Source organism: Pieris napi, chromosome Z (genome assembly GCF_905475465.1).
Source record: "Pieris napi chromosome Z, ilPieNapi1.2, whole genome shotgun sequence".
Taxonomy (NCBI): Eukaryota; Metazoa; Arthropoda; class Insecta; order Lepidoptera; family Pieridae; genus Pieris; species Pieris napi.
The window spans coordinates 1,249,762-1,321,850 of NC_062259.1; the positions used below are offsets into that span (position 1 = coordinate 1,249,762).

The 72,089-nt window shown below is 34.5% G+C and overlaps 4 protein-coding genes across 11 annotated transcripts; 2 read left to right on the forward strand and 2 right to left on the reverse strand.

Moving 5' to 3' along the window:
• Positions 1-18,437: 18,437 nt before the first annotated feature.
• LOC125062225 lies at positions 18,438-42,646 on the reverse strand. 6 transcript variants are annotated; one of them, XR_007119207.1, is made up of 12 exons: positions 42,462-42,646; positions 40,629-40,701; positions 40,052-40,098; positions 38,758-38,873; positions 37,977-38,077; positions 37,465-37,556; positions 37,067-37,125; positions 35,917-36,085; positions 35,034-35,132; positions 33,093-34,628; positions 27,637-27,638; positions 18,438-18,448 (listed from the first exon to the last, which is right to left on the reverse strand). XR_007119207.1 is itself a non-coding variant. In XM_047667992.1 (10 exons), exons 2-10 carry the CDS (start codon positions 40,681-40,683, stop codon positions 34,437-34,439), a joined length of 930 nt encoding a protein of 309 aa, XP_047523948.1. In that variant the 5' UTR covers positions 40,684-40,701; positions 42,462-42,646; the 3' UTR covers positions 32,929-34,436. The 6 variants fall into 6 exon arrangements, 5 of the variants coding, with proteins under 5 accessions (XP_047523948.1, XP_047523950.1, XP_047523949.1 ...); XM_047667992.1 differs by lacking the exons at positions 18,438-18,448; positions 27,637-27,638 and having other exon boundaries at positions 32,929-34,628; XM_047667994.1 differs by lacking the exons at positions 18,438-18,448; positions 27,637-27,638; positions 42,462-42,646 and adding an exon at positions 42,418-42,438 and having other exon boundaries at positions 32,929-34,628.
• On the reverse strand, positions 24,445-30,847 carry LOC125062227. 3 transcript variants are annotated; one of them, XM_047668000.1, is made up of 5 exons: positions 30,622-30,847; positions 27,571-27,674; positions 27,081-27,178; positions 25,256-25,612; positions 24,445-24,819 (listed from the first exon to the last, which is right to left on the reverse strand). In XM_047668000.1, exons 2-5 carry the CDS (start codon positions 27,671-27,673, stop codon positions 24,613-24,615), a joined length of 765 nt encoding a protein of 254 aa, XP_047523956.1. In that variant the 5' UTR covers position 27,674; positions 30,622-30,847; the 3' UTR covers positions 24,445-24,612. The 3 variants fall into 3 exon arrangements, with proteins under 3 accessions (XP_047523956.1, XP_047523953.1, XP_047523955.1); XM_047667997.1 differs by having other exon boundaries at positions 27,078-27,178; XM_047667999.1 differs by lacking the exon at positions 30,622-30,847 and adding an exon at positions 28,298-28,604 and having other exon boundaries at positions 27,078-27,178.
• Positions 42,647-42,766: 120 nt separating the features above from the next.
• On the forward strand, positions 42,767-55,495 carry LOC125062224 (actin-like protein 6A). The gene is made up of 8 exons (XM_047667991.1): positions 42,767-43,244; positions 49,655-49,806; positions 50,070-50,296; positions 52,341-52,458; positions 52,979-53,110; positions 54,090-54,240; positions 54,729-54,929; positions 55,315-55,495. Exons 1-8 carry the CDS (start codon positions 43,043-43,045, stop codon positions 55,416-55,418), a joined length of 1,287 nt encoding a protein of 428 aa, XP_047523947.1. The 5' UTR covers positions 42,767-43,042; the 3' UTR covers positions 55,419-55,495.
• A 5,179-nt stretch (positions 55,496-60,674) lies between these two features.
• On the forward strand, positions 60,675-64,716 carry LOC125062532 (chymotrypsin-2-like). The gene is made up of 5 exons (XM_047668530.1): positions 60,675-60,761; positions 61,160-61,370; positions 61,536-61,782; positions 62,625-62,798; positions 64,505-64,716. The coding sequence occupies exons 1-5, from the start codon at positions 60,707-60,709 to the stop codon at positions 64,655-64,657; spliced, it is 840 nt and encodes a 279-aa protein (XP_047524486.1). The 5' UTR covers positions 60,675-60,706; the 3' UTR covers positions 64,658-64,716.
• Positions 64,717-72,089: the final 7,373 nt, after the last annotated feature.

The window sequence follows — 72,089 nt, forward strand, 5'->3', positions numbered from 1 at the left end:
GTAGTGTTCAGAACACACCATAATTTTTTCAAATTTAAAAAAAAATATTCAATACCTTAAATAAATTAATTAATGTACCGTAGTCGCTTTTGACGCCACGCGCGAATCCTAAAAATGTCACCCGCAGACCTATTTTCAGCGTTAAATTAACATTATAAATAATGGAGATAGAGTTCTGGGAGTCAGGAGTTTTTTATTAGAAATTTCCTCCTCTTTCAGAATCTTTATTTGAAATTTCTTAAATATTAATAGTTTATTAAATATTGGCAAAAAACTAAATGCCATTATTTTTTCATCTTTAATGGTCTATAACTTTTGCAATTTTTTATGTGCTAATACACGCTTTTAGCACATTTTTCTAGACGTCATTCCGGATCCAATGAGCTATCGCACATAATTTTAGGAGTAGTATCTCTATTTTGTTCCATTTTCAACTTGTCGACTAGACTATGATGCGAAATCCGCTGTGTGAGTTCGAAAAGTGAGTTACAAAATCGCAGGGCAGTTGTGTTTCAAGATTTGCCTTGCTTGAGCAATAGCTCTGATGTTGTCGTATACATATATTTAACTTCTTGATGAAGGAAAATTTTGTGATTTAGATTGCAGAAATTGCTAGTATTTTCGTTGGTTGTAACATTTAAATATAATTCGATTTCGTTCCCTTTGGAGTAGAGACTCTTGGGCCGTGGCGTTCAAGTGCACAGTTAATTAAATAATATAAATATAAATAAGTATCGCAATATAGGTACAGCGACGAATTCCAGCAAGGTACATTGCAACAGGCCAATCACCAAACCATTTAGATTTGCTTTGATTTTGTAACAATTAAATCATTTTATTTTGAAACTCTTGCCAGTTACAAGAAGTTAGAATTAAGACAGTTGACGCCTAGCTTCATACAATGTATTTATTTGAACTTTGAAGTTAGAACATCCCGCCAAAACTACCGCCGTTCTTAAATCGGTTGATTTGATACTATTTATAATAACTGATCCAAATCGCAAAGCGACCCAATCAGTTCTTCCAAAAATTCATAGATGAGAAATCCTGTGTTCCTGAACTGACTTAAATCATTAATAATTTTGTTTATGTATTGCAGCGAAGTACAAATGCTACCGCGTTTTTATATTTTCAAATTTATAAAGCGCCATCTCAGATCAGTTGTGGATACTATTAATCTCCGAACTTGTGAACAGGGCACAATATATGTGCCCTGATAATATACGAGCGTCCATATAAGAGTTTCGAGTTGCGAGCAGCCGAACCAGCGATATCTTGCTTTGAGATGAGAGCAAGATTTGGAGGAATCACACACCACACTAACATGTTCTCCCACCTCAGTCTGTTTGCTTGTTTCTCTTCGAAGCATTTTTGATAAATTGGGTTCGCGTTTTTTGCTTTTTGTTCATTTTTTACAAAACATTTAATTTAATTTAAATAGGTCAAAAGAAGATGGCGTTGATTGAACTAAAATGTGAAATCATTTTCTTATTCAAAAACATTTAAAAAAACCACTGAAGTTGTTTTTCGGGTGCTGAAATGAAATTTCAATTAATTTCAATGGGGAAAATTGCTTGAATTTGGGTGAAAAGTTAAAGTGACAGATAATGGTTGACTGAGGAAAGGTGACTGCTGACATAATACAAAATATAAATGACAGATCCGAGAAAACAGATGACAGATCATAATTTCTGGTGACAGAGTACTAAATATAGATGACAGATCCCAGAAAACAGATGACAGATCATAATGACTGATGACAGAGTACAAAATATAGATGACAGATCCCAGAATACATCTTATTTTTATAGAAAAAATTCGGGCGAGTTGACTCAAAATTCATTAAAATGTATTTTTATGTTAATTTTATTCAAGTGACAAGAACAGTTGTTGACTCAAACTGAGGACAAACGGGAGGCTCACCTGATGTTAAGTGAAACCGCCCATGGACACTCTTAACGCTGTAAAATCTAAAATTGGAAGTGTAATATTTATACTTTTTGTAACTTATAAATAAATAATTATAGCTTAGGAATATCATTGCCCTCGATCGCAGATGTTTCGTGCACCAAATTCGTAATTTATTCTGCTCTCTAAGTAGCAGTACTATTATTGAATTTTTGTTTTGTTTCGTTGGGGCTGAATTTTAAGTTAAAAATCTTCGTTGAGGAAGTGAGAGTTATTTAAGAAGGGAGTATATAAGCACTCTATTTAGTTTTTAGTATTCAATTAACATATTAATCCCAAATACGTATTGTATTTATTTCAGCGTCACCTATTAGATTTGGTTTACACTATGGTGAGACCTGGAGTTTTATTATATACTAGCTGACCGGGCTTACGTCGTTTTGCCATGTATATTATTTATAATAAAAAAATAGGGGTTGATCGTAGAGGGGTGAAAGTTAGGGGTTGTATGTAATTTTTAAAGTTGTATCATAAAAAAATAATAACAGAAAAAAATATCTAAAAATAAAAATAATAAAATTTAGAGGTGGACTACCCTTAACATTTAGGGGGATGAAAAATAGATTTTGTCCGATTCTCATACATACCCAATATGCACACTAAATTTCATCAGAATCGGTCGAGCCGTTTCGGAGGAGTTTAACCACAAACACCGCAACACGAGAATTTTATATATTAGATATACGTACATAACATATATATGTACATAATGATGTGCAATATATGATAATTAATTTCAGCACCACCTATTGGATTTGTTACACACTACGATTAGAACTTGAATTCTAGAATACAACTTTTTGTTGTAACTGCTATTTTAACAGACAAGAAGCGCTATCTATTCAACTTTCAATAAACTATGTACTCATAATAAAATAGTTTACGAATGAAATTTCCAACAACTATGGTCTCGCCTCGGGTGTTTTATAGAAAAGGGGGCCTCTCAATGCCAGAAGGCTCGCGAGTGCGTTGCCGGCCTTGTAAGAATTCGTACGCTCTTCTCTTGAAGGACTCTAAGTCAACCCTATGTCGCGGAATATGATTGCAGAGAAATGAGACCTTTATTGGCATATTTTATTTTCATACTTCTTTAATAAAATTAAAAAAAAATTAAAGCATTATTCTACTAACAAAACAATACAAAGCTTTAAAATATTATTTTAATTATTAAAGTACAATGTGTCCCGACCAAGGAGGTTTCAATTCAATTTAAGTACACATTGTCTGTGGTGAGCGCGCTGCGCGCGCAACGCGCTGGTTCCGAGCAAATAGATCAGTAACAAACTTTTTCAATTTTGGCGCTTTCCGTACATACGCATATGCGAACGCTGTTCTTATTTATTTTTTAGGCCTATTATAAATTGTATAGAATCTATAAGCGTTAATATATCGTCTTTTAAAAAAATCTTGTATAACGTACTCCCTAAAAAACCAGCAGGACATCTTGATTCGCGCTAAGACTAGCAGCTGGCTCCGCCTACCACGTCTTGTCGAACCAAAAACAAAAGAAAAGATATAATCTCCAAAAAAGAGGAGTGATATTGTTGTTAAGGTTGGAAATAGAAGAAAGGCGTAATAATAGGCAAGTAGGTGATCAATCCTTTGTACCTGACTGCTTACTTATTCTCCGGAGAGTCACGTGACACGTCATATCAGATTCACAACGTGATATTAAAAAACTTGAGTAAAAGAAACTGCGTACCTAGACACCCATCAATAAAACCTGGACGGCCTATTCGCTCCACTCTCTACGCCCACCCGACAAAGCCCGTAGCACGCGTAGGCCCGTAGCAGGTGAGGGCTGTAGCACGCTTAGGCCAATAGCTGGCGTAGGCCCGTAGCACACTTAGGCCCGTAGCACACCGTAGCAGGCGCCGACACATTTTAACGGTCCCGGTTGTTCCAATCACCCTTAACAACAGATTAAAAGCCGCCCGAGCGGCAAAGCAAATTAAAAACCAGATTAGGGAAAAAGCCGTCTTCAACGGGGAAGGCGTGGTCCTTTACGTCCAGCCTTTAGGCGTTTGACCACCGCACGACGGCCCAAGCTCGCAGAAGACGAAGACTTTGGCTAGTCGCGGGAAAGTGCCTTTCTAGTCTAGCATCGCTCGCCAAAACGGCCCGAGCTTTGCTGTCCTATATATTGTAAGCCCTTCAGGTTAGCAGCGAGATACTTTCACAAAAGATCTTAACTATTATTTTAAGAAGACTTCCCAGCTTTCACATCCCTCTGATGGAGCGCTCTCTACAACCTATATCGAACAATGAAACGGTTTATGATTCAAAATTAACTGTACAAAACAGCATAGCAATAACCAAAGAAAAGACAACAATAACAATTGCCACGCTAACAAAATACTCCCCAATCCGGCTGGTCCCCGTATGTCCCCGAAGAACATGACAATCATAAAAAAGCGCTCGACGAGTTATGTAACCCAAAATTAGTTAAGTTACATATATATTATACTAGCTGGCCTGGCTAACTTCGTTCCGCCCTACAACCTTATAATATCGTTGTTACTTTAATTTAACTTATTTTAGGATTTCATTAATGTTAAGTATTACATTAATACAACTTTTTTGCAAGTACAGAAATGTTTTATTGCTTGCCATTGCGAAAGAAGAATGGCAGTTTTACACATTAGGCATCTTCTCTCTTCGCGTCAATATGGCGATACTGCATGTTAAGCACTTTCTGATATCCAACATCTTTTGATCAGGATCAAAGCATGGTTATGCATCTCGTCATTCACCTCAAGATCGGAATTTCTTTAACTGACACGAATTCGACGTAAAATGATGCGTAGTTTTGTCAACAGATGGCACCATATGGTTTTTGCATTCGTAAAATTAATTAATTAATTAATTGTTATTCGATAACTTATCCGATATTTTATTGCTTATTCTGCTATTCGGGACGGAAACAAATCCAACAAATCAAAAACCATGGCAATCGGTGCAGCCGTTCTCGAGTTATAAGTGTTGTAACAAACACGACTTTCTTTTATATATCGATGGCCCCAACGAATAAACGTGCAATCGAAAAACAACAACTTTTCAGGAAGCAACAAAATAGTTTGGAATCACTTTACTTTAATTACATAATAAATAGATATATATATAGAATTATCAAATTAAAGGTAAAAAAAATATCTTTTAGCTCATATATTTTCTATAAAAAAAATATTAACAGTTTTCTCAATATTCAAGAAAAAACATGTTATTTTATTATTGTAGTGAATAATATGTGACTTTTTAACAGTATTGTATCACTGCACGTTTATTCGTGTCATAAATGAAGCATAATCAAGTATAGTGAAATGTTACACGGTTATTCTACGTCAATATTTTTTTTTCTGAGCCGTGCTTTGGCCGTCTACAGGCTTATTCTTGTATATTTTGTTGCTTTTTCATGTTTGTAAAGATAGAGGCCCGTTTATTAGCGTAATCAAGATCAATTCATTATTTATGTAATACATCTTTATTAGTGCATGGTATAATAATGTAAATTAGCTTATGATTTTTGATAAAGGTTAAATAAAAAATAATGTTAATAAGAATAATTATTTTTTATTTATCCAATTAAGAACAAATTAAGTACCTATCAGGTATATTATGCAAAAAAAAAACAAGAAAAATTAAACAGAGAACAAGAAATAAGTAAGTATTAATCTCCTCATCACTATCGTTGGTAACCGAGGTGGATCCTAATGGCACCAAATTTCTGTAAAAACACTGGTATTGGTTTGGTATGGCTCCTGAGTCGTAGTTTTAGTAAATCCCTATATAAAGGGAGTGGTATAAATAGAATTCCAGTGTATGCGAGTTTTAGGTTTTCAGCATTTTCTATAGGTTCTCCTCGTCGCCTTCTTGAATTAGTCCTCGTGATAGTTTGCATCTCTTGTAGTTCGTCTTCAAAACTGTATCTAAAGTATATTGTATCGGGATGATTATAATAAAAACTACTTCTTTTATTTGCTCCAATAAATTCTATCCCCATTTTTATCTTTCAACCAATTCTTCCCCTTTATTAACTCTTTAAAATCTATGACATCAGCTTTTGTCATTTGTCTTACCTGGTACTTATTGTCTCCGGTAACTTTGGCATTCTCTATCAAGGAATACATTAGGTCAGGTGTGTAAATAGTATGCTTTTTCTTGGAACGCTAAATACCAGCGTGCTTAGAATCACCCTCCGATGATAAGTTTTATGTTAAATTTCTTCGCCGCTAAAGAAAGCATGGCGAATACGAAACGATTACGATTTTGCCCTGCACATGAATCAGAATAAAAGGATATATTTTTTATTCCTAATTCGACGTGTACCTGGATAAATGACCAAAGACAACTTGCTATTTCTATCGCACCCGTTTTCGCAATCTGACAGTGCCAGACATAGCAGTACCTTTCTTCTCGATGATATTATAGATCGTGAAATTGTATACAGGATACTTCCGTTTATTATGAAATGCTACTTCACTTTCACTGAGGGATATTCAACACTTTTTCCAGATCAAAACATGCTACAACACTGTCATCTGAACAAAAAGTTTCTTTTTCTTGTTCCTTTAATTGCCTGACTAATTGCTTTTCTTTCAAGTGCTTTTCATAATCAGCTTGTAACTGTTCGTTCCTAACATCATCAGAAGTTTGGTAAATTGAACATATCTCACATAAATCTTTTTTAGGTTTGTGGAAGGATAGGTTAAACGTTGTATTAAAGATTATTTCATATTGGCGTTTAATTGCTTTGCATGTTTAATTGTACTGGTTGTTTGTATATATCCATTCCAAATATAGTCGGTGCATTTTAGAGATATTCAAAGTTTCACACAGATATTGCTTTTGGCTATCTTTCGAGTATAGTGTGATTCAACTCTTTCAAATAAATTTATATGGTCGATTATACTTTTCTCAGTCTCTTCTGACATTCTTCTTGGCCTGTTCTTATGAGTTCCTCTGTAGTCTTTTAAATAGTTGTCATCTCCCAATTTATCAATAGCTGTGAATACTACTTGCTCTGTAATGGATAATGTATTTAAAAACATAATTTTACAAACTTTAATGATGGAATTTAGTATCATCGAGTAGTTGATATGTTAATGTTTGAGTACGATTATTTTTACGTTCAACTGTAATCTTTTTGACGTTATCTTTCTTAACATGTCGGTTAATAAAATCTCACTGTCTCTCATGGTCCCAGATAGCCCAAAAACTCAGAAAAAATTTACTCCTCATATTTTGATGTATGTTTTCGTAACATTTCAATTTGCAGTTGCATGGAGGTCCAATAGATTTCTCTGCGTTTTTTTTGTTAGTTCGTAATCGTTTCGTATTCGCCATGCTTTCTTTAGCGGCGAAGAAATTTAACATAAAAATTACTCATAGGTTTTTGGAGAAAGGTAACATAGCCAATCGGAGGGTGATTCTAAGCACGCTGGTATTGAGCGTTCCAAGAAAAAGCATACTACTTACACACCTGACCTAGTGTATTCCTTGATAGAGAATGCCAAAGTTACCGGAGACAATAAGTACCAGGTAAGACAAATGACACAAGCTGATTTCATAGATTTTAAAGAGTTAATAAAGGGGAAGAATTGGTTGAAAGATAAAAAGGATTTGGAATTTATTGGAGCAAATAAAAGAAGTAGTTTTTATTATAATCATCCCGATACAATATACTTTAGATACAGTTTTGAAGACAAATTACAAGAGATGCAAACTATCACGAGGACTAATTCAATGGGAGTTACGGGTCTTTACTCCGATCCTGTAGTTACAACATCCTGTGATATATTTTGTGTTTAAATATTATGTAAAACACCATCTAAATCGGAAATACTTCTTAGATCGTAATCCTTATTAATGTATAAAACAGTCGGCGTGGCTCACATACCCCGCCACCGCTTCACCCCTTGTCTATACTAACACGCTATTGCAATAGACACGATCGGAAAAGTATCCGTATATTAAGCGGTTACTAACAATAACTTGAAATTCATGAGCGAAGAATATTAGTGCTTGAACCTTTACAAAAGTAGAAGAAAGGAGAGAAATTAGTAAAAGATAATGGAATAACTGTAATTATTATATTCAGTGTGCAATGATGCATTACTAGTAAAAGTTGCTTCCACTTTTACACGAATAATCGTGTAAGAGTAATTGCCGAAAGAAGAGGATAGGCACGAGCGGCAGATTGATTTAACACGTTTATTCTGGTGTACTCTAAGTAACAAATAATATGTAATAGGCGCATGTTTTGTTATTCATGATGATATGAAGATATATTTTTTCCCTACAATAAACGAATATTCTGCTATAAAAGCCTTATTTTAAGTCTAAAATATTTAAAAAAAATTATATAGATGTATGATACGCCATTAAAACGAAGAAAACGAAAAAAAATTTTTTGGGTAAGGGCTCTTGCACGTTTATTCGTTGGGGCCATCGATATATAGATTGTAAGTAATGTAAACAATTATCGCACACTTAAGCCAATATAAGTCCTTTACTGTTTACGACACTTAAAAATCTATTTTAACATTCTAGTTAAGTCAAAAGTGTCATTTAGATTTATGAACTGATACTGATGATTAGCCAAGTTTGTCTTTGTTACCGTCGCAACCCCTCTACTCCTATGTTTGTGTTAGTTATAAGCTCATATTTCAAAACCATTAAAGGCAGTTGTTACCCAACAAATAGAGAGTTTTATTTTAACATTTCCATAGTAATACCGCCACCATACGTAATTCACGTTACAATAATTAAAATTATGCACTTTCAGCGTGAGAGAGTATCATCAAAAACAAGGCAATTACATCTCAACAAAGGAGAAAATATGGAGAAGGTACACCGCTATAACAAACTTAATTTTTTACAACTTATTGACACAACTAATGTTATATAACCAATTATTGTATGGATTAATTAATAAAGCTCTAATAAATAATTAATAAATAAAATATGAATTTATAGTTTCGGCGATATAAGATATAATAATCTCATAAATAACTAAAAATATGAATTTTAAGTCACGAGATTTGAGAGAATTATATTCTGTTAAATAATTATAATACTTGTGGGGAACTGCCGCGGACAATCAAAAAAGCTGGGGCGGCCAAAGAACTTTGATTTTCTTCCCTTTGTAGTTTGAAGAGTCTCTTGGGAAGAGACGCTAATTAAAGATTTAAGTTAGCGCCTTGTAGATAGTACCGATGACGCCAGAGCTGGTGCTTTCCTCGCTCAACGATCGCACTACAGCTAGGAAATTCTGCCAGCATTAAAGGTACCTACACTGCTGCAGGGACCAAACATTTAAAAATTTGTTTTAATTTTCTTTTTATTAATTTAAAATTTCTTTGAAGATTAAGAAAATTGTTTAAATGTATATAAATAACTAAAAAATAAAATAAAAAAACATTAGCGCTACAACCTTTTTAGGTCTGGGCCTCAGATTTCTGTATCTGTTTTATGATCATTTGTTATACGCTAGTACGTAAACATTCTCGTGTGCCTGACACACGCCATCGAATTTTTGGGTCTAAGGCCGGTTTCCTCGCGATGTTTTCCTTCACCGTTAGAGATGAGAGTCGCACGCTGAAGCTACTAGGCCAATACTGCTCTCGGATTACGGACCAATTCTATATTTTTCTTAAATATTTATTCTTTGAACTCTGAAGAATGTTTCATAGAGAGAAGAATTGGAAAACCCTAAAAATCTTTAAAATTTTCCGTATATTATTGGTAGTATGTAGCTACTAAAGGTAGGCTAAGTAAAGATAATTATATTTCGAAACGCAGTTCGCGGGGTACCAGCTACTTATATATTGTTTTCTTAAAGATTTTTTCCAAAAGAAGGTCAAATCGGCTACCACCGCGGTGTTGAGACCGAAGTCTCACTTAATCTTTTTCGTGTATGACAACATTAAAGTCTATATAGTAATGATTGCTTAGTCGCGACAAACATATTGGTGGTGAGTACTTAGAGCGGCTATCTCGCCAACACCGCTTACGGCTGTAACCACGGACCCTCCAATAGCTCTTACTAAAAACTTGAACACATCCCTCAAAAAACATGCGTTCAAATCACGTTTTTGTAAACTAAATGGCCGATTGGGAACGATTTTTATATTTTTTATCAATAAATTGATTTGGTTTATATTGAATATTATAGAAAATATAAGGATTTAATTATAAAGTTAAGAGGAAAACGCTATCTAGGCATGTGACATCTAGACTACAATTTTTCATTTGGAATAGCGCCGCCTGTGTAAGAATGTAGACATTAACTGAGCCTTTTGGCGGGAAACGAAAACGACAGATTACTGACCACCTTAAGCTAACTAAGCGAGCGAACATCGATGTGATGAGCATTTGGTGTTGTTCTTAGGTCTTGGGTGTTTAAATATGTATTTATATGTATATCTATCTATAATATGTATGTATATCCGTTGCCTAGTACCCATAACACAAGCTTCACCAGCTTAGCATGGGACTAGGCAATTGGTGTGAATTGTCTTAAAAAAAAAAAAATTATTAAGTATTCTATATTTTGACGTGATAACGTCTTTAAAATCGTTTTAGTCGGGTGACATGTTCAGAAACTTGTGTCACACCTCACGAGCGCGATCGCAGGTATAACGAGAGAGAGACGGACCGATCTCCCGTCTCATCTCGAGCGCTGCCAGTCATTCCGTGAATGTATGAAGAAAAATGTATATCATAGTCGAATAAGTAAACTTGTCATTTTACACCCGAAATTTATCATCAAAAGTGTGAATAAAACGATAGATGTAATTTAAAATTTGAAAAAATTGTTATCTTCATTAATTCCTTACTTCCCAAAAACTTATATCACCAATAAGACGTTATCACGTAAACATCCCGATCGTAAACCTACTTTACAAACAACCAATATTTTTTTAAATAATTTCCATTTCCACTCAGCGCATTATTTGGTTTGTGTTATAGGAATGCACATACCTATTTCGTTTTCAATTCATATTTTCATTCAATAAAATCGCGGGAAACTTCGTTCATGGTAGACGTTTTTTTCAAAGTGATGACATTTTAATTTAATTTTACTAGTTAAAACGCAGAGGATATTTAATTTCTGTAAATATTATATGAACGGCGATGGCCATGTTGGCCTGAATCTCCCTGTGGGATGTATCTGTAAATGTATCTGTTGGTTCACGAGATGAATCTGACAATACGGATTGTTCGCTATCATCTCAGACAGGTGAAGGAAGTCGTAAACGAACACGTAATTTGCGCCTTTGTCGGTCGTGTACGAAAATTAAGAAAAAGAAAGGTAGTTGTTGCGACATTGCGCAAGTTTTATATCAGGCGCTTTTTCAAATAATAATTGTAAGGTGGGGTGACGTGCGCCATCACTTCCTTTTGTACTTGACTAACGAAAGGTCATATAAATAAATTAAACAAGGTTATACAAGAAGTCTAAAGAGATTCATTTACGGGCCCAGTCGTTCCCTAAAGAATGGACATGGTGGCCCATGAAGGGAACAAAGAAGAAATAGAATATTAATCAAGAATGAATCAATCGAGCAGTAGTACAGCTAAAGTGCCACATCGAGAAATTTAACCAAAAGTTAAGTGTTCCTTGTCCTTTTCTTTTTCTGTTCCGAACTGTGTCCTTAATTAAATTATTTGTGCAAATAAGTATTTTAGTTTTAATCCTTTTTAAAGTAGTGGGATTAAGTAATTGGTTAAAATTGTAATTTTTCATCTACGGACCTGCATATAGGAAAAAATTGGTGTTATTTTTATTGTTGTTTTTATCTTTTGATTTCGTTATATAACATTTAATTAGATACCAAAGACACGGAGATATACTATATTATTTTATTATATTTTCGCTGCTCCAACAGCTCCAAATGACCCCAAGTTAAGAAGAATACGAGAACGATACTCTGCTGCCCGGAAATCAAAGATAAGATTTAACTGTATTGCGCAATTTTATACATATTCGCAGAACGTTGAATCCGTCCATCTTGTGGCGATAAATGTAAGTTAAAATGCAAAACTAAAATAAATGAAGAGACAAGGCAGGATATTTTCAAAAAAAATTGGCTTCTGGGAGATCTAGAGAGGCATAGAGAATACATTGTCAGGCATACCCAAATATGCTAAGAGTTAATTCCATAACACATAAATTTTTGATCCGCGGACATTCTCAAAATGAATGGGTTCCCCCTTCCACAGTATAATAGAAAAACAGATTAAAAGACACTTCAAATCTGGTCCTATTTATTGCCCACAGCAATAAAAAGGACCACAGCATGAAAGCCGTATCATGTAAAATAACTTTTACACAGTGACTTTTATGACCTTAAAGTCCTTCAGGAATCTTGGGGCAATAATTTTAATGTGGATCGATCAAGGCGCTACAAAGATCAAAACTTTTCTCCACAATTGCTTAAAGCATATACCGACAAACAACCTCTGGCTTAAAACAAAAAGAGAAATATTGAATTAATTGCAATAAATATTATTTCCACTAATTATGTCAACAAGACAGCATTGAATTTAGAATAGCACAGAACTTACAAGAAACGTAATTTTGATATCTAAATACCCTGTTATTATTTCATTTTTTATAGTTAGTTTAAGGCGATAGATAATTATGTAAGTAAACCTGTGATGTTACACTGATGTGATATAAATAAGACTTGTTAAACTAAAAAGACTGGTTAGAGTAAGTAGTAGGTATTAAGAGCATACCTACTACTTACTCTAACCACTACATAGGTACAAATAAATATATATTCTATGTTCCTATTAGGCTAATGCTAATTTTATTGAAATAATGTCTAGTCCAGTTTTTGGATTCTTTTAAGTGGGTGCTAATACACTATCGCAGCCATGTTCACGAGTGTTAGCAAAGTACCTACCACTTAAAATAAGAAATAAGTAAATAGGAAGTTAAAGTTTGTGCCTCGTTTTATTACCGCTTTTGAATATTTGTTTATTTTAGGTTTTAAGAATGTGTTTTTTTTTTGCTTTGATCTATGGGTAAAACATATAATAAAAGTGCATGCTGATTTTCATACACTTTGTTGTTTTATTTACCGTTTTATGTACATTCTTGAAATTGAAACAGATAATTCTTTGCTGAATATTTACGACCAATATATGATAGGATTACACTGCATTATTTCAGAATCAATCAGTAAAAACTGAGTAAATAGAAATATTTTTTATTATATTGTTTCAATAGTTTAACAACAGTGAATTAACTTGAATAGTAAGGATTTAACTCTTTCTGTGAACTTTTTACAGTAATTAACCAATGCCATACTGATAAGCATTTGATTCATCACACAATGTCAAAAAAACCTAGTAATAACTTTTCATCTAACATGAGACAACAATTTTTAGTCGATACTCAAATAAGTTCTGTTTTGACTTAGTACGTGTGTGCGATTTATGTATATTTTTTGGAGTAATACTTCTTTAGACGCGACTAGGGGCTTATAAGTTATAACTGACTAAATCGCATTGCGAATAGATCAGTCCAAAAAATTTTTAATCAGTTGCGATTCGTAACCAATGGGTAAATGTAAATTGATAAAAGTTTTCTTATATCGTTTATCTCCCATATTTTGCAAGCGCGTTTCACATTACATGTCTGGTGGATGTGGCGACATCTCTGGTGGTATCAGAGGTGGATACTGTTGTGAACAGCGGTGCCTCGATTATTGTTACATATTATTATTATAGCCTCTTTATTTCCATAGTGAATAATATATTAAAAAAGTTTGTAACCTCATTCGGTAATATTCTAATTATTATGAAATGAAATTCAGACTTATATTGGCATATTATATTTACATACTTCTTCAAGAAAATTAAAAAATTAAATTAAAGCATCTTAATCTTTATCTCTTATTAGTTTAAAACAATGCTTTAAAATATTTTTTCAAATTATTAAAGTACAATGTGTCCCCCGACTAAGGAGGTTTCACATAAACATCTGTCGCGCTGCGCGCGCAACGCGCTGGTTCCGAGCCAATAGACCAATAACAAACTTTTTCCATTTTGGCGCTATTTCGTATTGTATACGAATTTGAGTAATATTTTGCAAATGAACAAAATAGCTTACTCATATTTCCAAAACATTTAGTTACAATACTTTTAAGAGTTATTGGAAAACTTTAAGTGGTCGTCCTTATGGTCTAAATGTTTTATGTTTAAAAGTACACTGAGTATTTACAACGAAATTGATAATACCAATAGAACCAATAATAAATAATCATAAAATTCTGAAACGTAAATCACAAGGATATAAAGGGATAGAAAGGGAAAAAAGGGATAAAGTGATAGAAGGGATAAAAAGGATAGAAAGCCAAGACATTTACAGCTGCACACTTAAATAAATTTTTAAATGAAGCGCCCGCTAAATTATATCTTTGAACGAAAGTTATAAATACTTCTTGTATTGATTTATTAGATAGATAAATAAAAGGTAAATAGAATATAATACTTAGTTACTAAACGCCATCTCACTCAGTAATGGCTTTATACATAGATATTAACTGGTTTCATATTACTGAAGTACTTATAATATTGTTACAGATTGCACTAATATTTGGAATAATGTGAGCCTGCCGAAGACAGGAATTATACAACATTAAATTCAAAAACGTCGAAGTTTTCAATTTTATATAAAATTTGGATCACAAAAACAAAATACATCGATCTTTTACCATAATAAAATAAAATAAAATAAAAACGCTTTTTTATTTCTTGCAAAAGAACAGAGTTAACTTAACACTATTTTTACAAATATATTTTTAAGAAAGTAAATTAGACAATTATTATTATTAATATTATTATTTTTTCCTAATTTTTGTATCTAATTCCCAATTATTATTTTGCAAGAACCCTTCCGCAGGTGTAGGCCTCCTCCAGGGATCTCCATGTATCTCGATTTTGGGTGAGCTGCATCCAGCTCGAGCCAGCCGTTTGAGCAATGTCGTCCGCCCATCTCGTGAGCGGTCTTCCTCTGTTTCGTTTCCCAATGCCACGGCCACCCCACCTGGTCACCCTTATGGTCCATCGATCGTCAGAGAGTCTTGCTACATGACCTGCCCATCTCCATTTAAGCTTTAGAGCATAGTTTAGGGCATTAGTAGCTTTAGTAACGCTTCTTATTTTTGAGTTTCTTATTTTATTAATTTTTCTAATGTAAGTAAGCATGCTCCGTTCTAGGCCTCTTTGACAAGTTCTGATTTTTCTTTTTATCTTCTCTGTATATTTCCAAGTCTGGCAAGCGTATGTAAGACATGGCAAGAGACAGCTTGACATGGCTTTGGTTTTAAGGGTTACTGGCATATTGCTTTTAAACATTTCCTTTAGACTCCAGAACTTGTTCCAAGTATGTTGAATTCGCCTTTCAATTTCTAAATAGTTATTGTCCTTTTCAAAGCTTATTTGTCATTTTCAGGCAACAACTAAGACACCAGGGCCAAGTTGAGATTACTCTTTGGCCCAGAACCACCGGATTGACACCCCGGACAAGATCCCATCGGCTGCGCGCAGCGAATTGAGGCCAACGTCTCCTCGCGCGCTGCAGCCCCCCCAACCTAGGATTTTTAAATCTGAAATAAACTACAACAATTTCCAAGAAACTGCGGAACATTTTAAGTTAGAAGAAATAATCCTTTTTTAATCGTCGGAATCCTCGAAAATGCATTTCCTTTTCAAGCACTGACAATGTGCTCCCCTAACCTGCACCTGGTTTCGTTTGCCAGAGATCCGCTGAACTCCAACATCAACGATACTCGCGACGCGCGGTTAACCAGCTAATGACAAAGCGACTTCTGAACCGCTACCGAACTTATCTCAAAACAACGATAGGGACAATTACGGGCCGTTGTCTCCATAAAAAACCCTCTTTTCTTGAAGGACCCTAAGTCGAATTGGTTCGGAAATACTTCAGTGGGCAGCTGGTTCCACAAAGTGGTGGTGCGAGGCAAAAACTGCCTTAAATATCGCTCAGTTGTGGAACGAACCAACTTATTCTTCGGACACGTATCTCGACATTGTGATAAGTCCATAGAAATCCTTATCATCCAAGGAATGGTGGAAGGCACCGTGCAGCAAGTCACCTACGCGATGGACTGACGAGATCAAGTCTGCCGTAGGAGGTTCACGTAATGAGTGCGGCACGACGACCGCGCATCACATCTGCCTTTTAATACTTAGAAAAGTCGAACATAACTTTTTAGAAACTTCTTTAGGCGCATTCGAATAAAAGGGAGAGAGCGATTGAGACCGATAGAGAGAGAGTGAGAAGGGCGAATAGCTTAGAGAAATGCCATTTTTTTAATTAAAATTACGTAAAGTGCATTTATGAAATATTAGTATTTTATATTTTATGCAAAATAATTAATTGAAATCTTAAATGACGAATTGAAAATTAAAACCTCACGTGATTTTATAATCGAAGATATAAATTAAAAAATATAATATATTATTAGTATTAATTTTCGACACTTACTCAAACTGAAACTCAAAATATGTTTATTCATATAGGTACACTTATTAACGTCAAAAAGAAGTTAAATTAATTGTAAATTTACATTTACTACAAGTTCACAAGTCAAGGGCGTAGAGCGGGTAAAAAGAACTGGCAAGAAACTTTCCGCCTTTCTTTTTAATCGCCAAGTATTGAGTCATACAATTTTTTTGAACTGGAGCAAATCAATCCCAAGGATTAGGATCATTTAAGTTTTCGTCAAATTTATAAAAAGCTTTTTTTTTATTTTTATATAATGCAATTATCGTCATGCAAACGAGCTTGCGGGACGACCAAAAAGGGCAGTCCACGCAGCCCATAGACACCCATTTTTAGTGGGTGCGTTGCCGGCCTTTGAGGGAGGAGAAGGCTCGTTTTTTAAAAATTTGGAGGTCGTATCTCTGAGGGAAGACCCCCCCCCCGGGAGCCGATTCCACAGTTCGCTAGTTGATAATGATTAATTATTGATTATTGATTAATTTACGTTCAACGAGGACTTTGAATTTATTTAGTGATAATTCTCTAATTTCCCTTGGGAAAGTTGTAAAACGAATACAATTTCCATATAATGAGTGGAAGTGGAAAGAAGTTAATAGCGTAGCGTAGTTAAGAAGCGTACACTTTTTTATGAATAAAGACAGTTGACACCTTGGCGTAGCTTCAAATAAACTGTTTCAATTAGACATGCATTTATTTGAACATCCCTTCAGACTTCAACAATCGCCAGTCGCCACCAAAGTTCACTCGATTTATAAAGTGATAGTAACCACTAATCATTATAACTGACTAAATCGCATTGCGAATAGATCAGTGCAAAAATTTCTTTTAAATAGTGATATTGATTATTATCATGGATACATGTATATTTGATAATAGTTTTGTTATATCCCTTAGCGAACATACTTCGTAAGCGCGTTTCACATTACATGTGGCGACATCTCTGGTCAGAGGTAGATGCTGTTATGAACAGCGGTGCCTCGATTATTGTTATTATTATTATAGCCTCTTTATTTCCTTAGTGAATAATATATTAAAAAAGTTTTTTTATAATCTCATTCGGTAATATTCTAATTATGAAATGAAATACAGACTTTTAATGGCATATTATACATACATACTTCTTTAGGAAAATTAAAAAATTAAATTAAAGCATAATTCTCCTAACAAGACAATGCTTTTAAACAACTTTTTTATTATTAAAGTGAAATGTGTCCCAACCAAGGAGGTTTCAATTCAATTTAAGTACACATTATTACACATTAGTACCTTTAAAAAATCTTGAATAACGTACTCCCTAAAACACAAGCAGGTCATCTTGATTCGTGCTAAGACTAGCAGCTGGCTCCGCCCACCACGTCTGTGTCGAACCAAAAACAAAAGGAAAGGTATAATCTCCGAAAAAGAGGAGTGATATTCTTGTTAAGGTTAGAAATAGAAGAAAGGCTTAATAATAGGCAAGTAGGTGATCAGTCCTTTGTACCTGACTGCTTACTTATTTTCCGGAGAGTCACGTGACACGTCATATCAGATTCACAACATGATATTAAAAAACTTGAGTAAAAAAATCTGCGTACCTAGACACCCATCAATAAAACCTGGACGGCCTATTCGCTCCACTCTCTACGCCCACCCCACAAAACCCGTAGTAGGAATAGGCTCGTAGCAGGCGTAGGCCCGTATCACGCTTAGGCATGTAGCAGTCGTAGGCCCGTAGCACGCTTAGGCCTGTAGCAGTCGTAGGCCCGTAGCACGCTTAGGCTTGTAGCAGGCGTAGGCCCACACGACGGCTCAAGCTCGCAGAAGACGTCCTTTGGCTAGTCGAGGGAAAGTGCCTTTCTAGTCTAGCATCGCTCGCCAAAAGGGGCCGAGCTTTGCTGTCCTATATATTGTAAGCCCTTCAAGTTACTTGCAAAGAGATACTTTCACAAAAGATCTTTACTATTATTTTAACAAGACTTCCCAGCTTTCACTTCTCTCTGATCGAGCGCTCTCTACAACCTAAATCGAAAAATGAAACGGTTTACGATTCCAAATTAACTGTACAAAACAGCATAGCAAAGACCAAAGATAATACAACAATTACAATTACCACGCTAACAAAATACTCCCCAATCCGGCTGGTCCCCGTATGTCCCCGAAGAACATGATAATCATAAAAAAAGCGCTCAACGAGTTATGCAACCCGAAATTAGTTAAGTTACATATATATATTGTAAGTAATGTAAACAATTATCGCACACTTGAAGCCAATATCAGTCCTTTAGTGTTTACCACACTTAAAAATTATATTTTAACATTCTCGTTAAGTCAAAAGTGTTATTTAGATTTATGAACAGCTGATACTGATGATAAGCCAAGTTTGTTTTTGTTACCGTCGCAACCCCTCTACTCCTATGTTTGTGTTAGATATAAGCTCATATTTCAAAACCATTAAAGGCAGTTGTTACCCAGCAAACAAAGAGTTTTATTTAAGCATCTCCATAGTAATACCACCATACGTAATTCATGTCACAATAATTAAAATTATGCACTTTCAGCGTAAGAGCGTATCATCCAAAACAAGACAATTAGATCTCAACAATGCATTGAGAAAAATCTGAGAAAAAAAGGCAGAGGAGAAAATATGGAGGAGGCTTTTACCCGGAAAGGGGCAATTACACCGCTAAAAAACTAACTTATTAACACAACTAATACTCATATATAGAAATGTTAAATAACCAATTATTGTATGGATTCATTAATAAAGCTCTAATAAATAAATGAAATAAGAAATTATAGTGGCGATATAAGATGAAAAAAAAATAAAAATAAAAAAAAAAAATCACACAAATCACTAAAAAATATGATATATTTGACATAATTTCGGAGGGTCCATGGCCTACAGCCGAAGCTGTAGCCATGGACCCTCCAACAAATAGATCTAAAAACTTGAACATATCCTTCAGAAAAACATGGGTTCAAATCACGTTTTTGAAAACTAAATGGCCGATTGGAAACGACTTTTATATTTTTTATCTAAAAATTGATTTGGTATATATTGAATATTATAGAAAATATAAGGATTTAATTATAAAGTTAAGAGGAAAATGTGGAATGCGCTATCTAGGCATGTGAAATCTAAACTACAATTTTTCATTTGGAATAGCGCTACCTGTGTAAGAATGTAGGCATTAACTTGGCAGGAAACAAAATATACATGAACGGCAGATCACGGACCACCTTAAGCTAACTAGGGACAGTAGAAATTATATTTTAATAAGTTACTTACTTTTAAATGTCTCACTATAATAACTATTTACTATTTTTCTATATTCAATATTAGTGTATAATTATTAAGTATTCCATTTTTTTAAATAACTTCCATAAACTCAGTGCTTTATTTGTTTTTTTTATAGGAATGCATATAGGTATGTATTTCGTTTTCAATTCATCTGTTAAACTGACAGATCAAAATGGCGCCAAATCTGTAAAATACTTATTCATGAGTGTTTGAAGCTGTCAATTTACCAAATTTTGCAATAAATATTGTGTATATAGCGACTGTCTTGTTATAGTTGTTCTTTTCTATTATTTTAAAAAATTCAAGATGGTTTATAGATTAAATACAATTTTTTTATTACTGAATTTATATAATTGTAATTGGTTTAGGGGCAGTTAAATGTGTACTGTGAAAGTGATTCTATAATATTACATTAACAAAGAGCAATGTATTATTAATTAATGGCGAAATGTATGTGTTAGAAAATAATAATAATAATGAAGAGATCTTTTGAAAGAGTTATAGTGTACGGAAGTAAGTCTTGCTATTTTGTTATTTTCACCATCTCTTACCTCGTCCGATAATTTGATATTTATCAAGTTAAGTAATCGATCTCTTTGATAATCAACAATTTTCCTGTGTAAAATTCATTAAAAGTTTGAGACTTAACTTGTACATTGACCAACTAATATACGGCTTTTGAAAAATCCAATGTTGGCTATCCAAAACAGATCTGATCTGTCATGGCCCAACAACAATATTTTTCATCTTTTTTTTAAAATATAGAACAAGGGGCAAATTGACAGGAGACTTATCTGATGTTAATTGGTACCGCCGCCCATGGACAATCTCAATGCCAGAGGGCTCGCAAAGGGTGGATTTTCGTATTATCGACGTCCGAAGATGAAACTCAGCAGCAGGTATTAATCCGAACAAATCCTCTGAACACTCTCCGCGGTAAAGGCGGTAGAAGATTCAATCTATTTTATTATTTTCAATAAAACAATGACACCGCACACTATTTCTTTATTATCTACACAAATACACAGCTAACACATAAATACATACTTGAAAATATACTACGTCAGTTCACCAATTTTATTAGTCTGTGAAATTATGTTTTAATTATTAAAACAATGGTACATTGCTATGATTGAATCAGATATTTAGTATCCACTTCCATATTTTGACACGGCTGAGCCTCCATTGATGGGTTGTCAAAGACCTTCGAAACTTGTTCGAAGTCGCAGCAAGGAGATTGAAATGGCTTTTTGAGGCAGTATATTTTAGTGCCCACAAGGGTACAGGGTCAGGGTACAGCAAAATATTTAAAGATATGACACTGATGGATCAGTTTCAGTATAGAGAAAATATCAAGTTCCCTCAATTTTCATCACTCTCTATGCCCTAACTTGCGTCTCTAAATATGTGACGGATTTTAACATACAGAAGACATAGTAACACCTCAATTGACCAAATAGCTGCAAAACACTTTTTGTTGTGAGCAAAAGAAATTTATCAAAAATATATATCAAAGTATTTGGTATACATATTTGTCTAGTGACGTCAGATCAGCTAGACTTATGTCAATTTCCATCACTTGACAGGCCCTTGACTTGCGTCTCTGAATATGTGATGGATTTTGACACACATGCGTCATAGTAATGCCTCAATTAACCCAATAGCTGCAGAAGTTGCTGGGAGAAACATAGATTTTGCGTATCAAAGTATTTCTTATAAATTAGTAGCTAGCCTAGTGACGCCAGATTGGCTGGTGTCTGAATACAAATATTTAATGGATTTGACATACAAGAGTTATAGTAACACCTCAATCAACCAATTTTTTTTTGTAACATATCTCCAGAGATTCCATTTTCTATAAAATAACAGTCTTTCCACGAGGCCTTCGTAATTGCACTAATAATAGAGACACGCTAAAGAGGTTTAAATTAAGAAAAGTCTAAAAGGCCTGAAACGCACATGCGACCCTTCAGCAATGTGAGTCCATCGACGCTATCACTTAACATCAGATCTATCTTCTGCCGTTTCCCTCTTATTACATAAAAAAACAAACTTTACCATATCCTGCTCAATCGTGACTTGTAATTCATGTATTTTCTTTTTCTCTTGTATTGCGTGTTGTAATTCATGAACCCTAAGATTTTGGTTTATTATAGATTAAGTTCATTGTATAGTTTTTATTTATTTACTCGTTACTCATACAAATAAATAATAGTTAAAAAAACTAAAAAACACGCTTTTAAAGCACATCAAACTAAAAAGTGAGAAATAATTCCTAATTTAGGCTGAAAATGGTAACGAACAAAAAATACTGGTATTATTGTGAAAAAGCGTGGGTTGCTCGACACAGAGCGCCTTTTTATTTTTTATGTTTTAGTTGATTTTTTTTCATTTTTTTTCGAATTATTGCATTGTCATCGATCTTTGACAGGTGCGCAAAGTTTGAATTAAATTTGTCCGTTAAAAGTGGGTCAAAATCGAGTCCGAAGGAGTCGGTTACATACATACATACAGGTGAAGCTAATATAAAGCGTGTTAAAAAAAACAGGTTACAAAAGTTACCGTATTTTCTTTTTACAATTATTAAATGTGCTTGGAATGGGACGCACCACTGTTGATAGTAAGTGCTAGGCTAAGTCTGATTCGATTATTGGACTTTTTTTATTATACATGACACGCGGCAGCCGAACCAGCGCATAGTATTTTACCGAGGGTAGGTAGATTCCCGGTGATTCCCACACACGAGGGATTCTGATTCTACCCGAACATATTCGCCATCTTAAAGAGAACTAAACATCTCTAGTACATAGCGGTATTTTACTTTCATGTTTAATCACTTTAAGAAATTTGTAGAAATTATTACCGTTAATATGTTGAATGGAAGAGAGCCCACTACAGGGAATCCTAGTGGCAGTTTCTCTTTTAAAACATTATTTTTATTATCTTTACTAATATTATAAAGAGGACATATTTGTATGTTTATAACGAATTGGCTCAAAATGTACTGGACCGATTTTAAAAACTCTTTCACCATTTGATTGCTACATTATCACTGATTAATATAGGCTATTTTAATTGCAAGAAAAATAAGGATCCTACTATAACTACAATAATGTTACTCAAGGTGTAAAAAAATGCCTATAAAATATCTTTCATCAACAAAAGAACAAAAGAATGTTCTACAATATTAAAGAACATATCAATATCTACAAAAAGTGTAATAAATGTCCACCAGAGCGAAGTCGGGATGGGCCGCTAGTGTGTAAGTATTTTCTTTCTTTTTATTAAAAGTAATATTTTATAGTTTTAAATATTTTGTATTATACATTATGAATTACAATTTTTATAACACAAAAATAATAGCTGGTATTGGCTTATAGATTATATTCTACTACGGTAAAAAAAAGACGATAGCTATATATACTTAAACATCGCTCTTTGAAACACCTTTTTGGATCCGATATATATAATAGTTTTTCGTTTATTCTATATGTTACGTTGGTTTAACCTCTTTAGCGTGCCCCTTATTAAGACGACTAGGATATACAATATACATTGACGACGATACAAGGTTGCTAATAAAGTTCCAGACAGTTTAAGAACATATATGACAGATAAAAACATATTTATAAATCAATTCGGACATCTGTTAGACGTCAAATTTTAGACAGACATTTGATATCTGACAGAATATATCTGACAGTTATAAAAGCATATAGAATCAGCCTGATTGCACTCTGACCAAAACAATATTTCGTCTCTTTCAGAAAAATTGTGTCTCACTATGAGAAGAGACTGCTTCAAAATAGTGATGTTAAACTGATATTTCTTTACATTGTCTGGAACTTTCAATTAAATACAATTACAAAATATGTATTTGTGAACGGAATTCTGACAGTGTCATACATTGACATTTGCGATGAAACTGCCAAGCGTTGCCTGGTTCTGTCAAATTGTTTACGCTGTGATGCAAAGTGGAAATGGGCGGGGCATGAGAGGAACAGAAAAGTATTAAGCTGGTGCCCAAGATTCAAAAACTGCTTTAGAAAAAAATCAATCAAAAATCTTTGCCGCGTGCCACGAGTACCAAGGAATGAAGTATTCATAGACTCACATATTTTAAAGAGAATAATTTACGCACACGACCAAATGGTCCTTCGTAATTCCGTTCACAAATATTATGGATTTATTTTCTATCTTACACACTATTACAAGTTATAGAAAAGTGTAAAATTTATACAAAGTGACATTGGGACAAGGAAATGCGCTATGGAGTCAAAATTCAAAGACTATAAATTTAAGTGATGAATTAATGGACGTCAAAACATATGAAAAAAAGGCGCTAAAACCTTTTTAGGTCTAGGATTTCTGTATCTGTTGCAATTATTGTCAATCTAATAGGCAAGTAGGTGACTCCTATCACACATACCGTCGACTTGTGTCTAAAGAAAGCCGGATTCCTCACGATGTTCACCCTTCAAACAAATGATAAATGCGCGTTAAAAGTCCATTGAAGCACAGCCGGGGTTCTACGACCTCAGGGATGAGAGTCGCACGCTGAATCCATAAGGCCTACATAAATAGGAATTTTAGAGGATTTTTTTTATAGGACTTAAAGAGTTACGTCCCCAAAATACGAACGACAGCTAAAAGATTTGTTATATAGGTGTTACATACAGTCTTAACCGTTTGACTTTTGACCCCATGCCGCGAAATCTAAATCCGTATGGTTCATACTTCTAATGTAAGAAGACCAGTGCAGTGGGTACTGATAAATAAATTACAGAAATATAACAGTCTATGGTCAGAAAAGGTCGTGAACTTATTGTATTTGACATCCCATGTTGAGGGCACTGAGAAGCGGTGCCGCCGCCATGCCCCCGTCATCCTCGCTGATCCCGGACATGTATTTTGCCCCACTGCAGTCGGCGCATGTACAATTGTCTGTTAGCGTGCACAAACCACGCGCGGTGGCGATTGCCTCCCATTTTATTTGTTCGTCCAGTGTTCCTCTACGGTTTAGGAGATTCTGAAAAATGGGCTCAATTTACACGATGCATACTCTAAGAATTAATGGACGTATTTATAAAAAATCAATGGAAAGAATCGCCCTAAAAATAAGAGGAATACATAATGTAAAAAGCGATAAAATAAGACAAAATACAAGTGATAAGATGCCTTACATTATGCCCTAAAACCGAAGTGGCAATGGGGGGCATGTAGCAAGATATACAGATAAAATGTGGACTTTAAAGACAACAAGAAAGGACCAAGGAAAGAAGGAGAAGAGGGCGCCCCAAAAAAGGTGGATAAAAGAAATAGAAGCGGTAGCAGTAAAAATGACTTTAGTTGCCCCTTCCAAAAGGTAGTTTCATATGGAGAAGAATGAGCAAGCATAATTATACCTACGAAATAATAACCTTAACAAAAGATTTTCGTGCAGGAATTTGGGAAAATGGACTCACCTGCATCACCTCGATATTGGTCGCTTGCCACATACCAATATCCCTCAAATGCTGTTCCTTAGACCTACTTTTCTTCGGCTTCTTCATCATCGCACAGTAGACAGACAAATCCTCGCTAGGCGCGATCGATGACGCGTCGAATTCTGACGCGTCGTAGTTTATGTCATATTGTGAGGAGTTAATGTCAAATTGTGAGGAGTTAATGTCAAACTGTGACGAGTTTATGTCTAATTGTGAGGAGTGTGCGTCGTAGGACGTGGAGGCGTCTCTGTGTGTAGCTGGTTCGTCGTTTATGTGGTTTTCGTTGAGGGTAGCTGTTGATGTTAGAGAGGGGTTCTGGAAATGACGGTAGTTCATCTGAAAATTAGGAAATTGACAGTAATAAATATTTCTATATTAAAACTGCGTATGGTAACTAACGAAGATCCTAGTGGGTAAAGTTAAATTAATTACTGTAGTGTAGTAACAATTTAGTTTTTTCGTTAAATATTAATTTCTCTTTTATTTAACGTTTAATTTTAGGTTTTTTCTTATTCATATATTTTGTTAATGAATGTAATCTGTTTTAAAGTAATAAATATAAATTAAAACAAATTTAAAATTGGTCCCTGTGGTAGACCTTTAATGAACCCCTCGGCCCAAGTCTCTACTCCAAAGGGAACAAATAAATTGTTTTTGTTTTATTTGTTTTTTCATTGGTTGTGCATTCTTGTCGATTTAGGGTCACTTGTTAGTACAGGATTGTGTTTTTGATTAATAAATACGATAATCGTGCCTAACTAGACGCGTGTGCCTGAAGGCTGATACTGAGAGATTTGAGGGGGTTCTAGCGTCATTGTAACGATTGAATGTTAGTCAATTTACATCAACTTCTTCTATTTTGCTAAGACTGCTCCGTTTTGATATACTTCCTTCTGATATGATCTGCAAAGAGTTACGATTTATATGGGCCCCTTTTTTGGGAAAGGGATTCCTCTGTTGGCCTGAAGGTCCATGACAGCACAGCTCTAGCAGTTTTGCTCAGGTGGCTAAGGGTTTTCCCCAGAACTAGAGTCGGACCTCGACTTGGGCCGTCGTGGATCACTTGCCAGAAGGTCAGAAGCTCACTGCAGTGAGCGAAGTACTTACAAATGAGGATGGTGAAGGCGGTTTTTAGCTACAGTGCTGGGATTATTATTGTTAGAAAGGTCCTCCTCCAGGCCTTCATTCCTTGGCCCTTTGGAATCTTTCTGTTGGCCTTCTGGCCTTGACAGCTCGGGCTGTTTTGGCGGCGTTACTCTGCCGGAAACAGGTGACCACGACTAGGGCGTTTTCTACGACTCAGAAAATGGCTTGGGCCATCGTGGGGTGATCAATTGCCTGAAGGGCAGGCAGAAGCTATCTGGAGGGAAGAACGTACGAAGTAAGAGACCGGGGAAGGCGTCCGGTGAAGACGGGTTTTTTACCTCAATGTAATATTGATTTAGCTTTGCCGCGCGGGCATTTAATTTGTTATCAGCCCTGCGATTCTGTAACTCACTTTTCGAACTCACACAGCGGTTTTCGCATCGGCGGTCGCTCTCAAATCAGTCGTGAAGCAGTCATTTTATGATTTGGCATTCTGAAAAGGTGGGAGCTTGTAGTTTATTGTTTATCAGAATGCCAAATCATAAAATGACTGCTTCACGACTGATTTGAGAGCGACCCCCGATGCGAAAACCATTGCGTGAGTTCGAAAAGTGAGTTACAGAATCGCAGGGCAGCTATAGTGATTGGATCATTCGGATCCGTTAAAACGTGTCGGGGCTTTCTACGGGTACAGGTACAGATCACAGATACTTACATCATCATCATCATTCAGGTTCAATTCAGCAAAGTCCAGAGGTGACAAATCCTCCTCTAGACCCTTGCTGGTTGATGGTATTGGTGAGTCAGGGGAGCCAGCTGGAAAATATTATAGCAAAACTATAATTTAACGGTTCAAAAAAAGCTGTAACAACACATTTTTACAGGTTTTTTTTAAATTTCTTTAGAAATTTACCGGAAACTTAAAGATCGTATATATATTGTTCCAACTTCAACATTTTAATCAAAATGGATTTAATAGTTTTGGACACCCCCCCTCACATTTACGTGTTTCGTTTTTTTCTTATTTGCGAATAATATTGTTCGATTTTTCCACCGTTAGAGACGTTGCAAAATTGCAACGTATTCTAGAATTGCATATATTTTAGAATTTGAAATTGTTATATATTTTAGAAAAGACAGCTTGTAATATACTGTAGATATAGTATTATGTGTGATGTGGTAAACATCAATAAACAAATAACAATTACCTTGATCGATGCTATTGCTTGACTGTAGAAGATTTTCAGTAGACGGTTGCTCCTGCTGGTCTCTACTCCTGGCTTTGAAAAGACCGAACTTAATCGGCGCCATGCTGAAATATGTGAAATATTAGTCTCGAAGTACAATTAAGAATCCATCTTTCTTGAAAACCAGTGGCGCTACAACCTTTTTAGGTTTGGGCCTCAGATATCTGATGATTTGTCAATCTAACAGGCAAGTAGGTGATCTGTGCCTGATACACGCCGTCGTGTTGAGTCTAAGGCAAGACGGTTTCCTCACGATGTTTTCCTTCGTACGAGCGAGTGTTAAATGCGCATTAAAAGTTCATTGGTGCACAGCCGGGGATCGAACCTTCGACCTCAACCTCAACCAACACTGCTGCTGTTCAACTATGAACTTTATTATTTGGATTTCCAATAACCTATGACCTTTACGACTGGTGACGGTAAATTTATTTCTGTTATAACGATTTATTTGATGAACTTGTGGAACGAGAATATTTTTAGATTTGGAGGCGGAAAATAATCGGGGTCAAATATCTTTTCTTCAACTTAGATTTTATTCCCTTTGGAGTAGAGACTTGGGTCGTGGAATGCCTGGTAGGTGTCCCAGAGCTGGTGCTTTCAACGAATGGTATGGTACCTGTACCACAAAGAACGGTTCGGTGGCCGTCGATACACAATTCATATTAAATAATAAGTCCTGAGTACATACCTCGTCAATGTCTCCTCACAGGAAAATAGGCACACATATAATATCAGCCGTAAGGATTTGGATTAGTGTTAGTATGGGCACAAAAAGAGGTTAGACTGATGATAATTATTGATACCTTGCCTCAATAGTTCTCAAACACGCACTAAACACTCACTATACAATTTTAAATAGTGGACGTGTCTATAATCATCTATATTTAACAAAAAGTATATATCCAAATAAGAAATGCTAGACGCACGAGAACACGTAACCCGACAAGCTCAACAAAGACTAACTTAAAATAATGTGTCGATCGGCCGTGCGTAAATATTTTGCATCACCCTCATCAATTTTTATAAAATTAATACATATAATGTATTTCGAACAGTACCATTTTTAAATTTGTTTTAATTTTTTGTGTTAATTATGATTATGGTTAAGATATTGTAAATACTGTATATTTTGTGTGTTGGAAATAGTTAAGTCCTGACCTTTGTTTTTTAAAGTTAAACTTAGGCGCATGAGGGTAAATTTTTACGTAACGTCACGAAGATGTGCAGCGTTTTTGTCGAAAAGGGAGAGAGCGATTGAGACTTGAACAGCGATGGTTGTTTTTAATACATATCAATATCATTATTATTTTATTAAGTAATAAATTACCGTTTTTTTGTTGGTTTTGTATTTTTAGGCACAGAACCAAGACCTTTTTGCTAAGACCCAGTTGGCTGTTTTAGAAAATTTGGACATAAGTTAGCAATTATGATAATAATGAATTTGATTATTGGTAATTGTTACTATATGTATGATGGTATTTCTATATACATAACGACAACTAATTTTAGTACTGGTTTTTAATTAGCCTAAGTATCATTCATTCAGAAAGACTGGTAAAATTAAATTATTGTATATGGGAATTACTCAATAATTAATTTACAAAGAAGTTTCACTTCTGACATGTACTTTGTACGCACTTTTTATTTTATACATGTGTCTTTACTAGACATCATGGAACGTTACGATTAATAAGAAATTTAAGTCTAACCTAATTTATCAAAAAGGTATTTTATATTTAACTAGCAAACTCGGCGAACTCCGTTTCGCCACCAGATGGCTTCGTTTTATGTAACATTTCGTTTGGTGATCCCGCTTTTCTGTTGAAATTTTTCCTGAATTTTTGCTTATAACCTCACGGAGCCCGAGACCTTTCCAACGAATGTAAAACCGTAGAAATCGGTTCGTGCGTTCTGGAGTTATAGCGTCAGGAAGGAAAACCCGACTTATTTTTATATAGTAGATATAAGAAAGTGTCCAATAACGCTTACAGTCTCTATTAAAGGGACACTCTGTTCTTTTTATTGTTATTTTTGTACTATTTACACTAAATATATAAGAACAATGTTGTCGAATAAAAAAAAGCTTTTATTTGTTATATTTGTATATGTAATGTTCTTAGTATTCTATTAATACAATCATTAACTTCTTTTATTTTTCCTGAAAAACATAGATTTTGCTTTTACGACTTTTAGTCCAGTCAAATTATGGCTAAAAACGGGTTAAATAAACATGAGCGAACACAGTTTGGGGATTTTGAGGATCGATAGGGGGGTGTATTCTGAGCATAAATTCCAATTTGAGGGGTTGTACTGAGATCAGCTCAAGGTCATTTCGATGGAGACGCGTTTAATTCGATATCTCGAGAATGGTTAGTGTTAGGCGAAAAATTGTAGACCTTTTCTTTTCCAAACAAAATTTACTAACCTTTTTTATCTGAAACTTTTTTTTATAACATTAATATTTTTCAACTTATTATTTCTCGAGATATCGAATTAAACGCGTTTCCATCGAAATGACTTTGAACTGACCTCAGTACAACCCCTCAAATTGGGATTTATGCTCAGAATACGATCCTCAAAATCCCCAAACTGTGTTCGCTCATGTTTATTTATTTCGTAATTTGACTGGACTATTTGTTCCTCGAGGCAAGCGATATTGTCGCGAGAAAATGCTATTATTAAAGGTATGCAGTAACCAAACTTATTAATTTACTTTTATTTATTATGTTAATCAAGAATATAAATAATCTAATTTAAATCTTATAAAAAATTATAAACAATGAACACCTGTGGGCTATTTTAATGAAGCATCGATTTGTAATTTGTAATGGCGCCCCTAAACGTTTATGTTTTTTGACTATTTAAAGCGCTGAAATCGCTTGAAGCGAACGTAATTTTCGCAACAGCTGTACAAAATATTACTATTTATAAACGATATTATCTATATTTTTTTATTTTTATGATCATCACCAATAAGTTAATGTAATAATTATTATTTATAAATTTGTTTACCTTTATAAATATATGAATGCTCTCCGCGATCACAACACTGATTTTGGGCGGACAAAACAAAAAAGATTTTGCATGTCTCGTAAGTTCTACTAAAAATATTCTCAATACACAGGGTTATATAAACTGTAAATTGTATAAGAGTTTTAAGAAAATATGTATGTAAAATCAGTTCTTTAGTTGGATGCAAATATCGATCGCATAAGATCGAGTGGGGCGGGATTGGATTCGATATGTTAATTGTCAATATGTCTAGTCTGTGGTACATGGTCTTAGTGGCAACACTGAATATTCAGTAACAAAAACTAGAGTAGTGCGTTTTCCAATTACAGCACTAGAGCGCATTTTGCGGCATAATGCTTTACGTTGAATGTTCCAACTACAGCAACGCTTCGCACAATTGTGCACTCCCAAAAAGAAAGCTTTCGCGTGCTTCTCGTAGTAAATACCAACACAGTGACAGAAAATTGACCAGTGTTTTTCTTTAAGTTGGCATTTATCGAAATTTTTGTTAGTAAATATTATTTATTGTTGAAAAATTTGTTTCGTCGTAAATTTTGAAAATAATTAAAGTTATTTCAAACTGCTAAAAAAAATAAATATAAGTATGGATGAAGGTATAAATAGTTACTTTTTTATATTTCACATTTAAAATAATATGATTACAATTTTATTTTAAAATTCGGATCTGTAAACAAATTTATTTTACAGGATTATAAGTACTCTTGTAAACATTGCAATGGTTTTGAAAAAGTATATAATTTTTTTTAGAAATCATTTTAAAAAAATTGCTCAAAACGTAAATGATGTAAACTTCTTACATGAAACTATATACTTTACTGTTAATTTAGCTTGTTAAAACCTTATATTCTTTAAAGGTTTTCTCTTATTTCAGTAAAAAAAATGTTAATGAAATAATTTGATTATTAAAATAAGCGTAAAAGTTTTCAACCAATTATTATTGTTAACCACATTATTTATACATTAATGAGGTTGCTAACTCTATTCAGAACATTTTTTTTTTTCAACACTGACTTAGCGCACTCTGCTGATGCATTTGAAAACTAATTCACGTTCCAATTAAGCTTCAGCATTATGCGGCATTGTGCGGCACTGAGTCGCATAATGCTCTGTAATTGGAAAACGCACTATATTATGCAGTGCGCTAAAATGGAAATAAAGTCATTTATCCTTTACACATACTTATAACACGAAATTAAAATTGCGTAGCACGAGTTTACGACGACGTCGCAAAATATGACATGAGTATACACTGTACATACGCTGTCTCACTCGCTCATATACGTGAGTCATTTAACGAAAGAGATAACTACTTTTACACCTTTTCTATGCTTTAAGTTTTTGATATATATTGAATAAGATTTAATAAGCGGTGTTGCTATCGAAATAAATAATAGCTTTAGTGAGACTAACATACCTATGGTCGTAGGTTTCAAGCCTGGGCTGTGCGCCAATTTCTGCGCGGATTTAATTCTCGCAAGATGATGGAGAACATCTCGAGAAGGCACGGAAGGCTGATACAAACTTGCTTATAAGAAAACACAAATTTATGAGTGAAAAATCACGTAACAGATTCAGTATTCTGAGGCTAAGCAAGGCAAAGGGCGATACGCCCCTTTTTTTACTTTTTTTATAAGGGAGCGTTCAAGTATTACGTAACGAATTTTGGGAGGGGGGGGTCCTTTTGTAAAACGTTACGATGCGAGGCGGGGATTGAATTACGCATTATTGTTAATATTATTTTCTACTTACACCACATAATAAAGAGTCACTAGATGGTCACGAAACGTTTTACTAGACTTGGGTACAGTACTGTACTTGGGTACTGAAAAACGTTACGGCGAGTTCATGGGGGGGGGGAGTGTCAATAATCTCCAAAGAATTTCGTTACGTAATACTTGAACGCTCCCTTAGATTATTTTTTCTGTGCGTATTCGAATGGCGTATTTTTATTTTGGATTTGGTGGGGTAAAGTTAAATCTAACATAAGAACTGCCAGGAAACGCAAAACGCGGCAAATAAAGCTTATTTAACTAAACTAAAATTAACACAAAAATTAAAAAAAATATAATTGATTTTAATTTATTTTATATTTATAAATACATTTATATTAAAATATAAATTAGCAACATTAAAATTTTAATCGAATCGAAATAATATATACAGCTGCAGCGGCCATCTTAGTATAGATTGCGCGCGCATTTTGTTTGCATTAAGTATATTTAATTTACGATTCATATAACACAATTTTTGCTTGCTTCACATCGAAGGGAAAAAGAATAGTCATAGTTCCGGAAAAGGTACTTTTTATTTTAATTATTTCTATTACATTACATATAACATACTATAGATTTTAATTCCACTAGTAAAGATCTTTCATACAATAATTTAGTAGTCCACTATTATACGCTTCAAATGCTTAACGGTTAAAACGGTCTTCACTTAGTAAATACATAGAAATAAAAGCAGCACATGCTATCACGACCTTCCTGTTCGGCAAGTTCGTAGTAACTACTCATAATCTTAAGCCGTATCGACTACGCGCTCCAAAAGGGCAAACAATGGCGCGCGTTCCGAGCGAAATGTATACCACTTTGGAACGCGCGCCAATGTGTTCGTCGGAACGCACGAACGCTCGTTCGACAGGTGTCGGTTTTTTACCGCGCATCAGGCGTGGCGCGCGGCAATTGACACGGGCACGTTTTATTTTTTGTGTTTGTTGCGTTCCCAATATGGATAACGAAAGTTGCGGAAAAGTCAAAATCATTTAATAATATAGGTAACAATGTACACTTATGAACGTCAAAAAAAGAAGTATATATGAAATGCTTCTAACTTTACATTTAGTGCCAGTTCTCAAATCAAGGGCATAGAACGGAAGAGAAGAACTGGCAATAAACTCTCCGCCACTCTTTTTTAATCATCATGTTGTCATGATGTCAACACTGTAACAGTTGCCGCGCGCTTAGTTTATAAACTTCAAATATTTGGAACGCGTTCCGTGGAACTTTCTCTCGGAGCGGCAATCCAAGGCGCGCGCTCCAGGAGCGCATAGTCGATACGCGGCCTTACATTACACGTTACACTTGTCTTAACCTGGCCTTAAAGCTGGTTTTAATCTCGTAAAGTTTTCGTTTCAGTAGTGTACAGATGACGGCCAAAAATGCGGAGTGTATTAATTATTGCTGCTTTGTACAACCTACGCCAAATAAATAAAAATCAGCGACCAAGACTCCGTGTTCATCCATTTTTCTTCTCCAGAAACATTTTCGACAATATCCTCCCAGGCTTTGATTGCGTCTTTATTTTTGTAGCGTGGATCGGATGGATCCACAATTTCTTTCTCAGGTGTATCTCAATGACTCGACTTGTATTCGGTTCACGATTCGCCATGACTACACGCTGACGACGTCCGGTCATCTCGATACTAGAACGCTCACTGAAGGCAGAGGCGCTCGTGCGATGATCAGCGCCGACAGCTAGGCGTCATTCAAAAACGCGTTCATATATTTCGGCCGACAGTGAGTGTGCATTCAGCGTGATACTAAAACCAGCCTAACAGCAGGTGAGCCTCCTGTCCGTTCTACAAAAAGAAGAGGTTAACCTCGAAGCTACTACACGACATAACTTGAGATCATCTGGACACATATACTCATTAGAATGCCTAAAAAGGTTACTACATCATTTACATATATATGAAATAGTATTGGCTCTAGGTGAGAGCCCTGTGGTACACCTTTTATGCTTTGTGTAGATTACTTAAGTAAGATTAAATTAGACAGTATTTCCATTATTTCTTAACAAGCCATAGCGCCATGCTCCTTCTGTATGTGAGTTCGGAAAACCTCCTTCGACGGGGATTCGAACCCGCACGCGCCACAGACCAAAACATCGGCTGCATTGACTTCGTCTGTGTCCAAATTTATCGCTTCGCTGTAGGTCACATCTGTCTCGCGTTTAACGTGACTTTGAGTTAAGTGTTTTGACAGCTGAAACATTTAAATTGTCATAGGTTAGATAAGAAAAGATATGTCTCATGTCAAAACTAGTAAAAGTGTCTCACGAATATAAACATGTTTAATAAATTGTTATATATTTTAAAATGATTTGTCAAAAGTCAAAATATCAGAATTCGTGAAAATTTACAAATATGAGAATTAGAGAAATTTTACTAGTATCAGCATTTTTGAAATTTTAGATATGACAAAACTAATGAGATATTATGTCTCTATAATTTGATAATTCCTTATTATTTACACTAAATTATTAATTTAAAAAGCGCCATCTATGTTTAAGATTAGCTATCTTGAAAGAGATTAAACTATCAATCCCATTGCTGTCTCTTTTCATCGCAACGTGACTGAAAGAGACGGAAATAGTTTAGTATGCCTCACCTGGCCATGAGTGTGTGCCCTGTATGGACACTTTGGGCATTGCAGAGCTATTGTAGAATTTCTACCGCGGTATGAATTCCCGCCAATATGTTCAGCGGCCTGGACAAAAAACAACAGATATATTAGTGGCTATGTTATATACAAATAAAACATTCATGTTTTTAAACCACGCCCTATCCAACATGGCGACGCATCTGTGACGTAACATGCTTGTAAACACGTCAAGATTTATATTACGCATAAATCAGTGGCGCTATAACCTTATTAGGTCTGTGCCTCAGATATCTGTATCTGATGATTTCGTTAATCTAATAGGCCGTCGACTGTTGGGTTTGAGGCAAGCTGGTTTCCTCAAAATGTTTTCCTTCACAATTCAAGCGAAGATTAAATGCGTACATAGAAAGTACAAATTCAAATTTAATGACGTGAATAAGTGATACATTTATCTTATGTTCCAAAATAAACATATTTTATTTTATTTTTTATTTTATTTTATTAGTGCAAATCCCTCTCAGGGACCAGAGTCGCACGCTGAGGTTATAGGCCAACGCTGCTCATTTAATTACCCCGCAGAAATTAAACTAGTATATATTAGAGATTATTTACAAGCATGCTACGTCATCGGATCCGAGCGTTTCGTGTCACGTGACCGAAGTAATTGTGGCTTCTTTGATAAACTAATGATTATTTACAGCACTGTTATATATGTAAAATAGACTATTACGATAATTTCCAAAATATGATTTAGGCTTTCATACACTTTTGTCTACAAATGTAATTTAACAGTCATATTATTAATGATTTTTATCTAAATCGATTCAGCAGGTTTGAAGTAAACAATGCAAATCATAGTAGTTTTTTATAATATATATGTATCACTCACCCGATGCGCCTGCAACTCCTTAATCGCATTACATTTAAAATTGCACATTTTACACGAATACAGATACAATTTGAAAGTCGGGGATGTTAGTAATTCGTGTGGAGGTGGCAGTTCACCTTTGCGTCTGCGGCCTTTACTTTCACGCCTTTGAAGGCTGGCTAGAAGAGACCTGAGGAAAAGATGAAAGATTTATATAATTTTTAACTTTCTCGATAGATGGCGCTGCTGGTTCTATAACACTCCTCTATTGGTGAGCCTCCTGCCCGTTTGCCCCCCGTTCTATTAAAAAAAAAAAAAAAAAAACACGCGCTTAGGAAATATGGTGATTTTTTATGTATTGCTGTAAACCTGTGCGCGTATACCGCGACGAGAGCTACGCGACCCTTTTATTCGGCGAAGCATTTTATAATTTATTTAACTATATTTTTCTTTACATATTTTTACCTTTTTATATATACTTAATTTCTACTTATGAGCTACCAACAATAATTCCCAAAAATCAATCGTAATCGGCTGCGAGGAGACCGCGTCTCCCCGCGCGCTGCAGCCCTCACCAAGGGCTTTACTGCCCGCCGTGTATCAGCAGGGCGCGAACACAAACACCACCCGAAGGGGGCATAATGTATGTGCTCCGAACGGGCAAAAGCTCGCCCCCCCTCTCGAGGGAGTGTGACACTGACTGTGCAGTGTGCTGCAATGTCTAGAAGTATATTCGCTCAGCGGGAAACACTTCGATAGCGCTAATTAAGGTGTGACGTCATCGTACCGACATATAGAGGAAGGAAGGTATACCGATCCTCCAACCAGAGGATAGGATCCTTAACCAGTCTATCCACTGACTAATCCGAAATGTCGAGATGTATATACGCTCAGCTGGAAATGTTTCGATAGCGCGTTTTAAAGTATGACGTCATCGTACCGACATATATAGAGGATGGAAGGTATACCGATCCTCCAACCAGAGGAGGGGATCCTCGACCAGTCTAACCTCTGACTGTGCTGAAATGTCGAGATGTATATACGCTCACCTGGAAACACTTCACTAGCGCGTTTTAAGGTATGACGTCATACATCCCATGTTCTCGAGTACCCTTTTTTTACTATTTAGGTATAAATTGCTTATTCCTAGAAAATATAAAATGAATCTTACTTCGATTGCTGATACGCTTTCGCCTTTTCCAATATCCATTCCGGGCTCGGTTGCTGGTTCTGCAATTAAATAGACTTATCAAACCACATCCGAGATTTTAGCTTTTGTTGTTCTGCTGAAGGTAATCGCAAATTTATTGTTAAATAGCATTTAATCGAGAAATTTATTGCAAATTTAGTAAAATGTAATAGAGGATACAAATGTGCTGCTACTATAAACAAAATGTATCGCAACGTTATAAGGTCTATTTATCTATTTATTTTTTGGGTATAAATTATTATGATATTTTTCTTCATATGAGCAAGTGTTAGATACAGAGAAGTTCATTGGTGCAGTTCTACCTCAGGGGTGAAGGTCGCACTAGAAACAAAATCATCGCGATAAAATTAATTACTTACCACGGTCTCTGTTTTTGGATTTTCATCGTTTTCAGCATATTCGTCTTGTAGATATATATCATTTTCGTCCACAACCACAAATTGTTCTTGATCTGAAAATTATTATTTATTAAAACGTGAAGGTAGTTTACAATTACTTATTAAAAATTGAAGATAGTTTAGAATTTATCAAAATGTGAGGGTAGGTTAAATTACTAATTAATGTGAAGGTAGTTTAGAATTATTTATTAAAAAAGTGAAGGTAGTCTAGAAAAAAAACTACAAAAACACTCCTAGAAATGCGGCCATACCTCAAAAACTATTAAACCGATTTTGACTGGAACTTGGAATATACATCAGAACATCATATGACTAAGTTTTTAAAAGTACTAAAGTGTTGAATAATATCTTCTCTCCAACATCTACAGCACTCTCTAACAGACTCAAAATTGGTAAAGAATTTGACCTGAATAAGATAAGGCCTGGCAATGTGACCATGGGCGTTAATATAAATATACAGAACAAAATCTCACCATCTCCTTCGTTTGACAATATACACGTCACTGCCTCCGAGTCGTCACACTCAGAATTGCTCGCCACCAAACGATAGGATTCACCCTCTGCGGTGTAACATCTAAAATATTCATTGTAAATAGTTAAGTGGCTCGGTAGAACCAGCTCCAATAGATTTCTCTATGTCTAAGGCTCGTTGAAAGAAAACATCGCAATACCTTTGCCTGATTGCAAAGGCTGATCACCTACTTGCCTCATGAAACAGATACATAAGAGGTCCAGACCTAAAAGGTTGTAGGCAGTACATCCTAATACCTTTGGAGCCAATCAGGCAAAGGTGATGACTATTAAAAAATAGCAACAGAAAAATATACGAATATTTCATTCGAAATTTCAAGTACAGAAATCGTCTACTCCCAAACTCCCAGTTCAGCGCTGGTGAGTAATAGGCTATTTGACATGAAAAAAAACTTTAGAGGTGTCAAGGGACACCCGGATGGAACGAAATTCCTTTCGATTAATTTATATGTTAAATGGTATCATAAGAGTATGATAGATTTTCTCGACACCAATCTTACGACGAAAAAAAAAAGCCAACATCACGAGGTGTTCTCAGGCGGTCACCCATCCAAGTACTGACCTCGCCCGACGTTGCAAATAGCAAAAAAGTGTCGTGACAACTTTTCGTAAGAATTTTTTCCGTCTAGCCCCCTTTCACAACGCGCGATAAGGAACTTCGTTCCAATAATGTGTTATTATAACATGTAAAACATGGCGTTAAAAAGCGTTTCAAATACTCACTTGATGAGGGTCATGTTAAGCAAATCCAGCACATTGCTCTTCCCCGATTCGTCGACAATTTCCATACAAGAAACATTTTGGTAATCGCCATTTGCGTCATACAGGACTGGTGTTTCCTGAAATTGACATAATCATTACCACAAGTGGCAACCCATCAGTTCAAAAGATCCTGATGTAGCATGCAGAGGTCCCGATAACATGGAGGAGCTTGTGAAGAGTGGAAGGCACGAGACCCTGAGGCCGATAGTTAGACTTAGTTTTTTATAATAACACGACTCTACCAAAAAATTTTCGTTCTTTGTCCTAAAGTTTATACTATTATTTTCCAGTTAGTTATGCACAAAAACGAAAAGAAAATACCTTTTTTCGGTATAAAGTTTGCTTTTGTGATAGTTATAATAATAATACTCATTTTAATACAATGAAAACATGATGGGCGACTATATTTGGTCTTTATTGAGAGAAAGTAGCTATGAACATAAAAGAAAAGGTAAAAGTGTGCACTTTTAAGTTGTTTTCCACTTTTATGTAAGCTAATTTGATAGTAAAACTTAATAAAAATAATAAACATTTTTATTTCAATAGTTTTATTTTCAATCAAAAATTAAAATCCGAGATTTTTAAAAATTTCGTTCAATCAGTCTTCTAAGCACAAAAGCAAAGTTTTTCATGCCATATATTTTTTTTCCGTCTTATTACGACCTAAACTACCGAAATTTAATGCTTTGCAATCAAAGTCAAATTTCATGTTTATAGTTGTAATCAGTCAATCAGATTATTTTTAAAATGATGAACTATCAACTCGATAGTTCTGGTTGTGACTTTGCTAATATGTCAATTGAGTTATAGTTATATTTTTTCACCTTTTTAATAAAAAAATAATCAACATAATTGCATTGTTTTAACTTATGTATCTATTTTCATCACAGCACACAATTTGACAGATTGAAACTAAATAATAATTTAGTTTATGTTGAATTCATCTGAATTTACCCAATATAAGGTTAGATGTTTGGACAAATTATGTAATAGAGTGGTATCCGAGGAATGGGGAAAGAATACGAGGTCAAATTAAAAGATGGTAGGATGATTTACCAAAAGGATGGTAAAGGTCTGCCAAGGACAGAGAGACATGGAAACGATTGGAGGAGGCCTATGTCTGTTTGCTATGTAAATTAGATTTATTACCGTTACATAAGCATAGCATGTAAGTTAAAAAGGTCAGCGAATAAAGGGCTTTTATTATTATTATAGATGTTTGGACAGCTTCACCACTACTAAGTCTACAGCTCACCTCTTGAAGACCCTTGTCACATTGTATTTCAACAATTTCTAAATTACCTGAAATTACAAATTTTACATTAAAAATGGCACCAGTAATGCTCCCTGCAAAACACTTGGTATTGATAGTAACAAGAAATTTCCATTTTTCAAATTTTAATATCTAAAGCAGCTTTAGGCTAGTGTTATCTGGCGATACCAATGAAGTTTCTATGTGCACATTTACTTGGTTATATTGTGAAAACCTGCCTAAAGAAACCGGCCTTAGACCTATGTCTGTCAGGCAGATAAGGCTGATCACCTAATTGCCTATTAAATTATTTTTTAGAGCGTGTGTTATTTGCAAATATAAAACATTTCAGCTAAAGTTTGTGAACCAGCTATTAGCGTAAATTGTAAATGAAACATGTGTAAAAAATTTAACCCTATACACAAAATATTGTTATACAGAACGGTGGGCGAAGGGCAGAAGACCCACCAAATTCAGCCAGACATTTTGCAATTGTGTTGCCACTTGCCAGCCTTAAAAGTTGGTAGACTTATTAAAATAATTAATTTGTTTTCTTTAATGGTAACAATTAGTAACTTACTTCCTTCTTGAAACTCAGATAATGCTTCTTGTGATGTACCTTGTTCATCAGACATGTTCAATTGTCACACAATCTGAAAAACAGATATATTTTTTAAGTAATTTTGTGTACACAAACAAAACAAAACTCAAATAATTAAGGAAAAACGCAGCCACCTGATTTATACCAGGGTACCATTGTTAGTCAAAATACTAAAATTACTTATTAAAAAAATATATTAAAAAAATGAAGAGATCACAGTCAATATTCTAATTAGTATCTCAAGTCACAATCTCATCATAAGCCAAACTTCATAAATGTTTATAAGAATAAGAAAAAATGGTTTGACTTCTGTTGAAAAAAATTTCAGTTTAAGTAAAATTTTACAATACATAATCTACATACATCTACTAAAGGCATAAGAATTATAATTTCTGATATGTGTTGTGTTGGGACTATGATATGGGCAGTTTATATAGAGGAAGGGAAGAGTTCCAAAGCCACAGGAGCTGAATTTCATCCATTAGAATTATTTGGTTTAAACTGTAAGATTCAGAAATAAGACCATAAGCTAAGGCTCCCATGTAATCAACACCAACATGTTTTTGGCATACAGGAGTCACACTTTGAACTAAAGCTTGGTTCTGAATATGGTTATTTCTCCCCTTGGTTATTACATATGTATCTATACTGGATATAAGGGTTAATATTATAATATGTTTAAAACAAGTTATACATTCTTGCAAAATATACGCACAACGGACTATTGAGTGTCTAAGTGCGGAAACTGTGTCCACAAACCATCTTGCAAAATATTATAAAGATTTAAAATACATAATTATTTTATGTTAGTAGCTAATACACACTACAATAATCTCCCTTAATTTTGATTATCTGAATATAGCCTATAAGCTGATATAAGTTGCTATTGTATTCTTAATAAAAAACTTAGTACATTATTAAATATTCAACTCTATTTGTTAATCAAACTTACTTCAAAGTAATCCCCAAATTCATATGAAACAAAGCAGTTTGCACAATTTAAACTACACATCTCATCTTTTCATTAAAAACTATTTAATATAAAGATATGAAAGACTACTCAAGAGCTTAATTAATTGGACTAACCATCCAAGAAATCAACTGAGTTTAATTTTAATACAAAAATTAGTCAGATTGACATGTCCCTTGGATAATTTCAATGAAACATGCAAAAGGGATAAGCATTACTAGATTCCTTCACTCCATATTTGAATATTTCAAATACTTAATTAAATATGGTCTGGTTACATTGTTCTTATGTTATTGTGTAAATGTGTAAGTGTGCAAATGTCATCTATTGTAATTACATTGGTAAAAGAAAAAGAGGAAACAAAGAAGACACTCACAATAATTATTAAATTTGCAATGTATGAATGTATGTAGCATTCACAGAGTTGTAGAATATTTATATATTTAAGGATAGACATTTGATACACACAATGATAAAAAATTTAATTATGTATACTATGTGTAAATCTTTAATGATAAAATTACCATTTTTTTATTAGGAAAATAAGGAACATGTTCATTAAGGTGTTAATGCATGGGTGAAACATAGAAACAAATGACATGGGAAATGGATAATATCAAGGGATCACATTAATTATAATCATCAGGTCACCGCCGCCATATTTAGCTTATTTCTACTAGGAAAAAAATCATTTGGTTTCTTTATAATTAATTTACTCGGTTTAAATTCAAATGTAAACAAACCATGAGCTTATTTTTTAGTTTTGACAAGTTTATTAAAAATTCTTGCAACACTTACGTGGACGTATTAATTTTTGTATTATTGCAACAAATCACACATACCTTTAATGGCAACAATTTATGGAGTTTCTATCACTTGGAGAGTTCTAATTAAGTTATACTGTAATTAAATAAGAGTTTGATATTACTATTAATAAAATAAAGCAAGCAATTTTTTCTGCCCTACGTAAATGAGAGAAATCTGCACCATAAGGCGGCCATTTTATTAATATTGATTGGTCAGCAAACCACAAATGGCAATCGCTCATCATTTGTCAGATGTCAAATTAAGTGACAAGCATAGTTTCGTGGAACATTGCTTTTTACAAAAAGTTAATTGAATAATTTCGTTTCTATACAAAACGAAGTACAGGACAGAGAATACAATTATTTAGTTAAAATTATTTATTCCTTTGCCTAAATTTCGCCGTGAATAAGAGTTTACGTTTACGGTGTAGGTTGTATCTGAAACTGTCAGTTTAAATGTATAAAATCAGTTTTGCAGTTAGTTGTCAAATGACAAATCATAAATAATCGTAGTCTCAAACAACGCCGCTTTGCATCAGGCCCTAGCGCCGAATAGTTAATTTTATTGTGTTGAACTTAAGTACAACTACTAATCAGTTTTAAGATAATATTTCAAAATGAGTGGTCCCAATGGGATGTTATATGGTGGTGACGAAATTGGTGCTCTAGTGTTTGATCCTGGGCATCACTCATTACGGGTTGGTTACGCGCAAGAAGATACTCCAAAAGCTGATATTCCTGCTGTAATCGGCGTCGGGCCGGCACCTCTTATTCCTGACGCAGAGCAAAAAGTACCTGATGGCAATGTTACACAGAGTGGTAAATACAAAATATTTCTTCATTATTACTACGAAGCAGGGCTGCCAGATGTACGGTTGAAATCGTACTCCTACGATTTTTTGTCATTTTTCTCATTTACGATCGCTAGACCAAGATCGTACATAACATGTACGATTTTTCCAGCAAGTGTTATGTTCTGGGAATTCCCCAACAACCTAACCTTACCAATGCCTAGTTCTTTTACTTATTTCCGCCTGAAGACCCTTTTTTTATATAATGTATGTATTTGTGTGCATTGTTACAAAACTTATTATTTTATCAGTCTCAAGCTCTAAGTGATTATATCCTCTTTGATCTGCATATTGTCTTTAGTGTTTTTTGTGTTACTTCACAAAACTTATTATTTTTCTCATCAGTCTCAAGCTCTAAGTGATTATATCCTCTTTGATCTGCATATTGTCTTTAGTGTTTTTTGTGTTATTTCACTACTCTTAAGCAAGAACGGGTAGTGAAAATGAAGAAGAGCGACCTGCGCCAGGTACTCCAAAAAAGAAATTAGCCAAAAGCGGAGAGCTGCTACAGAGAGGAACATACGCAGTGCACAGAAGTATTGTCCGGGGATTTTTTCTTTGGGAAAAATTAGATTTATTTAAGTACTGGTTAGGGCGTGGTAATATCCAATTTAAAGCCAGGTGCACTGTTTGTGACATTGAAATGGTTTCAGAATATGGAGTTATAAAGTAACACTTTTTAAGGCAAAGGCAGCCAGTCAATTTAAATAAAAACTTTGACTTTTATGTTGTACGATCATTTTATTTCAAAATTTCCTTGGAATTTTTTTGTAGTTGGTGTATGATCATGCTTTTTCTTCATCTGGCAGCCCTGTTACAAAGCAACCTACACTAGCAAATTTTTCTACCCCTAATAACACTATGGCTTTAACCATATATACACAAAGGTTCATCGTTTATCATGCCCAAGACAAATTGTAGATTTCAATTTTTAAGTCGAGCCATTTTCTTTAGAATCGTTTCCTTGACTGTTTAACAACGCACATAGTAAGCACACAACACACAAATATTATCTACCAGGTAATAAAAATACCTGGCATTTTAATATACAATCTAAGGGTTAATAACAACACACTGAAGCACTAGGACTCAATGTTTTGGAAAGGATAGAAAGCTAAAGTAATCACAATACCTCACATATAAAAAAATAATTCTAGATACATAGTTCTTGTTCTAATCCTATTAATTTGTTATATGTATTTATTATTATTATGTTCACAGTGGTTGGCCTACATGAAAATAATAAATGTAAAACAGTAATAAGCCTATATTAATTCTTTTTATTTATTTATTAAGGAAACTAAACTGATACATCTGTATGTACAGTAAAAATAAAATAAATGTAAAACATAAAATAAATAGACACATTGGACATATCCACAAAAAAAGTTTCACTGATAAAAAATACAATACAAAGTAAAACATGACAGCACAAAATTTAACACTAAACTAGCAGCTATAAAAAAAAACAAGGACGATACAAGGCTTAAGACATTAAGAGTTTTAACTTATTCTTAAATGAAGCAGTAGAGGAGTGCGAAAAAGGGTCTATAGAATGGAACCACTACTGAAAGAGAGCTAAGAGTAACAAACAATTGCCAACTGTAATTAGAAATATGTATATATGTATGCTTTTAAAATTAAACAACAATAGGGCGCGTATGGCGTCCGGCTGTCAAAAGTACAACATACGCAAAACTACTCTGCTACAAATCATTGAATAAAAAATATTTATCAGAAGTGATAAGTGCTAAAAGTGAGTGAAAAACAACTAATAACTGGTGGAGCATCAAAATCAGTATCAATACTTTGTGTTTCAAGATTAAATCAACAAGAAAACACCTAAAAGCGTATCAACGCATTGTTATTGTAGTGATTAATTTTTTTCTTCTTTTCCCAAATTGGCAATTCGAAGCTGATGGTCAAAGTCACCGTTTCAAACATTTAATGTTATTTCCACAACATAAAGTGAATCGGTACAGTTTTATGAAAGTAATAATTAACACGTAATTAAGTGACTCATCATCATTTTAACAATTTGACATCTATCATAACAAGACAACAATAAAAAAAGGGTTGCCAACTCAAAAATTAAAATTTCCCCATAGAAAATTCATAAATGCAATAGTTGTGAAAATAAAGAGGTAGCAGTATATATATATATAAAAAATAAAAAAAATACTAGAAAACCACCAACAACAGAGAAACAAAAATACAATGGATCTTCAAGTAAAATTAATATTAGAAAAAATGGAAGAAATGAAAATTGATTTTAAAAAACAAACTGAAGAGTTGGCAGAAAAATTTAACAGGAACCTGATAAATGTTATTGACGAAAAACTAAAACCAATGAGAGAAGAAAACAAAAACCTAAAACAAGAGGTAAAAACTCTTCAGACACGAGTCAGGGATCTAGAGAGAACTACAAGAAAAAACAACATTATACTTCATAGCGTAGCTGAAACCGAAACAAACACGAATGATCTCATGAAAAACGTACTAGATATACTAAACGAAATTAGTCGAAAAAATAAAGAAACGCGGGAATGGGACCAGTGGGAACTCAGCAACCTAAGAAGGCTCGGCAAGAAGGTGGAAGGTAAAAAAAGACCAATACTAATAACACTCACTCTAGCATGGCGGAAGTATGAACTCCTAAAGAACAACCACTACTTCCCTTCTAACATATATGCTACGGAAGACTATCCAAAGGAAGTTCTAATCAAACGTAAAGAGTTAAAACAAATGAAAATTAAGGCAGAAAAGGACGGGAAACTAGCTTTTATACGATATGACAAACTAATAATACAAGAAAAAGGTACAACAGATGCCAAAAGGAGAAGGTCATCTTCAGATAATGGTAACGGCAGCATAAACACAGAAACATCGGCACCTACAAAAATTAGTAAGTCACACCCACAGATATTTCGTTCAAGAGCAAACTCCGCTTCCAATACTGGCAGAACAAACAATCAATAAAACTTACACACGGCAGACCAGAACCAAGAAAAAGCACGACAACTATAAACAGAACAATAACGACAGATTACTCCCCAATCCGGCTGGTCCCCGTGGGGAATGCGACCACAACCCTCCATCAAACAAGGTACATATAGCAACACTTAACACCCGAACCCTTAGAACAGATGAAAGTCTTAAAGAATTAGAACTAGCGATTGAAAACCTCAATTGGGATATCATTGGTATTAGCGAAATGAGAAGACTGGGTGAAGGCATTGAAGAGTATCCAAAATATGTAATGTATTACAAAGGAGAAAAGGCTGGCCATAGAGGTGTAGGATTTCTTGTAAAGGCATCTCTAAAGAATAATATCCAGGAATTTGTAGGCTTAAACGACAGAATAGCTGTACTCAACATACTCCTCCCAGGCTACCCAGAACAATGGACACTAATACAAATCTATGCACCAACAGAACAAGCCGATGAAACAGAGACGGAGCTCTTCTATAACACTCTAGCGGACCACATAAGAAACAATCAAAATAAAAACACTATAGTCATGGGCGATTTCAACGCCCAAATCGGTACTAGACAAGCCTACGAAGATTTTATACTTGGAAAATATGGCCATGGCAAAAGAAGCGTGAATGGGCAACGACTGGCAGAATTTTTAATGGAGAACAACTTATACCTAATGAACTCTAAGTTTAAGAAGAAAACAAAATGCAAATGGACATGGGTCTCCCCTGATGGAAAAACTAGAAATGAAATTGATTACATCCTATCGAATAATCCCAAAACCTTTGTCGACGTAGACATTATTCAAAATCTTAACTTTAATACTAACCACAGAATGGTTCGTGGAACTCTACTTCCAAAATACATTAAAAAATCAAGAAAACATATACACAAAACTACAGGAAAAGATTTTAAACACGAAAATATTCAAGAAATAAAAACTAAAATTAACTCCTTAGCTAAAAATGAAACCTACAAAACCCTACACATTACAGAACAATATAACAGCCTAGAATTACAACTGACCAGCAGTGTTAGCAACATACAACAAAATGGAAACAATAAATCAAAAAAACTCAGTGACAAAACGCTAAAACTACTTGCAGAAAGAAAAGAAATGATACAAGAAGACAAGAAAGGAAATTTAAAAAAAATTAATAAACTAAGCAAACAAATACGAGAGCATATAAGGAATGACCAAAGATCTAAGAGACTAAGAACGTTGGAAAATTACATAGAAAAATCTGGTGGCACAAGAAAGGCTCTGAAAGTACTACGAGAGAAAAATGACTGGATTCCAAAATTGAAGAAAGCAGAAAAGAGTTTTACTCAAAGGAAGGACATTCTAGAGACAACAACAGACTTTTATAAGACACTTTATTCCGATCAAAGTAAACAAATAAACTATGAGACAAATGCAAACAACAAAAACAAAGTGATAAACCCTTCAGAATATAGCACACAAGACAAAGAACCTGATATTCTACAGTGCGAAGTGGAAAAAGCAATAAAAAGTCAAAAACTGGATAAAGCTCCTGGACCAGACATGATATACAATGAACTACTAAAAGGTACCATAGAAGAGATAAGCCCACTATTAACAGATATCTTCAACAAAATAGTTAACACAGGCATCATCCCACAACAATGGAACATATCGCATATAATACTGATCCATAAAAAAGGCTCTAAAGAGGATGTCAATAACTACAGACCCATCAGCCTTATGTCTAATATCTATAAAATATTTTCAAAGGTACTTCTCAACAGGATATGTAAAAAGATTGATGAAAATCAGCCAGAAGAACAAGCAGGCTTTAGAACCAATTACTCCACTTTAGATCATATTCATACCGTAAAACAAATAATGGAAAAATACAGAGAATACAATCTACCACTATACACCGCCTTCATAGACTACAATAAAGCCTTTGATAGCCTTAATCACAACTATATGTGGAAATGCCTACAACAAATGGGAATAAATAATATGTATTTGAATATATTAAAGGAAATATACAACCACAGCAAAGCAAGAATCAAACTAGAGAAACTAGGAAGCATCTTTCAAATCAGCAAAGGTGTTAGACAGGGTGATCCTATCTCCCCGAAAATATTCCTAGTTGCTTTGGAAGGCATTTTCCGAAATATCAGCTGGGATCAAGTCGGTATAAATATTAATGGAAGATTACTTAGCCACCTTCGCTTTGCGGATGATCTGATTCTTTTTGAAGAAAACCCTAAAAAACTGCAGGTTATGATTGAAATGCTTACAAATGAAAGTATCAAAGCTGGACTAACCATGAATACAGAAAAAACTAAGGTGATGACAAACTCTATCAAGACAGAAATCAAAGTGAATGGAAAGATATTAGAGTATGTAGAAGAATATGTTTACTTAGGGCAAATAATCTCTCACAAAGACCAAATGTCTAAAGAAATACACAAAAGAATTGCTAATGGCTGGAGAAAATACTGGGCAATGAAAGAAATAATGAAGAGCAAGGCTATGAATATAGGTCTAAAGAAAAAAGTATTTAATACCTGTATACTGCCCTGTGTTACATACGGATGTGAGACTTGGTCCCTTACACAGTTACACAGGAAAAAACTGTCAACATTCCAGTTGAATTCCAGTTCCATGCAGTTGAAAGAAGTATGCTCGGCATCAAGAGGAAAGATAAAATTCGAAACACCGACATACGGCGTAGGACAAAACTAACCGACATACTGATCAGAATAGACCAACAAAAATGGAGGTGGACAGGACACTTGATGCGTTCTTCTTCTTCTTCAAAGAACAAATGGAGCAACATCGTCACACACTGGTATCCACGTAACGGCAAGAGAAGTAGAGGACGTCAATACAGACGATGGGAGGACGAGCTAAAACTGACAGCAGGCCCAAACTGGAGGAGAGTCGCCTTGGACAGAACACAGTGGAAAGAATTGGAGGAGGCCTTTGCCGAAAGGCACACTGTAATTAGGGATATTTTATAATTTTAATTTATATATACTAACTTTAAAACTTACAGTGATAAAGGCTATTTTATTTTTTTATTTTTTATTTTATTTATATATGTATGCTTTTAAAATTAAACAACAATAGGGTCGAAAGATAGAAATTAGAAGACAATAAGTACTTTGATAAGAGATACAGTCTAAATCGTTTAGAACAACATACTGGTTATATTGAACAAAATCAAAGGTCCCGGCTGAATTCTATTGTATTAATAACAATTCCATCGCCTGTAACGACTATCGGTTTTTACAACCAAATAGGAGTAGTCTCTTCGATGTTGTTATAACAGATTTTGACTGTAATTCAATGATGATATAGTAGTTAAATAAAAATGCAGAAAAATACATATCATTTCAGGCATTACTTAATGTTTTCAGGTACAAAAACCGGCAATGAGCTCAGGCATTACATCGACGTCACAGAATTACATGTACCCAGGCCTAGTATGGAAGTCCAGACTTATATGAAAGATGGACAGATTGAGAATTGGGATCTGTTTGAAAAGATGCTGGACTATTGTTACGCAAAGGTAGGTTTACTAATACAGATTCCAATGATTGTAAAGTAAGTAGGTACCCATATCCCTCCAAAAAGGTTTAGCTACATATCTCAAAAACTCCTGAACCGATTTTGATGAAATTTGCACCATAAACACAAAAGATATGATATATACGAGCTCTGTTGTATCTTACTATGTGTTTGCAGTTTAAACTGGGAGAAATCAAGCCATAAGTAGTCGGAAATATAAATATATTATGTTCTTTCAGACTGACTATTTGTGATATATTTTAGGTCATTCGATCTCCATCGGAACACCATCCAGCCCTTTTCACTGAGGCTGTATGGACATCAAGACCTACTCGAGAGAAATTGGCCGAACTTCTATTTGAAAAGTATCAGGCACCAGCATTCTTCCTTGTGAAGAACGCGGTACTCGCGGCGTTCGCTAATGGAAAGTCTACAGCGCTGGTGATAGATGCTGGAGCAAGTCAGACATCGGCTGTTCCAGTTGTGGATGGGTGAGTAGCTGTTTAATCAAAATTATTACAAAGATTTTGAAATTTCTTGATCAGCAATTTTAATAAAAGTGTAAAAAGTTCAATACAAAATAAAAATATTAAACTGACGACTAACTACTAGTACTCTAAGGGTCTGTTTCACAATGTTTCGATAAAGTACCAAATAGCTATGCAACACAAATTATTTGGAAGATAAATTGTGCTATTTGACACTTGATCGGAGTCATAACTTATGATGGACTTTATGTGACGAATAGTGCTATCTGACAGTCGTGAAACGCAACAATAGTGTTTATCCTACCAATAAGTAATAAATAGCTAATTTGGAACTTATGTAGAACTTATACGTGCATTGTGAAACAGACCCTTAATCTTAAATGCAATATTGATTTTGTATCAAGAGAATTTGTAAATGTAATTATTATTATTATTTATTTATTCAGATAAAATAATCCATCATTATGTTAGTATAAACTTACGGACTAGTGTTAGTATATTATTATTAAAAAGCTAAACATAAAACCCATGAAACATTCTATGCATACACTAATAAACACTGAAGACCGGCAACTCACTGCGAGCCTTGTGGCAATGTGAGTGTCCATGGGCAGTGGTAACATTTAACATCAGATCAGCCCCTGCCCATTTGCCTCCTGTTACATAAAAAAAGCAATTCATATTTAGATTTCTTTCATTTGTCAGTTTCAATGTTTTTGCTCTTGCCACATTGACCAAACTTGTGACTATATAATTTTAAAAGTTACTAATAATAACTATTTAAATTATTGTTATTTTTACAATGTAAGTTAAATGAATATTTTAAATACTATAAATTAAATAAGATTTTTGCTTAGTTTTCATAACATCTAAAAACTGTTTTCCAGTTTTTGTGCTAATTTATAACTTTTGTGGCTTAAGCTATCTTTTCAATACCCTTTTTTATTTTATGTATTTGAATGAATATTTTTTTATTTAGTTACCGTTTTTTATTGACATTTTATTTATTTATTTATTAGTAAGCGTACAGGTAACATATCCATATTACAAAACAAAACACTAGACACAAAGTCAAAATAATTGATTAATTATTAATTGTTGATTAAACATACAACAATTAATAATTAATTATAAAGAGAAAACTAAATTGTTACTGCTAAACAAAGTCAGTATTCCCGCCTCTTCATATATTTCCTTACATACCCTTTGGTGAGGTGGAAAATATCAACATCTTCATTATTAGGTGAAAATATTAACATCATCATATGATTAATCATGCAGGTAATTCGTGTTTTACAAGTCACATGGAACAACTGTGAATATCTTGTCGCTAGTGGAGGAATTCTTAGATAAATTCTCTATAAACAAACAATATTTTTGACCTGCTTTAGGCTTCCAAATGTGTTTATTAAACAAAATTATGTTTGTCCATAAATACAGGGTGGTCAAAAAGTTGTGGATCAAACGCAATTAGGGGATAGATGAGGTTATCAGCTGCAAAAAAATTGTTCTACGGGAGGTCTCTAAGCTCAACCCTTGAAAATTGACTTTTTTTTACTAATTCTTATTAAAATTCTAAAATATCTACAACTGTATCTTTTTCATAATATCCACTAGATTGGTACTGATGAGTTCTTGCGTTAAACATATTATTTATAGTTGTTTATTGAGTGTATTGAAGATAATATTAAGTTATGCAATATAACATTTTTTCAAATCATAACTTTTTGTTCACTTCGGACCCCACTGTGAAAAAAAATTACTCTACCGAAAAGTGACCCTGTATTACAAATTTTGGCGCATTTAATATGGACTCTGAAAAGGTATTACACATGGCCATGAGTCGCTCTAATATCTTTCTCTGCAGGCACTGCAGAGGCTGACCTTAGAGACCTCCCGTAGAACAATTTTTTGCCGCTGATGACCTCATCTATCCCCTATTTGTGTTTGATCAATGACTTTTATACCACCCTGCCATCCTGTATATTAGAAACTATATCATGTAATGTATGTAAAATAATTAATAAAGTTATTTTTATATTAACAGATACGCGCTGGTGAACGCCGCCGTACGATCGCCCGTAGGCGGAGACCATTTGGTCGCTCAAGCCAAGAATATGCTGAATAATATGCATATACAAATGTTGCCAGTTTATAGCATACAGGTATTTATGGCTTTTTATTGTCTATGATATATTAGAGATGAAACGGATATTCGGTAACTATCCGGTGAGCGGTCTATCCGGATCAAATTTTAATACGAACGGATAAGAAACAAGTATCCGGTCGGATACCGGATTTCACTTCACACACACTTCAGCGGTAAACACTTGATTTAACAAAGAGAATCATGAATTTTTAATTAAAAAATACTCAAATTGCATTATGGGCTAATGGTGAAGAATTAGCAACTTCTTTGCGTTACAAAGCAACAGACGATGTTAAGTGACACCGCCGCCTGCCCTTTTTGGGGTTAAATTGGATTTTAATTAATAATAAAATATATATAAATACTGTTTTTTTATTTAACCGACTTTTTAATGTTGCGTTTGTTGAAATTTTATGAGATTCGTTCTCTCGACTCTGTGGTCGTGAGTTCGAACCCCAGACGTGGTTGTTATAGTTCAATTTGTTTCATTGTATTTTCATACGAAAACTTTTTAAATTTTGTCCCTTAAATTTCAGACTAAAGAAGTGATTAGAGAAAGAGAAAGAGCCAGATATACATTGAAAACTCTTCCTGCTGGTCTCACTCCATCGTGGCAACAGTATATGTTGAAACGTCAGTATGAAGATTTCTGTCATTGCGTTGCACAGGTAAAGCATATATTTTATTAGATTTCAATACTACTTAGTAATTTCTTTTTTTTTATAATTTTGTGTTAATATAGAGCGGTATTCGCGTAGTGGCTTTAGCGTGCCGCTCTCATCCCTGATGTCGTAGGTTCGATCCCCAGCAACAATGGAACAGCTGTCTATGTGCGCATTAACATTCGCTCGAACGGTGAAGGAAAACATCGTGAAAACACCGGCTTTAGATACGTAAAGTTGACAGCGTGTGTCAGGAGGCACAGATCACCTACTTGTCTATTAGATTGACAAATCTAATAGACAAACAGATCTGAGGCCCAGACCTAAAAATAGGTTGTAGCCACTATTTTTCTTTTTTTTGACGTGATAACGTCTTTAAAATCGTTTTAGTCGGGTGACATGTTCAGAAACTTGTGTCACACCAAAACCTCACGAGCGCGATCGCAGGTATAACGAGAGAGAGACGGACCGATCTCCCGTCTCATCTCGAGCGCTGCCAGTCATTCCGTGAATGTATGAAGAAAAATGTATATCATAGTCGAATAAGTAAACTTGTCATTTTACACCCGAAATTTATCATCAAAAGTGTGAATAAAACGATAGATGTAATTTAAAATTTGAAAAAATTGTTATTTTCATTAATTCCTTACTTCCCAAAAACTTATATCACCAATAAGACGTTATCACGTAAACATCTCGATCGTAAACCTACTTTACAAACAACCAATATTTTTATTTAAAAACGCTGTTTTTTATAATTTTGGACTTGCTATTAACACATACAGAAATCGAATTCAAATCAACAAGAGTGGCGGAGAGTTTCTTGCCAGTTCTTGCGTCTACGCCCTTGACTTGCGAACTGGTAGTAAATGTAAATTTAGAATCAATTTAAAATATTTTCTGTTGACGTTCATAAGTATACTACTAGAGTTTAAGTTTGAGTTATATATGTATATAAGGTTAAAATAATCTCATAAATCTCCAGGTATCGGAAATAGCATATGATGAGCGGACAGCTGCTGTAGTACCGGGGGTGCATCATGAGTTCCCCGGGGGCTATCATCAGGACTTTGGTCCTGAGAGGTTCAAACTCACTGAATGCTTATTCGAGCAGTCGTTAGGAGCACCCCACTTAGGTGAGTTGGTCTTAGGGTAAGAGTCAAGACTTTGGATGGGAGACTATTGTACGTACTGTACGGACGTATTGACTAATTCTTTTTCTAGAAGGAATTAAAACAAATCTCTTATTATCACAGCGATCTTTGATATTTTTTCATAAGTTGTGGACGTTTTATGGTGTCCCCATAAAGAACTATCATTTAGTTTTAATATTTTTAATTTAATCTAGGCCTCTGCCCCCATTTGTCCATTCAGCGTGCTCACCAGCCGCCTCTTGCGACGCAGTCTCGGCCCCACTGTATGGGCCTCGGTAGTGGCGTGGTGGAAGACTCCTCTTGACTAATTCTTATCCTAGAAGGAATTAAAACAAATCTCTTATTATCTTAGCCATCTTTAATCTTTTTTCATAAGTTTTGGACGTTCTATGGTGTCGCCAAAGAGAACTATCATTTAGTAATAATATTTTTAATTTAAACTCGGCCTTTGCCCCCGTTTGTCCTTGCAGCGTGCGCAGCAGCAGCGGCCTGCGACGCAGACGCTCGGCCCGCTCTATGGGCCTCGGTAGTGGCGTGCGGTGGGGTTGCAGCCATGGGAGGCTGGACGGAGCGCCTCGCCAAGGAGCTGGCAGCCAGGGCTCCGTCCTCCCACCGGCTCAAGACCCACGCGGCGCCTTCGCCAGTCGAGCGGCGCTTTGCGGCGTGGATAGGTAAGAGTTTTTGGAACGAAGTTCCTTATCGCGCGTTGTGAAAGGGGGCTAGACGGAAAAATTTCTTACGAAAAGTTGTCACGACACTTTTTTGCTATTTGCTATTGTGATACACCGGTTCTCGTCCGATCACCGAAGTTAAGCAACGTCGGGCGAGGTCAGTACTTGGATGGGTGACCGCCTGGGAACACCTCGTGATGTTGGCTTTTTTTTTAGTCGTAAGATTGGTGTCGAGAAAATCTATCATACTGTTATGATACCAATTGACATATAAATTAATCGAAAGGAATTTCGTTCCATCCGGGTGTTCCTTAACACCTCTAAAGTTTTTTTTTAACCCAACTCATAAACGGTATTAGGTTTTTATATTGTGTTTGTGTTACAGGTGGTTCGATTTTGGCCTCGATTGGATCGTTCCAGCAGATGTGGATCTCTTCCCAAGAGTACGACGAGGGCGGTAAAGGTCAACTGGAGAGGAAGTGTCCTTGAAACGATAGCAGTTTTAAAATTAAGAAGCACTTTGTAGTATTAAGAATTTTGTATTAATACATTTATTTTATGTGCAATCGTTTTATTCTTAACCAATAATTTTATTTTGGACTCTCAATCTGAAGGGCCTTGACAGCACAGCGCGGGATGTTTGGGGAGTGTACGTATACGTACGTAGTGTATATGTTTACGTAAAATTGTAAATACCGTTAGATTGTAATCTATCTCGCGAGATTATAAACTGTCGAAAGATTGTGAACCTCAGCGTACTGCTTACAATTTAACGTATTATTATTCGGTAGATTGTACTACACTAACTTAGTTATCATTCAAACTTCTTTGGTCAATTACAGATTAATTTTACTTCCCAACAATTTCATATAACTACCGAATAGTAATACCTTAAATTGTAAGCAGTTTGTTGAGGTTCACAATCTTTCGACAGTTTACAATCTCGCGAGATATATTACAATCTAACGGTGTTTACAAATTTACGGTGACATATATACTATATATAATAAAACTGAATAGACTTGGTCAACGAATTCAGACGTAGGATAGAACCATAATAACCTGTCACGCCACCAAGCGGCAATTTGGGTCGCAGAAAGTTTGTCTTCAGAGCGCCCATAAGAACTGCTTCTATCCTGCGACTAACTTGGCAATATATTACTCAGTATATAACTTCATACTCAAACGAACTAAACCGGACTAACATGAAGCGAAAAATCCACAATTTGTATCGTGAATAGTTTCTTTGGATATTGAAATTTTTTACAAGAAATACGGTAGATGCCACTATTCACAGTTTTGTTTTAATGTGTTTTTATCTAAGATGGCGCTAACTACAATATTATCTTAATATATATAAATCTCGTCACAATGTTTGTCCTCAATGGACTCCTAAACTACCGAACCGATATCAATCAAATTTGCACACCATGTGCAGTTTGATCCAACTTAAAAGATAGGGTAGTTTAAATCTCAAATTATAGTCGCAATTTTCATTTATTGCAAATATTTGTTTATTATTTGATACAATTCTAACAGATGGCGCTGTGGTAAAAGTTCTCCTACCGTTTCCCTTGAATAGTTTACTACTATGTAATATAACAAAAACTTTAGCCATAGCAACGCTTGGCCGGTCTGCTAGTCCGTGTATATTTATGTAGGTTAAGTTAATTAGGATAGAGAGCAGTATTGGCCTAGGGGCTTCAGCGAGCGACTTTCATCCCTGAGGTCGTAGGTTCGCTCCCATCATACCATTGGACTTTCTTTCTATGTGTGCTTTTAACATTCGCTCGAATGGTGAAGTAACATAGTGAGGAAACCAGCTTGCCTTAGACCCAAAAAGTTGACGGCGTGTGCACAGGAGGCTGATCATCTACTTGCCTTTTAGATTGACAAATGAACATGAAACATACAGAAATCTGAGGCCCAATCCAGACCAGTGATGCTACTATAATATGTAGGATCTCACCTTATGACAGGGTGATCGCGTGCCTGATAGTCTACTAAATAGGTCCTATTAATAATAGAATATTTCCTATGCTGATACTATTATTAAAGATCCGTTGGGTTGTTAGGTTCTTACGTCTCACCCCCTCATATATTTAGTTATCTAATGCAGCTAACACATAGGTACACTACATCATACAAAAATACATACAACTCTTCATTTTCACCCCTTTACGATCAACCCCTGTTTTATAAATTTTCCCCAAAATTAGTACCTACATTAAGTCGATTTTTAAAAACTCTAGTTAGAAGATCTCTTAATGTTTTTGGTAAATTATTGATTGTCTCTGCAATTAACAATGGTAATAAGTAGTTTTTTTTCTATGAGTGAATACAGAAATTCGCTACATTCATAAGGAGTGACCGTTATAAATCGAATCATTATTTATTTATATTTATTATTGTTATATATTTATCTATCTATTTTATTCTACCCTTTCTCAAAAAAAGAGTGTAGAGTTGGCGTGAACGCATTTGTTTTTTTATAAGCTCGGCAGGAGTTTCGCACGCCAACCACAGAATTATTAAATCAATAAATCTTAAGATTAATTGAAACGACAAGTATTAATTTGCAAGCGTGTCGACACGACACGTCGCGTCGCGTTTTAGTAGTATGTTTCCGCCTTAATATACATGGCGAAATATGAAAGCGACAAATTTCATAATAAGAATTTATTTCACATCATTTCTACTTTTTCAATAAAGTTGACAAGACAGCGTTGAAGTCAACGACTTAGTGTTATATTAATTATAAGAACACGTGTGTTAAACTTAAATTATAATCAAGGTTAAAGAACAATACGTAAAAACAATTAGTATATTATTCGTATCTTAACAATATGTAAATTACATAGCCGAAACAGAAATCCTGATTATAAACTGAATTATATATTACACCTGCGTTGGTCACCACAAATCGCAACCCTTTAACTATAAAGTAGGAAAACTGTAAGTCCCGTCTTGTTTCTAAGGTATTGTAACCCACCATCCCTAAGACAAATAATGTTGGGTACCTTAAGGGATAGACGCCATATTGTCTGTTATAAAGGAATCGTGTAAACTTATTATGTATGTGCTTCAACATAAGACAGTACTTAGTTTCATGTGGAGCCCAAACAGACGACAGACTAAAGGAAAATAATAAACGGCAAAAATATAAGAGTTTGGGTTGGGTTCAAACGCACTAAATAAAAATTTAAGTTGATTCCTGGTAGGTATATGTAGATTACGAATATTGTAAATATTTTCTAATTACTGCATATAAATATTTATTATTATTACATATAATATTTATAAAAGGCTTAAATGGAGATGGACAGGACACCTGCTCAGAGGCCAGAGAGAAAAATGGCCGAAAAAAGTCACTCAATGGACACCTCGCTACAACATCAAGCGAAAGAGAGGAAGACCATGTGCGCGGTGGGCTGATGACTTTAAAAAAGCCACTGGTCCTCTGTGGCAAAGACTTGCCAGGGATAGGAAGGAATGGAAACAGCTGGAGGAGGCCTTTGTGCCACAAAGGCAAGCTGTACAAGAGGACAGCTGTGCTACAAAACCATCTTAAAGAACTTTTTATATTAATATTTTATATTTGTAAACATTCTCTTGTATTAGTTGAAATAAAGGCTTTGAATTGAATTGAATTGCATATAAATATTTATCTGTAAATGAAATATTTATAGTTTTATTAATAAATATCGATCCGTGTGATATCTTTCTTATTAATTCATTTATTTTACATAATAATATAATAAAATCATGATGTGTTATAGAAAATCACTATGATTTGTATCGTAGACGTAATAAATGCAGTCTTGCTTAGGAGCGCAACAAATGCATATAAAAGTAGTTTAAAACCAAATCGCTGTATTATAAGTCAAATAAAAGTAATAACTAAATATATTATCAAAAACTTTCACATACATAATTATGCAATCAGCCTGAAATTATTCCTATAATTAATAATTTCAAACATAATACAATAGACGTACAAATAAATTAATGGAGAAAGACAATTAAATAGCAGGAAATTAAAAAATAAGAATTTTAATTACTAAATATATCATTCTGTTGTTTATTTTATAACATATTTAAACATAATGTAGGCAGTGGCGTAGCTAGGTGACCAAGGGCCCTGGGGCAAATTAAAAAATGGGGCCCCACTGCTATGTAAACTGATTAGGTTTTATCAAATAAAAATATGAAATATACAAATACTTTAAAAATGCTAAGCTACTCAAGCTCTTTTTTGTGCAGGGCAGGTAATAAAAATATTAAACAGTAACAACATAAATTACAATTAATATTTGGTGTAGGTTTGGCGAATTGAAATACAGAAGATTCAAGGGTTTATATAAAGTATCCGTCAAATTGACAACACTGCCAACCTACAGAAAGAATTTGGGGGAATTCCCTAGGTATAACTTTTGAATTTCTCTCAAATTAATGTCTTGATTAAAGTGGGGTTGCAACCTGTCATATTTATTTTGAAAATGGGAGAAATTTCTAAAAGTTCAGAACGATCGAGATTACTGGTGAGGATTCGAGGGCCCCCTGAGCTTGAGGGCCCCGGGGCACTGCCCCGCCTAGCCCCTAGGTAGCTACGCCACTGAATGTAGGGGCTTATGTATACAACACATTTTGTATTGCGCGTTAATTAAAGTTAATAGCTGATAATAAATTATTAGCTATTAACTTTAATTTCCTACATACTCCTAGTGGGAAATTAAAATAAAATATCCTTAATTAAGATGTATAAATTCGATTAAAACAATAAAAAAGTGAAAAGCTCTAACTTATTTGTCACATTTTCAGATAATTTTTTGAGAAATTCTATGATATTGATATTGTTTCTCGTGTATATTGCTCCGTATTATAAGTTGTACATACTGTTCCTTTTCACATCTGCCACGTTTTAGATCAATAAAACTATATCTCCTTTTGCATCGCAAATAATAGTTAAAAAAAACTAAAAAACACGCTTTTAAAGCACATCAAACTAAAAAGTGAAAAATAATTCCTAATTTAGGCTGAAAATGGTAATGAACAAAAAATACTGGTATTATTGTGAAAAAGCGTGGGTTGCTCGATAGACTTGTTATATATATATATATATATATATATATTGTTTTTTTAAACTATTATTTATTTTTTAGTTAAATTTTTTTTATTTTTTTTTTCGGATTATTGCATTGTCATCAATCTTTGACAGGTGCGCAAAGTTTGAATTAAATCTGTCCGTTAAAAGTGGGTCAAAATCGAGTCCGAAGGAGTCGGTTACATACATACATACATAAAGCGTGTAATAATAATAAACCCTTCGTGGTTGCCGCAAAAATGCTTACAAGATAATTGCAAATACAGACTTTTTTTTATTGTGTCAATATTTATTCTACTCTTATCAAGCAGGTCTTTGTGAAATGGCATAACGTATAAGATTAGAAAATTTCTCCCTATTAAAACAACTCCAGTACAAGTAGCCTAATGATCAGACGTATGGCGGATCTTCTCACATTCTAAAGAAAGTTACTGTCAGAGCTGCCCATACAGAACAGTTTTTGGCGTGGGGTTTATATGACAAATGTGAAACGATTCTGGGCAGCCCCCGGAAGTGTAAAGATTGTTATAGGAAAATTATACTCTAATAAGTGATATAAGATAAGCCACCACTAAAATCCAATCATTCACTTTATCCTCATTGTGAACACAGCGTTACTTGTGTAATTTCTTTATAATTCGAGAATTTCTATAGTTTTAGCACATTCAGAAATATGTCTTTGAGGAACGTTTTCCTAGTTGGTTTCGTGCTTTGCGGGGCGACTCTTGGTAAGCAATTCAGACTTTTAAGTAATTTGATTAATAATTCTAATAAATTGAACCTATATATATATATTAATAACAAGATGAACCACAAATTCGAAGACAGCTGTACCAATTCGAGAATTATTATTTATTTCTTGAAATCTGGGAAATGTTTTTATGTAGCTACTAAAAATAGAGGCTCAATAAAAACATCATATTATAACAGTTACTATGTAATAATTATCAATCATATTATAGTCGTGATCATACCATGTCGGCCGGTTAAATCATGCTAAACTTCTTGGCGCAGACGAAGACGTCTATATATCCTGATAAAATAAGGTTTTAATGCTATTGTAAATAGTTTAACGTTAACAAATTGCTTTCGAAGAGAAAAATATTTCACTATTTCTATTTTAAAGCCGCAGAAATATCAAAGAACGATGACCGCCAAGGCCCTGAAGAGGAAATGGGGGACGCGGCCGGACGCGTCGTGGGTGGGACAAACGCACGGGATGGGGCTTTCCCATACCACGTATCTATACAGCGTATAAATCGAGATAACTTCCCCATCTGTGGTGGCGCCATCATTGCTGACAGATGGATCCTGACTGCAGCACATTGCTTTAAAGGGTAAGCGAAGTGAAATACGTTGATTGCTTAGCGACTTGATTTGTAGGAAATTAGTAGGAGTAGCGCAGTATTTTTAAATAAATTTATTTCTGAATATAATTTCCTGAATAAATATTGACTATCTTTCGAATGAATTTAATTCTATTGACGTAAAAACAATTTCAGAATATCAGCAAATGAGTTAAGCATTTTGGCAGGAACTAATCACAAAAAGTCTGGAGGTAGGAGATACAAAATTGACAAAATTGTGCGACATGAAAAATTTACTTCAAACCCGCTTGTAAATGATATTGCTCTGTTGAGAACCAAAGGGAACATTAAATTTACAGAAAAAGTTAAAGCTATCGAAGTAGCCAAGGAAGACCCCAAACCAGGGGACAAGTGTAAATTATCTGGATGGGGATTCACCAACGTAAGTAAAATCTTGGGAATAAAGAAGCAACATAATTTCTCACTAAACATGACTCAGATAATTTTTAAGTTTCCTCAACGGACGTCGAGGCAGAATACGAAATTTCTTCCGCAGAATACGTATCACCTCGACGTCCCTTCCAAAACTGCCTTGCGATTCTGTAACTCACTTTCGAACTCACAAGCAATAAACTACAAGCTCCCTTCTTATCAGAATTTCAAATCATAAAATGACTGCTTCACGACTGATTTAAGCGCGACCGGCGATGCGAAAACCGCTGTGTGAGTTCGAAAAGTGAGTTACAGAATTGCAGGGCTGAGCTTTTTTAAGACAGGTTTTGCGCGCACCATCACTATGTGCAAAGCTATTGTATTTTTACTACAAAAATTAGTTGTTTGTAGTAAACACGAATAAACTGCAGCCTGGCGACACATTTGTGAATGTCCATGGGTAGCGATAACACTTAAAATCAGGGGAAGATCAAATATCCAATATATAAAATTCTCGTGTCGCGGTGTTTGTAGTTAAAGTCCTCCGAAACGGCTACACCGATTCTCATGAATATTTGTGTGCATATTGGGTATGTCTGAGAATCGGACAACATCTATTGTTCATCCCCCTAAATGTTAAGGGTTGTCCAGTGTCCACCCCTAAATTATTATTTTTTTTAATTTTTAGATTATTTTTTAATTTTTTTGTGATACAGCATTAAGAAATACATACGACCCCTAATTTTCACCCCTCTACGATCAACCCCTATTTTTTATTATGTGAATTTATAAAAGTTTTTGCGGCTTGGAGTTTTGATAAGTTCAAATAGTAAAAAATCATTTTTATTTCAGAAATATAAAAACGTAAAATATAGACCCAGTCCCAACTTATTGCAATGGTTGGAGGTAAAAATTATATCCGAGAAAGACTGTAAAACTACTTATTTAAAAAGCTATGAAAAGAATTTCCCTATTACTGCCAACCACATCTGTACTCTTAACAAGGACGGCGAAGGTTTTTGCCAAGTAAGTAATTCATATCTGGTGCTGCCAAGTCATGCAAACAGGTTCAAAATCCTTTTCTCGAAAGGGGTCAGGCTATTCGACTTCGTTGTGAGTTAAAGGATTCTGACTAATCAAATTTTCTTGACAGACTGAGCCATCGTCAAAACTAGGCATTTCTAGCAAATATAGAAGCTTCAAAATTATAACTAAATTAGTGCTAGTGTACTAAAAAGAAAAAACTTGAGAGGTGTCAAGGAACACCCGGATGGAACGAAGTTCCTTTCGATTAATTCATATTTTAAATGGTATCATAACAGTACGATAGATTTTCTCGACACTAGTATTATATTTCATCGTCTATTAAAGTTTTAAGAGACCAGGAATCTAGAAGAGGAAGAAGTATGATGTCCTTGTGCTACGCTGGGATTAAATAGTAAAATAACCTAAATATAAAATTAAGTGGCACAATTAATAAGCATATTTCGTATTTCGTGGTTCAGATATTTTAATTCAGTCTCATCTGGTTCATCTCCTTGTATAAGGTGTTCTCGTTGTTATATTAGTTCACTAAGTTTTGAATTCGCAGAATTACAATGAATATTTTTTAAAGGTATTGTATTTTGCAAGGAAACTAGGGACCCCGCATTTATTGTACAGGGATTCTAGTGTACGTTTACTACGACTAATTTAGTTAATAGATTCCAAAAATAATTTAAATTTCTTGTCCCTACGAAAATAAAAAAAAAGCCAACATCACGAGGTGTTTCCTGGCGGTCACCCATCCAAGTACTGACCTTTCCCGGCGTTGCTTAACTTTGGTGATTGGACGAGAACCGGTGTATTACAATAGCAAATAGCAAAAAAGTGTCGTGACAACTTTTCGTAAGAATTTTTTCCGTCTAGCCCCCATTCACAACGCGCGATAAGGAACTTCGTTCCAAAACTAAAATCTTATGTAATTTCGGTCCTATTTTCATATTATATTTAAATACTATTTATTTAAAACACACGAGGTTTTAATATGATATGGTCGATGATGTTGTTAGGTTAGCTTATTACGTAATAACTTAAGACAGAAGCTCCCTCAAGTAGGGACTGAATTAACCGACTTAAATGGATATCACAACTTTACTTTAGTACCTTTTTGTATTGTTAGTGTATACGTACATGTTAAGTTTTTCATAGCACGTTTATTAGTATAATTCTCCATTTTTAGACATGACGAGACTCAGAATTTTTCGTCTTAACACACTCTAACTTTTTTCTTTAAAATATCTTGTTAATACACTATAGTCTATGTAAATCTTCTGGTTTCAACGTACGACTCTCATCCCTATGAACGTAGGTTTGATCCCTGGCTGTGCACCAATGAACTTTCTGTCTGTGCCCGCATTTGTACGGAAGGTGAAGGAAAGCATCGCGAGGAAATCGGCATGCCTTAGATCCAAAAGTTAGGAACAGAAGGTGATCACCTACTTTCCTATAAGAAGTGATCAGGATACGATACAGATACGGATACAGAAATCTGAGGCGAAATATATATTATATATACCAAGGGGTTTAGTTATTTATATAATATATTTAACTCAGAGATAATGTTCTTAGGACAACCAAGAAGCGAACTTTTAAGTTTATTCGTTGTAATACGAAAATACATATTATCTTTCCTTATTACAATTTTTTTTTGGCGTTTTCCACCTTACGCTCTTAATCTCCCACGATTTCAGGGTGATGGTGGTGGAACTTTGGAGTGCAACAACAAATCTTCTGGTATCATCTCATGGAACATTCCGTGTGCTCAAGGACACCCTGATGTCTACACAAGAACCAGCAAGTACAGCACCTGGATTCAGAAGAACATGGAGGCCAATAAGCCCTGATAAGTCCCGACAATTGATACAATGACGTCTTATTATCATTAAATGTTTTATTTCTATAATTATTTAATGATTGCCAAAGTGTGTCCTATGCGAAGCTTTTAACCGCTTCTCAATAAGTCCACTAAATGTACAAATAAATAATTTTCGTTGCAATGCGAGAACAAATTCTATATTATTACTATCCTTTAGACTTTAACTGTGGAACTTGCCGATACCTTTATTTTAAGACGTTTTTAATCTGACTGACTTTACAGCCTTGCGATTCTGTAACTCACTTTACGAACTCACAAAGCGGTTTTCGCAGCGGCGGTCGCGCTCAAATCAGTCGTGAAGCAGTCATTTTACGATTTTGCATTCTGATAAACAATAAACTACAAGCTCCCTCCTTATCAGAATGCCAATCACTTCGTGCCGATCAATCGGATGGAGGAACGTTTAGATTTATTATTTACTTAATTGATTCCTATATAACATAATTTATAACCACTGAGAAACAAAAAGGAATCTCATGAACAACTAAATACCACAGTGGGGAAACATCTGACTCTGAATAGCTTGCCAGCCAGTGGACTGAGAAACGAATATTTCAATTTATATGTAATAAAAGTCTGCAGTATGGTATATATAGTGTATGTAGTATCAAGCTGAACTACTTAGATAGCTCAATATATGGAGACCTAAGATAATTTAGGGCTAGAAGGAGTCTTCACACTTTGAGAGGAAGCGAGTAATGAATAAGATAGAGCAATATTCAAATCTGATTTTCTGTTATAAAACTACAAATTCTTGCGAGCTTTTGGTGTATCGCGTATCTTCAGGTGTTAAAATTTAAAACAACCACGAAATCAGTATCAGCAGTTGGTCAATGTTAAAATGAAATCTAAACAGACTGTAGTACAACATTAATTCAAAGAAAAGCTGTCTAATTGCTTTCTTTTGTTAAAATTAAGGTCAAAATAGTTTTAAGTATTCTAATATTTCATTTGAATAGGTTTTGGAAAAATTAAACATGGATAGTGTGAAATCGCCGCCGACCTTTACGACCAACATTTTTAACATACATTTTCAGTGTGCAATTTTGTTTAAAAGGTAAAATTTAGAAAGAGGATATATTTTAAAAAAGCCTGTTATAAAGCTTCCAAAATTATTCAAAACATGTAACGAAACACCTATCTACCGAGGGATCCAACACGGCTGTGGGTGTTGCTGGTTGCACCACGTTGTATTCAGAAAACTCTTACGCCATGGCTACCAAACTATGTAATCACCATCCCAGAAGTTATAGATTGTAATGCATTCAAGGGAAAGGTGATTGATGCCTTTCTATTGTTTTATTATACAGCACACAGAAATACTTGCAACCCCTAACTTTCACCCCTCAACGACCAACCCCTATTTTTTATATAGATAGTTATGTTTATTGGACTAAAAAAATGTTTCCTAGAAATAATTTACATGGCAAAACAACGTTTGCCGGGTCAGCTAGTAGAAATATGACATTTATTGATTAATAAGAAAGCTAAATCAACATCAAATCGTGATCGAAATTAAAAAAATACACGCACATTGCCTTCACATATATTTAATAAGTTAAAAAAATTGTTGTACAACATCAAATGTCGGGACTTAATTAGGGCTTATTAGCCTCCATGGTGTCCTTGACCCAAGTGGTGTACTTGGTGACTCTCGTGTAGGCATCAGGGTGTCCTCGAGCACACGGGATGTTCCATGAGACGATACCGGCAGATTTGTTTTTGCACGCCAAGGTTCCACCAGAATCACCCTGAAATTTTGTTCAGTTAGATCTTTGTATAACAGAGAGTAGATGGTGGAAAACGCCAAAAGAAGAACGTCTGTGGGATGAAGAATGTGGGACATGTCTAAAAAATGAGGATAATAATAATAAATATGCAATGAAAAACTTAACTTGCAAACAAACAAAACAAAAACAGTCCTAGAGTAAAGTTGTGAGATCCATGTAATAAATCCAAATCGGTTAAATTAGTCCCCATTTAACCCTTTCTGTATTAAGTTATTACGTAATTAGCTAATCTAAGAACATCTTATTGTGAGCATATGATATTAAAATTCTGTATGTTTTAGATTAGATTGACTTGACTTATGCAGTAGGTGTATTTAGAAAATAGAACCGAAATTGCAAAATATTTTAGTGTCTCTTTGATTTACACACTAAACACTAATTATAATTTTGAAGCTTCTGTCTGAGGTGCCTGAGAGTATTGACGATGGCTCTTTCCGTCAGTAAGTGAGTGACAAAATTAAGAAACTTTGACTAGTTATAATTCTTAAACTACTGGTACCGTGCTTATACGATGTCTGCTTGAAACTGCTAAGTTTTTCCACTCTCAACGAAGTTATTGAATCGACTTCTTTCGAGAAAAGGATTTCGGACTTATGCACGACTTGGCGGGAGCACATAAGAATAATTACTTACTTGGCAAGTACCTTCGCCGCTCTTGTTAAGAGTACAGATGTGATTTTCAGTAACAGGCAAAATCTTTACAAAGCGTTGTATATAATTAGTTTTACAGTCTTTATTGGATATAATTTTAACGTCCAACCATTGCAAGTTTTCCGGTCTTCTCCTTTGATTTTGCTGGAAAATTTTGATTTAATACAATTTGAACTAATCGAAACTTGAAGCTGCAAAAACTTTTTTTTATTTAATAGAGGGGAAACAGGCAGGAGGGCCATCTGTTGTTAAGTGATACCGCTACCCATGGACACTCACAAATGCGTTGCCAGCCTTTTAAGAATTCGTACACTCGGTCGAATTGGTTGGGAAATACTTCAGTGACTAGCTGGTTCGTTGTTCAATCTCGTAGTTTATGCCGTTACCATGATAAATTGTTAGGATTCAACGATATTTATCATCAAGATAAGCCGTTTGGTCACAATTTGAGATTTCGTTTATTCGTCTTTACTACAAACAACATATTGTATGTAGTAAGTATACAATGGATTTGCACTTTGATTAAACTTATTCTGAGTTTATCGCAAATTATCTAAGTCATGTCTAGAGATAAACTATGTTGCTTCATTATTCCCAAGTATTTACTTACGGTGGTGAATCCCCATCCGGATAATTTACACTTGTCCCCTGGTTTGGGGTCTTCGGTGGCTAATTCGATAGCTTTAACTTTTTCTGTAAATTTAATCTTCTCTGTGGTTCTCAATAGAGCTATATCGTTTACATTCGGTCTATCGGTATATTTTTCATGTTTTACAATTTTGTCAATTTTGTATCTGGTACCTCCAGACTTTTTTTTGTTTGTTCCTGCCAAAACGCTCAAGTCTTTAGCATTTACACTGAAAATATTTTTCGTCATTAGAAATTATTTCATTCGAAAGATTGTCAATATTAATCAAGGATTTACTAAAATTTATTTAAAAAAGTCGCTGAGCAACCAATGTATTTCACTTCGCTTACCCTTTAAAGCAATGTGCTGCAGTGAGGATCCATCTGTCAGCAATGATGGCGCCTCCACAGAAAGCGAAGTTCTCGTGATTTGAGAGCTGTAGTGATACTTGGTATGGCAAAGCCCCATCTGGTGCGTTAGTCCCACCCACGACGCGTCCGGCGCCATCCCCCTGGTCCTCTTCAGGGTCTTGGGGGTCATCGCTCTTTGATATTTCTGCGGCATTAAAATGGAAATAGTGAAATATTTTATGTCTTTTTCTCATCGAATGTAATTTGTTTAACGAAAAAGAAAACTTTTTACAATAGCATAACAAGAAAAGCTTATTTTATAAGGACATAAAGACGTATTGTTCTGTGCCAAGAACTTTAGCATGATTTGACCAAACGACTTGGTATGATCATAATGATGTAATGATACATTGAAAACTGGCACAGTAGTATATGACTGATAATTATAACTTACTAGCTGACCCTGTAATCGGTGAACATTTTGCTGTACAACCCCATAAAGACTGATCGCTTTTCCGGAATAAAAATCTAAGTTTTTATTTTTCTATCTATAAAAACCTACCTAGAAATCTAGGAATAAATAATAAAACAATACTCCAATTGGTCCAGCCGTCCAGGCTGAAATACTTACCAAGAGCCGCCCCGCAAAGCACGAAACCAAGTAGTAAATAGTTCTTCAAAGACATTTTTCTGAATGTTATAAAACTATAGAAAATCTCGAAATATAAAGAAATCACCCAAGTAACGGTGTGTTCACTATGAGGATGAAATTAAATATTGGATCTTATATGACTTATTAGAGTATATTTTTCCTTTTATAATTTTTGCACTTCCTGGGGATTGCCCAGAATCGTTTCAGATTTGTCGGACGAGCACGGACGGTAACTTTCTTTGGAATGTGAGAGTTGATGGGCCATACGTCTGAACTTTAAGTTACTTGTACGAGATAATACAAGAAATATTGTCATAATAAGAAGTGAAGTCTGCATTTGCAATTATCTTGTTATATGCTTGCAAATATGTTGCAGACAACCACGAAGGGTTTATTATTATTTAAAAATTATTTGCGATGCAAAAGGAGGTACAGTTTTACTGATTTAAAACGTAGCAGATGTGAAAAGGAACGGTATACCACTATGTACGGAGAAATATACACGAGAAACGTTAAATAACATACAAATTTCTCAAAAAGAAATATTTGGAAAATTATCAGAATCACATCTTTGTTGTTTGAATGGAATTGATATGTTTTAATTAAGGATATTTTAGGTGTTGCATATGTTGCGGACAAGCTTTTAAATTTCCTACAAGCAGTGTGCAGGAAATTAAAGATAATAATAGCTAAATAATTGCTTACGGCGCAAAACAAAATGTTTTGTATACATGAGCACCTATATTTAAAAAAAAGTAAAAATATGTTCTAATAAATCAACAGAAGGATATATTTAGTAAATAAAATTCTCATTTTTTGCTGCTATTTAATTGTCTTTCTCCAATAATTTATTGGTACGTGTATTGTATTATAATTTCAGGTTGATTGCTTTATTATGTACATGAGAAAAAAATAGATAATGGTAATATATTGTATACTTATGAGCTGAGTTTTTCATAATATACTTATTATAGTCATTTCTTTTGTATAGTTTTATTTAAGTTATAATACAGCAATTTGGTTTTTAACTACTTTTATATGCATTTATTTTTTACATTTATACAAACCATAATGGTTTTGAATATCATGATTTTATTATATTATTATGTAAAATAAATGAATTAAAAAGAAAGATATTATACGGATAGACTTTTATTAATAAAACTATAAATATTTCATTTACAGAAAAATATTTATATGCAGTAATTAGAAAATATTTACAATATTCGTAATCTGCATATACCTACCAGGAATCAACTTAAATTTTTTTTTGAACCCCTCAGCCCAAGAGTCTTTAATAAAGAAAATAAAATAAAAGTTGGTCGAAAGACTCTTATATTTTTGCCGTTTATTATTTTCCTTTAGTCTCTCGTCTGTTCGGGCTCCGCAAGAAAAAAATACTGTCTTATGTTGAAGCGCATACAGAATAAGTTTACCGATTCCACTGTATGGCGTCTATACCGACAATCCCTTAATGTACCCAACATTATTTGTCGCAGATGTGGTACAAGGAAGGGTACACTACATTAGAAACAAGACTGGACTTAACAGTTGGCCTATTATATACTTAAAGGCTTGCGGTTTGTGGTGACCAAAGCAGGTGTTCTCTAATGTCTCATGTATTAGTTAGTCCCTTTCATATTTTATTTTATATTGATTAATTGCAATTTAGTTTATGCTGATTTTTATAATCAGGATTTCTGTTTTGGTTGTTTAATTTACATATTGTTAAGGTACGAAAAATTTTCTTTTTCTAATTGTTTTTACGTATTGTTCTTTAACCTTGATTATAATGAAGTTTAGTTTACACGTGTTTTTATAATTAATATAACACTATAGTATAAGATCCCGCTATACAACGACCTTCACCGAGATGCTTATTTAATGAAACGTATTTTATATTTAATTTAATATGTCAATAAATATAATCCATATGGGTTGTCTAGCAAATTTCAGTCCAGAGTATGTTTAATTAATAATTTAAAAAAAATATTTTTTGAAACATTTCACCGGTATGATTATTAGATAAATTCTATACCAATCGAAAGTATGAAGCCCATAGAATATGCAAACTTTATGCTGCCCATTCTTTTCCGGTCACAACTATCGGGTTGCCAGGTATAAATAGGTAAATCTGTACTAGCATTTGCAACGGTCTGTTTATTGAATGAAATTTAAATGAAATTAAAGATTATTTTATTCTGAACACGGTGGTATAGGGTTGGCTGCGAAAAATCAGTCCAGAATTGCGGTTGTCGAATTTTAAAAAGTAAAATATTGCTCCAAGTGAATGTGTGCGACTGAGAGGTCCCAACCGACCATCTCATGCGATAGAAGAGGACACAGCATAGCAGCTGTTTAAAGTCCGCCCACTTAAAGAAAGAGAGTGCGCATGCTATTTGGGCTTGGAAAAGAAAAGGATAGCGATGGACTCGTATATACTATGCATAATTTTGGAGTAGTTTATTATTTAAATAGAGAAATAGTTATTTAAATTTTTTTTAATAAATTAATTATTTATGTGTATATTTTTTGTGACACTAAAGTATATACATGTCACCGTAAAATTGTAAACACCGTTAGATTGTAATCTATCTCGCGAGATTGTAAACTGTCGAAATATTGTGAACCTCAACGAACTGCTTACAATTTAACGTATTATTATTCGGTAGATTGTAATCTATCGAAGTGAAACCGTCAAATTGTGAAACGGATCGCACCTCGCGCGCTGATTAATAGAACAGAATATGCCCCGCGCCACCATATTTGTTTGTTTGTTTTCGCATGTAAATTGATTGTTTCGATGAAATTGATGTCGTGTTGTAAGTAACTCACAGCTTTAGAATTAGTTATATGAAATAATTGGGAAGTAAAATTAATCTGTGATTGACCAAAGAAGTTTGAATGATAACTAAGTTAGTGTTGGAAATGAAATGAAAGAAAATTGAACTAATTTTAATTTGTGTTTGAAGAGAAAATATTGTTACGTTTCTGATTTTTTTATTTTGATATATTTTTTTTAATCATGTGATGTCAGAATTATTGATTACCTACTAAGTAATAAATACTAATTTTTGAAGTGCATTCATTTTATTTGACCGATACCCTTGTTTCATTCCTAACTCTATGGACATATAACGGTCTACTATAAAGCCGACCAAACAGCGCTCGAGGTGCGTACCGTTTCACAATTTGACGGCTTCACTTCGATAGATTACAATCTACCGAATAATAATACGTTAAATTGTAAGCAGTACGCTGAGGTTCACAATCTTTCGACAGTTTATAATCTCGCGAGATAGATTACAATCTAACGGTAGGTATTTACA

Coding starts and splice junctions, on each gene's coding strand:
- LOC125062227 (XM_047667997.1), bottom strand. CDS start 27,673: ATGGCGCCGATTAAGTTCGGTCTTTTCAAAGCCAGGAGTAGAGACCAG. Junction 25,613..27,077: donor ACCTGAATGATGATGATGAT/GTAAGTATCTGT, acceptor CCTAATTTTCAG/ATGAACTACCGTCATTTCCA. Junction 24,820..25,255: donor CCAATATCGAGGTGATGCAG/GTGAGTCCATTT, acceptor CCCATTTTTCAG/AATCTCCTAAACCGTAGAGG.
- LOC125062225 (XM_047667992.1), bottom strand. CDS start 40,683: ATGTCTGATGAACAAGGTACATCACAAGAAGCATTATCTGAGTTTCAA. Junction 40,099..40,628: donor ATCTGAGTTTCAAGAAGGAA/GTAAGTTACTAA, acceptor TTGTAATTTCAG/GTAATTTAGAAATTGTTGAA. Junction 36,086..37,066: donor AAAGCGTATCAGCAATCGAA/GTAAGATTCATT, acceptor TCTTTTCCTCAG/GTCTCTTCTAGCCAGCCTTC.
- LOC125062224 (XM_047667991.1), top strand. CDS start 43,043: ATGAGTGGTCCCAATGGGATGTTATATGGTGGTGACGAAATTGGTGCT. Junction 52,459..52,978: donor TGCCAGTTTATAGCATACAG/GTATTTATGGCT, acceptor CTTAAATTTCAG/ACTAAAGAAGTGATTAGAGA. Junction 54,930..55,314: donor GCGCTTTGCGGCGTGGATAG/GTAAGAGTTTTT, acceptor TTTGTGTTACAG/GTGGTTCGATTTTGGCCTCG.
- LOC125062532 (XM_047668530.1), top strand. CDS start 60,707: ATGTCTTTGAGGAACGTTTTCCTAGTTGGTTTCGTGCTTTGCGGGGCG. Junction 61,371..61,535: donor GCAGCACATTGCTTTAAAGG/GTAAGCGAAGTG, acceptor AAACAATTTCAG/AATATCAGCAAATGAGTTAA. Junction 62,799..64,504: donor ACGGCGAAGGTTTTTGCCAA/GTAAGTAATTCA, acceptor CCACGATTTCAG/GGTGATGGTGGTGGAACTTT.